Here is a 72,089-nt window from a genome sequence, read left to right as displayed (position 1 = left end):
TTAGAGTTCTGACATCAGGGCACCCATTCGAATTCCTTTTTGACTTCCTGGGGAGACACTTAATAAACTGAGGGGCATATTTACATTAAAGTGGCAAAGTATGTTGTTAAGCCAAGAAGGCTAACCACACACTTCGTCACTTTAGAAATGCAGTGCTGCACCATATTTACTAGAATATGGTGCAGCCCTGCGTTTCCCCCTGCGCTGGCGCTAACTTTAGCTACATAGCGCCAAAGAAGACACCCTTGCACCATAGTGCAAGGGTGCCTGTGTTGAGGGACAGATTGTTTATGTGCAGATTGGTCCCCCTTCCTGCAAATAATCAATCTTTAAATGCTGTTTTGTAACTTCTATGTGGACAGATTAGTGCAGTACACATAGAAGATGCAAAGAAGCATTTTTTAGAATGATTGTGTGCATCAAGGGGGACCTTCCTGCACATAAACAGTAATAGGCAATTTGCTGTTTCAATGTGTGCTGCACATGGGAGTACACATGCAAACAGCAAAAATAAGGAGAAATAAAGCCTTTCCCCCTTGTTTCGCCATGTTAAGACCAGGTTTTCCCTGGTGTTAATGTTGGCCCTGCCTACAATTTACGTTGCCCTTCTAAATAGGGGTCAGCGTCAAAATCAATGGGTGTTGCGGTCGAACACCCACCGCAACACCCATTGCCTACTCCTTTCACACTAAGTACAGCGGAAAAGGGTGCATTATTTACAAGGCAGCGTTAAGTGTCTTAACGCTACTTTGTAAATAAGGCAAGGCCCCTATCGCCATCGCAGCATCAGGTGGTGATAGGGGTTTGTAAATATACCCTTGAGATTGTATCTCCTCGTGTGTTAACAGTGATCATACGTTTACCTCCCCGTAATGGGAATTAACCTGTTGGATCTGGAATTACCGTTAAGTCAGGTTTCTCCGCTTCCAGGGAGCCTAATACTCATATTCATGACCTGCTCTGAAAAGTGGTAAATACTTGTGGGCAGGTGGTGGCATGAGTTGAGGGGGTTTGGGTGGGTGTGGGTTGGGTTGTTGGGGGTGTGAAGGGAGCAAGAGAGAGGTGGGAGTGTTTTCAAATCTCTGGGGGAGCACTCTCTGCATCCTCGGTGAACCTGGAATTAGTGGGCGGAGGATGGGCTGTGTCTTTGTCCTTTTCTTGCCCATCTCCACCTGTGGTTTTACCAGGTGCTAATTCCCACCTTGTAAAAATAGATCAAGCAAGACCAACATCAATAATTCCAGAACTGGGAACACCGGTCCATTCACATTTGCCCAGATAAATATATGTCTCCCAGGAATATCACTCTGGTTAATTTAACTAGGACTGGGCAAACTATTCTTTTTCACCATTCCGAGGTGCGGAAACTCATAATCTGTGTTTTCTTTTCACATAAATACCACCATGCTCACCTTGTCAAGCTGTGCAGAGAACCACTCTCTCCTCAGCGCGCTCACTGTGGCACTCACAACAAAACTCAGAATTCGGATTTGTTTGCCAATTATAATGAGGGCCGTAGAATATTCTAGTTACAGTTTCCAGGCCACATGAGAAAATCTGGTACATAATATTGATCCCAAAAAGTACATCTGAAAGTCTAGCCCTGCTTCTTTTTCACTGAACTTGATTGTTAAACGTCTCCAGCCACTAAAAAAAATATAACCACTAGAGCTTCTGGCCTTTTTCCACAACAAGTGGGTTATTATTATTTTTTCAACTTGTTAGTGCAAGGAGAATCTCCAAAAATAAGATAGCGTTCATTCAGCACTGCACCCTGTGCAGGTTATGCTGACCTTCAGACTGAAAGAACAAACATTAGTCTTCAGTATCACCGGGTGTAGGAGGGACTCAGTCGGACTGCCAGTCTTTTATAAGATGCATTTGTGGGCCTGCAGCACATTAGTCATGTTAAGGATGACTAACGTTTTGATTTTAAACTTTATTAATCTTTTCAATATACGGATGTCACATCAATTAAAAGTAGACAATATATATTTGTTTTAAAACATTTTGAAATTGCACATCATGTGACTATCTTGTAAATCAGATTTCTAACCCATGGCCAACATTTTAATTATTTCATCTTTTTTGTTGGATCTTTATCATAATATGATTACATTGGGAATCATAATGATATACGTACAAGAAGAAATGGAGAATTAAGACTTTTTGAAGTCATCTTTTAAATCTCACAAAAGTAAAGTAGCTGTGGTTACCCTTTAAATGTCACGGAATTTTTCAGTTAAAAGCTTATTTTGGGGTAATTTTTAGTCTTTAAGCTGTTGGAAATTATAGGTGAGTAAGTGATACCATGGATGGGAAATATTCTATTTTAAATTCACCAAAACCATTCCCCATTCCATTGCACTGTAGGTAGCTACACCTTTCTCCATTTGTCCTTCTAACGTGTAAAGTAATCTTCACATGGTGGAATATGGGGCCATATTATCAAGAAAGGGTGATACATTATTGCTGCTTTTATCAGCAGGAAACTGCCGCAAAAGCGGCGATAATGGGCTTGATAATATGCCCTTGTGAATTCCCAAAGAAACCCAGGTTCTGGTGTTAACCTGGGCTTCAATGGGAATTCACAAGGGCATATTATCAAGCCCATAATCGCTGCTTTAGTGGCAGTTTCCTGCCGATAAAAGTGGCGATAATGTATCACCCTTTCTTGATAATATGGCCCCTGATTCTTTGTTCTCGTTAAGTAATTGCAAACATTTGAGTTGGTTTCCCTGCATTCAGACATTAATGTTGGTTTCTTCAAAGTTGATCAATGATGATAGCAGTCTTAATTCCAAACCAAAGACCTGTGTGTGGAGATTGGGTGAAAGGTGCTAGTACACTACAGAATGTCGCTGATGGTAAGAAAGGGAAGCTGTTATCATAGGGTACAAATAGGGGTGCTCTCTCTCCAGGGTGCTGAAGGCGGCTGAGGAATCATGCTCACCTGCAATGGAATGAGTGGAAACATCAAATTGTGATAAAGGTGGGGGTATCAGAGTGTCAAAGCGAGATGCAAAGCATGAGGATGGGAGACATCAGACCATGAAGTTACTGCAGGTGACCCAAGGTGTACATTGGGAGATGGGACAAAGTGTAAGAGTCTGACAAGAGACATCAGTATGAAGAGAACCAGAGGAATGTATGGCTCACCGATTAGAGTGGCGGACCCTGAGGCAGCGGTCTCGCCCGGGACCAGGGTTCAATTCCCGACGCGGCAGGGTCTTGGGCTCAATGTCCACGGACTCGATAATTCTCGCCTAGGTGCCTACTCTAATCATGGGTCCCACTCTGCAACTCTGGGCAATAGCTTGCTTAATCTCCACAACGGCCCCGAAAGCACTAGGATGCCTGGCCTCACCTTGGAGGTGCCCAGTAAGGGGACATCTCACAGGGAAAGCCAGGAAGGGTTCCACAGCGGTATACAGCGCCAAGATACCTTTCAGGTGATAGTGCGCTTTCCAAGTATACACACATTTACATGTATGGGCCTGGCCAGGGTTCAACAGCGGTATAAGCATTGCAGTGTGATGCAAGAGGGGTGGGAAAAAAACGAATTAGAATGTTGCTGAGGATACAAACGATATGCATCAGAGGAGTGATGCAAAGTTTCAAACTATTGCTGTATTTCTACGTGCAGTTTATTGAGACAGCAAAAGGGAGTACATACTTGGCATAATTAATAGTGATTAATATAATGCAGCACAAAAAAGAGAAGCCAAAAGCCATGCTTGTGTGTTATATTGATGTCTTACATAATGTGTGCACCCAGTTTACATCACCACAGGTTAGATTGCAATTATTGATTTACTATTTTAATGGCTCTGCCCAAGGTTTTCAGAATTCTGCAGACTTGTCTTGGGGACGGTGACTGGGCTTCAGGCCGGGGTGGTAGAGAGATAAGTAGATCCGTCACTGCTGCTGTGAGCAGCACCCATTGTGTGTCAACAACTGCTTGCATTCAGTGCCAAGACCCTGCTTTGTGAAGTGCCCCTCACGAAACCTGAAACCAGGCTGAACACCGGCATCCTAAATCTCAAAGGTAACTTACACTTTTGAGTAGGTTTACTATTTTATGATTATTCACAAAATTCAAGTGTAGGTTACTACTACACTTTATCATAGACTCTACAGTAGGGAAGGAGATGTCTACATGGTAAAGAGAAAAGTAAAAAATTATTTAACTCAGAAATAAATATAAAAAATATTTTTCATGTTAAATAATAATGTTAATTTATTTTATACATTTATTAAATAGAGAATACATTTAAGAAAGATGCTATAAAATTCAGCACGTTCAGCTTAATTTTGAAATAAATCTTTGATGAAAATATATTACATTAAATGTAAATTATTTTTCTGAGATTACATTCAGAAATAAATTCCCACCTCAAGAAAAAATATACAGATATATTAAGAGTGATGAATAGAATCAATTAAAATTAATTTAGATATTAACTATTTGAAATAATTTAATGTAATTTAATAATATTTTCCATGGGGTTATATTTTAATTCCCCACATCCTTTTTAAAACAATTCTTTATTGAAGTTTTTTACAGTTTAATCCCGCCCACCCCCCCCCCAAAATAAAATACTCCCCCCCCATACAGGCACCATTAGATACTAGGCGCGTTCGTCCTCTTCATGTTAACCCAAACAAGATTATTTTCAATAAGGCAAATAAATCAAGAGACAGTAAACACAACGAGAAGAAAAGAGGGGAAAAAAAGAAAAGAAAACGAGCACAAGTAAAAAGAAAAACATTTCTATTACAATAATTAAACAGCATTACACTTCCGGTCTCCCTATCCACTGTGTGAGAGGATGTCATATTTCTAATCCTTTTTTTTCCCTCTTTAAACCTTTCTGGCTATATATGGCTATTTCCAGGCTATATGTGGCTAAAAGTTGTGCCCGCCATTGCTGCAATGTAGGTGGATACGGGTCTAACCAAGCAGATGTCAAACATATTCTAAGTACAGCCATTGAGATAAACAGCAGTCCCTGTAGGTTAGCAGGTCTAGCATTCCTATCTGCCCCTAGTATTATTTCAGCTGTAGTGATCTCAATGTTGTTCTCAAAGATTCCAGATAGAAACGTAGAAATTTCTCGTCTGATAGTACTTAGGGTTTGGCATGTGGCCAGCAGATGTATCAGATCTGCGTCGGACATTGCACATCGAGGACATAATGTGCCTTTGCCAGTGCTCCATTTAGATATCCTATCTGGGGTATAGTATAGTTGAAAGAATGTCTTGTAAAATTGGGCTTGTAGTTTGGTTGACATTAATGAGGAATTTGATATTTCTAGTGCTTTTGGTGTTAGAGTCTCTGATATGTTAAGTTTGTTTTGCCAGTTAAGAATGTGTTTGTCTAAATCATCTGGATGACTTGCAACTAGATCCTTATATATTTCACCAATTTTAACCCTGTCCATTTGCACCACTGTTTCAATAGCTAGAGTTTCCTCCATGGCCACGCTGCCACCCCCCTTTTTTAAGATAAAATCCCTAACTTGTAGATATTTATAAAAATCACAAAATTCTAACCCAAATTTAGTTTTTAAGGAATCGAATGAGCATAAGCCCGTAGAATCATACAGCGAGCGGAATTGTGAAATTCCCAATCTGACACATCGCATCATACAAGGATCAGTAAAAATCTCCGGAAGAATAGTATTTCTATATAGAGTAGTATAATAGGAGAACCAAGCCCCAAGAGTTTTCGCACGTGGTTCCAGACGATATATATACCTTTAAGTGTTTTAAAACACACTTTTTTAAAATGACAGTCATATGTTAACCTCCACAAATGATTACTTGTCTCATTGCCAAGAATGAGTTCCGGTGGGGTTGGGACTGACCAATCTGGATTAGACTCTTGCTTGGGGGTTAAAAACGCTCTACTATATTTAAGAATAGTAGCACACGAATACATTTTAAAGTTGGGCAACGCCAGACCACCTCTTTCCCTTGGTAGGGTAATGAATCTTTGGGCTCTACGTGTTCTTCCATATCCCCAGATAAAACGAATAAAGATGTTATCTATAGCTTTAAATATCGATGGGTCAAAGTTTAAACAAATTGTGCGAAAAAGGACAAAAATTAAGGGAAACATAACATTTTAATAAGGTTACATCTTCCTATAATCGTTAGATGTAGGTTATGCAAACTGTTTAAACTTTTTCCTGACTGTTTTAAGAGTGGATTCAAGTTAAGGCTCACTAAATTATTTAAATTTGAGGTAATATTGACGCCGAGATATAGGGCATTATCTACAACTCTTTCGTCCGAGTAGTTGATTTGACTTTTGATTATAATCTGGGTTTTGGTTTGGTATAATTTATACCCTGATATCTTACCAAACTTTTTCCCTTCTTCTTCTATTAACTTAATTGCCTCCCTTGGATCAGCTGTAACAATTGCAATATCGTCTGCAAAAGCCAAGGACTTAGTTTCACCATTGGTGGTCTTCATGGGTAGTATAAATTGGTTTGTTTCTAGCCTCAAAATAAATGGATCTATAAAAATAGCAAACAGTAGAGGGGAGCAAGGGCAGCCCTGCCTTGTACCTCTAGTCACTTTGATGGTATCTGATATGTCCCCATTGACCATGACCACTGCTTCAGCAGTGGCATACATCGCCCAAACAGCTTTGATAAAATGGTCCCCAATCCCACTTTTTGACATGGCTGTCCATAGATACTGCCAGGAGACCCTATCGAATGCTTTTTCTGCATCTAACAGTATCAGGACCATAGGGTCTCCTGCTACTTCTGCCATGTCAAAAAGCGTGATCACCCTCTGAATATGGTCGGTGGTTGATCTCGCTGGGACAAATCCATGTTGCCTAACAGATATAATTTTGTGAATTAATGGTGAGAGTATACTAGTTAATAGTTTAGAATATATTTTTGAATCATTGTTTATTAATGTAATTGGGCGATATGCACCTAGTTCTGTAGGGTCTTTTTTTGGGGGGGGGGAAACAATAATTTTTGCCTGGGCCCAAGATGTCGGAGGGCGTCCACCCTGAAAAACATGAATCATTAAATTAGTTAGGATGTCTTTCAGTGTAGTGCTAAATTTGGCATACAATTCCACGGGAAGTCCATCTAGGCCTGTTGCTTTGCCCAAAGGAAGGCTGTTTATCGAGAGTAGAATTGCTACCCAATCCGGAGTATCTGAGAGAATATCTTGATCTGATTGAGATAAGCGGGGCCATGTAACTAGATCTAAATATTCATCAATTTTAACCTGGCTATTACCTATCTCGGTATAAAGATCTGAGTAATACCGCTTGAAAGCTTCCCTGATTTCTTTGGGGTCGTGGGTTAATCCAAGGATTGGGTCTCTAATTGCTTTAATCGTGTTTTCTGAGTTCTGCTGTCTTGTGCGGATAGCCAGTTGATGACCCACCCGCTCACTCAATTCGTAAGTTTTCTCCTTATTCATTGTAGCCTTACCGATTTCTTTGGTTGTAAATATTTCAGATATTAGATTCCTTCCTGTAGCTACCTCCCTTACAGCCCTTTCTACATTGTTTCCACCTTGCACAGCTCTAACTAGGTCTTCTTCCTTTCTTGCTAAATTTCCTTGTAGATTTATTAACTTTTGTTTTTCCTCTTTATTATTGTTTATTGAAAATCTAAGAGTTTCACCCCTTATACCTGCTTTCAGTGCATCCCAGACCACCTCCAATGGGGCACTACTCATATTAAACTTAAAAAATTCTGGGATCCAATTCTCAATATGTATACGGTATTTTTCGCTAAGCAATAATGCTCTTTCGAAGGTCCAAATCCTATGATCAGATTGTATCGTTCCCATATCCATGTTTATAATTAGATGATTGTGGTCGGAAAGAACCCTAGGTAGCTGCTCTATAGAGCAGCTAGAAGCAATGGTATGTGATACAAATATATAGTCCAGTCTGACTAGTTTTTGATGGGGGTGGGAAAAAAAAGTGTAGCCAGGGTTGTATGGGTACTTCATCTCCCAACAATCTCCTAACCCGTGGGTATAACAAATTGCTTCCAGGGCTTTAAAAGTTTTTGGTTTCCTTCCTTGATAATTGAAGTTATGACCAGAAAGCCAGTTTGATGGAAGGTTAAGATTAAAATCGCTGCACACAATCATGGGTATCGACCAATGTGCTAGTTCATTAGATAAAAACAGCAATAATTCCGGATCGTCGGTAACACACCCTTACACTGAGCAAATCGTGAATTTTTTCCCCATAGCACATTTGCCCTCTGTAATTGCCCATCTGCCACATGGGTCTGCAGCAGATCTTGTGAAACGGAATCCACCCCCACGTGCCAAAATGGCCACCCCACGTGTTTTGTTCGCCTGTGTTGTAGCGACAACTAATCTATATCCCAGATTTTTCATTAGGTGTCTTTGGGACCCCTCGACATGGGTCTCCTGGATACAAACAATATCCACCCCAATTGATTGGAGACCAATCGCTATTTTTTGTCTTTTTTTGAGATCATTAAGCCCGCATATGTTGATAGTCAAAATTTTTAGTTTAGCCATTAGATGTAAAAAAAAGTTTTGTATATTTTGGAACATGCTCTTTTTAATCATGCGAAGTACCCGTTTTTCTTTCTTACTTATACGCAAAGTCATAAATTCTGACCTGCTTTTTTGCCTGTATTGTTGCCCCCTCCCCCTAAAACCCCTCTGCTACCACCCCACCCCCCCCTCCACCATCTAGTGAGGCTACCTGGTTCCCAAGAAACCAGGTTGTGGGCATCATGTGATCAGTAGGCAGCTGGCATCTCCACATCCTAACCCCTGTGGCTATTGGGAGTGGAGTTATAGTTATTCTTGGGCAATACATTTTCTTAATTCCCTACTTCCATTATTTCCTATGGGAGGGTGTTTCAGTACCAATGGTTGACTATGTGTGGTGCAGGACTTAATATAGTTTTTTTGTGCTAACTTACTAATGTGATTTGTAAATAATTAAAAAGAAGTACATTTTCCTTAAAAGTGTAAATTAGTCAAAAGCATAAGCTATCTTTGTGAATCAGACCACAGGCTTTTACTAAGCCTGGGCAGAATTTCAATTACGCCGAAGTAATTGGAGTAATTTCGGCAATTCCGTGTTAGTCTTTGGTGCAGAATTACTGATAATAACACAATTACACCTCCTCATGTGATTAAGAATAATTTGGGGGGAGGGGATGGGTGTAATTCTACTGCAAGAACCCATTTTTCTATTTGTGTTCTGTTTAGCGCAAAATGCATCTCTGCATCCATTTTGGATGCCTGGGTGCATTTTGCGTTAAAGAAATAGAGCTACCTTTTCAGGAGTGAGCTGGAGGGGCAATCTGTTGTGTCTTACTGTGTGTACTTTCTTCTCCATTAGCTGTTTGATTGATTCTTTGCAATGTCATCTGGATGTTCGGGCGGGGAGAATGTTTGGTGGCTAAGGCAGGTGACAGAGACTGAGGAGTGTGAAGATATATTTGGTGTTGCTCTTGAACTGAAACTTAATAAACTGCCTGCTTAACAAAAAAAGACTTGGATTTCTGTTTCATTTCTGTAGAAGACACAGCCAAATCCTACTCCAAGTGCATATTTTGCTGGCCTGTGTAGTTGCTCGCTATTCACACTCTTTTGAATTTTGAGATATTTCTTAGTGCAACATGTATCCAGCCAGTCACTGGGTGTGCAGGAGTATTTTTGCACTGAGAAAATAGTGCTAAATGCAGAATTACTCGTATTGTGTAATTCTGCAGAATCTTGTAGAATTTTTGGGCATTTCTGCATAATTACACTACTCAGAAGTACATGAGTTATGCCCACCCCTAGTTTTTACTTCTGCGCCCTGCACTGATTCTTCTGATGGACAAATATGAATGGATGCACTTGCATTACGACAATCGGTGGGCATGTGACTGCAGTGCAACATTTTAAGCCATGTTTCTGCACCCCAAGCAAAATATCAGCAACAGTTTCAGGGACTGTAACTTTTTTCTCTATAGAGCATTGCATAGTGCAGGAATTTTCAGAATTCATGAGAAGAATTAGCTAAACAGAGACTTAAAATGGTATGGGAACTGGATCTTCTCAACGTACCAATGGTTTTGTGGCTTTGTTGCAGGGATTCTGCACATACAAAGAACTATGCACAGGAAAATGGGACCTCAGTGCATAGGGGCTATGCCTTCCTATCACCTCAGCACCCACAATCCTAGGACCGACTAGCTATAGTGTCTCACTTGCTCTCCTCTACAATCATGAAGATGTAGATGATAAGACATCCCAAAACACAACACTGACGGATCTCTCAGGAATCGTGGAAACAAGACACACCCTGAAATGAATGAAATTAAATGAAATGAAAGGGAATCTTATACCGCGCAACTTAGCCCAAGGGCATCAAGGCGCCCAACAGAGTTCACTCACTCATACATGTCCACAATAAGAATTGACTGAGACACAAATATAGTTTAAAATGTTTATTTCAACTATCGTGCTCTATAACGCAGCATACAGACCGCAACTAACAGCAAAATTTACAAATCTAACACTGTTAGCATTGCAGCAAGGCCATATATCATGAAGGGAGATGTCATTTTATAAAGATTGTGGAAGGACTATAAGGCCTAACAACCCTCCCCTTGGCAAAAAGAAGTATTATTATAAAATAGAAGATGTCTGGGCTTTGTCAGCAGACCCCATACCTTAGTGCCTAGATGGAATATCTACATCATAGAAACTGCATGGCTCTTCTCCGTGGAAAGATCCCTCTCCAAATGTGTGTTAACCAAACATGCATTCCCATAATATCAAAGCACGAGTTTCCAGCAGCAACAGCTGTGTTAGCATGTTTTGTCTGGGTGCTAGGGACTGAACAGAACAGAAGAACGAAGGGCATTGTTTATCGACCTTGCTCACAGTGTTCAGGCTAAACTCCAGGATCAGGCAGTGAACGTACAAAGCCTACGGTTCTCATGTGAAATGCATGAGCGAGTCTTGAAAAAATAAAGTCATGTAGTAACATGTGCATGAGACAGCTTCTATCAACCTTTCTTAGGAGTTCAGTATCTCTTTTTGAAGATGCTGGTCTACTGAATGTAGCTGTGGAACATTCGAGCAATAGACATCAACACCAACAATTCCTTAGACTGTATGTTAGTGTTAGAACTGGGGGTCTCAAGCTGGCAGAGGTAGGTACCACTGTCCAAATGGGGACCCTTGCTTCTAGTCAGGGTAAGGAGGATACACTCTTTGGATAACCCCTGCTCACCCCCTTGGTAGCTTGGCACGAGCAGTCAAGGCTTATCAAAGGCAATGTGTAAAGTATTTGTACCAACAATCACAGTAACACAGTGAAAACACCACAAACTTACTCCACAACAGTTTAGAAAAATAAAGGTATTTAATCTAAACTACACAAGACCAGTACGACAAAAATCCAACATACTCAGTTCAAGAATATGGTTTCAAAAGTGTTCTTAAGGTTGCGATAAAATAACTCACAGTTGCGTGAAAAGTTCACAGTTGCGTCACGTTGAGCCAACAGTACCTTTAAATGTGACAAAGTTCCAAAACAGAAACTGGTGTGGTGGAAAACAAGCGATGCGTCACTCCTGAGACCTTGGGGAGGCGATGCGACAGCTCCGCTGGATGTAGCGGGCGTGATGCGGTGACTCCGGTCTGTATGGGGGGAGATGTGATGCCTTGTATGGTTTCCGGTGCAATGGTTCCGTAGTGAAAGAAGCTTGCAAAGGCACGATGCGATGATCTTTGGAGTTGCGACGATCTCTGGGGCGACGATGCGCGGACCAGCCGTGATCCGCCTCTCGTAGCTCCTCGATGCGATGCCTCTGCGACAACACTCGCAGCCACGTGATGCGGTCGGCAAGCAAGCGTGTGACGATCTCACCCAGCGACGACAGGCTCTGCGATGACACTCGCAGCAATGGTAATCTTCCCGCACCGGTCTAGTGCGTCCCGCAAACAACAGGCGCTGCGACGATCTCGGCCTTCGTAGCGGCGGGAACTTCCTCGCACTATCGGGGATGTATCCCGCAAGCAAGTGATGCGACAAAACTTGCAGAAAGTCTTTAAACGCTTGGTTTCCAGCTTCCCAACACAGGTACAACTTCCAGAGGCACCACAAGTGGCCCAAGCACTCTAGGAAGGACAGAACTCTCTCAGCAGAGTTCAGGGAAGCTGAGGGTGAAGTCCTTTTGTTCCTGAGACTTCTTAACAGGGAGCCAGCTCTTCTCAGGCCCTCAGAGATTCCTTCAGGCAAGGGGACACAGCATCAAAAGCAAAGTCCCTACCCTCTCCTTGGCAGCAAAGCAACAGCAGGTCAGTCCAGCAGAGCAACAGCACGACAGTCTTCCTTCTTCAGTTTCAGCTTTCTCCTTGGCAGAGGTTCCTTCTTGAATCCAGGATGATCTAATCTTCTGTAGTCAGGGGTCCTGTACTTATACCCCTAAAAGTCTTTGATCCCTTTGTGCAGGAGGGCTCTGAGCCCGGTCTGAACCAGTTCTGGGTGTTCCTTGAGCACTTTGTTTTCCTGGCCTCTCCTTTCCTTTCAGAGAGAGGGGCAGGGTCGTCAGCCTCCCAGCAGGAGGTGGAGCCAGCATTGTGGAAGGAAGGCACAGCCCTATTCAGGCCCAGGTGCTACCCCCTCCCACTACTCTAGATGCAGATGGAGCTATTCAGCCCAGGGATGGCCCACTCAGACTCTGGGAGCCACCCAGCCCCTGTCACTCACAAACTAGACAGTCAATTCACAAACAGGCCAAGGCACACAGAAAGGTCAGACAAGAGAACAGCAACTTTCTAAAAGTGCTGTTCTCAAACAGGATTTAAAAACAACCTTTCCTAAAAGATGTGTTATTAAATTCTGAGCACAGGGATACCAGATTTGTATGTACTATCTTGCTCCTACGGGAATATATGCTGGTAGCCACTGGAGCCAGCATTCCCCATGATAGCCTATGGGGCAAGATAGCCTTACAATAGTGAAAAACGGAAATGGCTGTAATTCACTACCAGAGCATGTCACCTGCACCAGTACATGCTCTACTTTTCACATATTCTGCACCCTGCCCAAGGGGGTACCTTGGGCCTTCCATAGGGGTGACCAATGTGTACTGAAAGGGAAGGGTTAGGCCTGGCCAGTGGGGACACTGACCTGGAGGACATGGCAGTACACAGACTGCACATAGGCACTGCGGTGGAAGGCCTGAGACATCATTTTAGGGCTACTCATGTGGGCGGCACAATCAGTGCTGCAGGCCCACAAGTAGCATTTGTTAGTTATCACCAGCCCTGGCACACTCAGTGCACTTTACTAGGGACTTCTTGGTGACACAAATATGGCAATCATGGATAACCAATCACAATAACAATTTACACAGAGAGCATATGCACTTTAGCACTGATCAGCAGTGGTAAAGTGCCCAGAACCCTATTGCCAACAACTACAGGTCAGGAAAAAGAAGGGAGGAAGAAGCAAAAGGTTTGGGGTAACCCTGCAAAAAGGGCCATTTCCAACACAACCCCCTTCCAGCCTAAGGCCAGGGTAGACCAAACGATACCTCAATGGGATTCCCTGCTTAAGGCGATAGAACATGGAAACTGGCCCAAACAGCAGGGCACTATTCCTGTTCTACGCCGTCCTGAACCCAGTTGGATCACTCTATCCATACTCTCAAGGTCCACCACGCCAATCCATGTGGAACCTTTCTCCTCACCTGTGGACACCATCTGTGCGGCACCTAAACTTGACTTGCTCACAGGTGTGTCCCAACAGACAGATAGCAAGCCACAGTGGCCACCAACAGTGGTCAGGGATGAGACCCAGGCCTTATGCCTCTCGTGGTTCTAAAACCTCTGTGGCATCAGAGGGTGGGGGCAGTAGCCCCAGGTGCTTGGCACCTTTTGTCCACTCTCCCTCCTGTCTGGTCAGGTCTGACATCCTGGCACTGGACCACCAGTCCCGAACCTGTATCCGGCCGCTGGACAGGAGGCTGAGGTGGGCGTCCCCACACCCGGTCCTCCTCTTCCTTGGGGCTCTGTACCCTCCCACCTGGAGCGGTACCCCCTTCTAGAATAGTCAGGGCACCTGTGGCAGGTGTCCGGCACCATTGATCCACCAGTTCAGGGGTTCTATCCTGCAACTGGTATTCCAGGTCAGGGAGGACAGGACACCCCGGGCCTGGCCCTCAAACCTAGGCTCCAAAGCCTCCAGGTCAGACAACACCTGAACCTGGCTTCCCAACTTAGGGACCAACCCCTGAGGTTGAACACTTGCCCGGCACACCAGGACCTCACTCACTGATGTGCCCACACTGGTACACAGTACCCACCTGGCCAACACAACGGTGTAGCCCAGTCCACCCCCCGGGTGAGACTTCAGCCCTCCTTGCAGGGGCAGCCCTGTCCACCAGGACAACCAGCCACAGTGGCCACCTACAGCTATCAGTGATGAGAGCCAGGCCACATGCCTGTAAGGCCTCTCTAACCTCTGTGGCGTCAGAGAGTGGGGGCAGTAGCCCCAGGTGCCTGGCATCTCTCCTCCACTCTCCCTCTAGCCAAGTCAGGTAGGGCATCCTGACACTGGCTCGCCAGCCCAGGGTCTGTACCCTCAGGATGACTAGGGGTCACGGGCGAGGCTCTCCTCTCCCTACCCCGCCGTCTGGGTTCCTGCACTCTCCTCCCAGGAGAGGCGCCCTCAGAACACAAGTTTCCTACCAGTTCAGGACCTCTCTCCAGCAACTGGTCTCCCAACCTAGGGTTTAAACCCTCAGAGTGCACCGTGGTCAGCGGCGAGGGCTCCCTCCCTCTGTACACTCTTAAAGAGCGCTGCACCCTCCCTACTGGAGGGGTACACCTGGAAGCCAAACTGGTCAGGACACTAGTTACAGATTTCTTTCCCTCCAAGTCAGGCAGATCCTGAACCTGGTCTATCAACCCAGGGACCAATACCTGTGGTTGGGCACTTGCCTGACATGCCAGGACTTCTGGGAACTCACACAGTACCCCCCTGAGGGTGACACATGACTCATGTGTCCCGTGACAGTATTCCTGGCGCAAATCTCCCGACCCCTGTCCACCTGACAGTGCGTGAAGATCCCCCAGGACAGAAGTGGTGTCACCATGGTCACTCCTGGGAGACTCAGCCCTTCTGGCTGGCCCCTGACCCACTGGTGCTCCCACTGGGGGCTCCTTCCCCCTCTCATCCTTCAGTCTGGACTTCTGCACCCTCCCAACTGGAGTGGCACTGCCAGACACCAGAACTGATGGAGGCCTGGTTACAGGTACTCCCCGTTCAACAGACACTAGTAGATCCTCTTCAAATGGCCTACTAGCACCTTCTAGGCCCCCAACCTGGTGTTCCCTTAAAGAACTCTCCAGGCCCTGAGACCGGGTTTCGGGCACCGTGAGACACACGGTCCCACACTCTCTCCTTTTCCACGAGACCGGACATGAGCCCCTACACCCCTCCCACTACACTGGGACCTAACTGGACTACACTGAACTTCTTCCACCTCACAGGTCTGGAAGATATCTGTGCCACTTCTTTTTGGATCACTCCCCAATGCCTCTGCAGACTCTCTGGAATCCACCAGGAGGTCTACCTCCAACGCAAGCTCTCTGGGATCAGAGAACTCACACTCCACTGGGTGTTGGCATAGCTCTGGAAAACAGGGACTTAAAATTTACTCTCCAACAAATGAATCACACATCCCCCTATAGTTGTTAACCAAGCTACCCTTTGCCTCACCCTCCAGTGCCTCACACAAGTACCCCACACCACTCTCCTGAGACTGGCAAGACAGTGTACTACTGTCTCTGTCACACAACCCACACTCTTCTGGCTGGTCTTCACGCTCACACACCAAGGTTTCTACCATGGGGGAACCCCTCTCTCTGCACCTCTCATCTAGAGTCAGTAAAGTGTCCCTCCCACCACTAGGATGGTCCCCTATGCCAGTCTCCTAATCTACTTCAGGAACACTGCACTCCACTGGAACTACATCATAAACCTGAACCCACCGGGTGTAGGTCAACCCCCTCCCTCAAGTCAGGCGCCACATCTCTGGGTGTTTGTACCTTTCTCTCAGCACTGGAAACTATAATCTTGCTGTCACCATCTGTGCTGGACTTCACCTCCAACTCAGCAAAGCTCACCTCTTGAGCTGCCCATGTTTCTTCTTCAGCTGAGACATTCATGGCCTCAAGCCTCTCGAGCTCCAAACCAAGCTCCCTCATTCTCAATTCATGGGCCAAGGTCAATTTCAATTCCTCCAGGGCAAGGGCGTTCTTGCTCTCCTCCGCCGCCCTTTCCCTCTCCATTTGCTTCAGCTCCAATTCAAGCCTCAACATTTCTAAATTATGATCTCAAGCCCTTTGGTTTTCCTCCAACTCCTCTGGGGAAAAACCTTCAGTTGAATGGTTGCTGCCAGCCCTGGAGGCTGATCTGGACACAGGCAGATCCTGTGACTTGAAACCATCGCTTTCTGTATCTTCCTCCATTTCTGCATCATCTGTCTCCCCAGCCTCTTTGGTCTCCCACAAGGCCCTTAAGGCCCTCCGTAGCTCCACCTTCCTGGAGCTGTTCTCAATAGGACATCCAAAGCTCTTGCAGAACTGCCTGAGTTGACCTACATTGTAATCACTTAACATTTCAATATCAAACTCCAGTTCTGCAACCTCACTTGCTAGTTTACCATTCAGAGACATAATGCTTGGATTCTTTCAGGCTTACGATCAAAAATAGAACCAAAACAAAAAACTCAACCGTAGTATGCGGTGGCATAGTGGTCTGCACTCACTAGTGATGTACACCAATCACTGTGGGTCTAGTACAAATACAAGTTCAAATCCCACCTCTGACCAACAATGTTAGAACTGGGGGTGTCTAGTTGGCAGAGGTAGGTACCACTGTCCAAATAGGGACCCTTCCTTCTAGTCAGGGTAAGGAGGATATACTCTTTAGATAACCCCTGCTCACCCCCTTGGTAGCTTGGCACGAGCAGTCAAGTCTTATCAAAGGCAATGTGTAAAGTATTTGTACCAACACTCACAGTAACACAGTGAAAACACCACAAACTGACTCCACAACAGTTTAGAAAAATAAAGGTATTTAATCTAAACTACACAAGACCAAAACAACAAAAATCCAACATACACAGTGCAAGAATATGGTTTCAAAAGTGTTCTTAAGGTTGCGATAAAATAATCCACAGTTGCGTGAAAAGTTCACAGTTGTGTCACGTTGAGCCAACAGTACCTTTAAATGCGACAAAGTTCCAAAACAGAAACTGGTGTGGTGGAAAACAAGAGATGCGTCATTCCTGAGACCTTGGGGAGGCGATGCGACAGCTCCGCTGGATGTAGCGGGCGTGATGCGGTGACTCCGGTCTGTAGTGAAAGAAGCTTGCAAAGGCACGATGCGATGATCTTTGAAGTTTCAACGATCTCCGGGGCGACAATGCGCGGACCAGCGGTGATCTTTCTCTCGCAGCTCCTCGATGCGATGGCTCTGCGACGACACTCTCAGCGACATGATGCGGTCCGCAAGCAAGCGATGCGATGATCTCACCCGGCGACGACAGGCCCTGCGACGACACTCGAAGCGATGGTAATCTTCCCGCACCGGTCTGGTGCGTCCCGCAAACAAAGAATGGGACGACTCTGGCAGCGGCAACAGGCGCTGCGACGATCTCTGCCTTCGTAGCGGCGGGAATTTGCTCCCACTGTCGGGGATGTGTTCCGCAAGCAAGTGATGCGACAAAACTTGCAGAAAGTCTTTAAAAGCTTGGTTTCCAGCTTCCCAACACAAGTACAACTTCCAGAGGCACCACAAGTGGCCCAAGCACTCTAGGAAGGACAGAACTCTCTCAGCAGAGTTCAGGGAAGCTGGGGGCGAAGTCCTTTTGTTCCTGAGACTTCTTAACAGGGAGCCAGCTCTTCTCAGGCCCTCAGAGATTCCTTCAAGCAAGGGGACACATCATCAAAAGCAAAGTCCTTACCCTCTCCTTGGCAGCAAAGCAACAGCAGGTCAGTCCAGCAGAGCAACAGCAGAACAGTCTTCCTTCTTTAGTTTCAGCTTTATCCTTGGCAGAGGTTCCTTCTTGATTCCAGGATGATCTAATCTTCTGTAGTCAGGGGTCCTGTACTTATACCCCTAAAAGTATTTGATCCCTTTGTGCAGGAGGACTCTGAGCCCGGTCTGAACCAGTTCTGGGCGTTCCTTGAGCACTTTTTTTTCCTGGCCTCTCCTTTCCTTTCAGAGAGAGGGGCAGGGTCGTCAGCCTCCCAGCAAGAGGTGGAGCCAGCATTGTGGAAGGCAGGCACAGCCCTATTGAGGCCCAGGTGCTACCCCCTCCCACTACTCTAGATGCAGATGGAGCTATTCAGCCCAGGGATGGCCCACTCAGACTCTGGGAGCTACCCAGCCCCTGTCACTCACAAACTAGACAGTCAATTCACAAACAGGCCAAGGCACACAGAAAGGTCAGACAAGAGAACAGCAACTTTCTAAAAGTGCTGTTCTCAAACACAGGATTTAAAAACAACATTTCCTAAAAGATGTGTTATTAAATTCAGAGTACAGGGATACCAGATTTGTATGTACTATCTTGCTCCTACGGGAAGATATGCTGGTAGCCACTGGAGCCAGCATTCCCCATGATAGCCTATGGGGCAAGATAACCTTACAATAGTGAAAAACGAAAATTGCTGTAATTCACTACCAGAGCATGTCACCTGCACCAGTACATGCTCTACTTTTCACATACACTGTACCTTTGGCTTTCTATAGGGGTGAAAAATGTGTGCAGAAAGGGAAGGGTTAGGCCTGGCCAGTGGGGGCAGTGACCAGGAGGACATGGCAGTTCACAGACTGCACACAAGCACTGCGGTGGCAGGCCTGAGACACCCTTTTAGGGCTACTCATGTGGGTGGCACAATAAGTGCTGCAGGCCCACTAGTAGCATTTGTTATCACCAGCCCTGGCACACTCAGTGCACTTTACTAGGGACTTTTTGGTGACACAAATATGCCAATCATGGATAACCAATCACAATAGCAATTTACACAGAGAGCATATGCACTTTAGCACTGATTGGCAGTGGTAAAGTGCCCAGGGTCCTATTGCCAACAACCACAGGTCAGGAAAAATAAGGGAGGAAGAAGCAAAATGTTTGGGGGTAACCCTGCAAAAAGGGCCATTTCCAACAGTTAGTATTATGCCTAAGGATTTATGATCTACCCCTCTCTCCACTGACCGATACAGCCAAGCTCCATAAATGTGTCAGTGCTGTAACACTTCAAATAACATTTTCAGAATTATTTCTTTCTAGTATGCATGACAGCATCATTTTGTAGTTGCCAGCCTTGTGAATTGCTTCATGTTTATGTTTTACAACATTGGGGCATATATTCTCAAGGAACTATCACCGAGTTATCTGCTGTTTATGGCAGCCAAAGTCGCGATAAATGTATCACCCAGTTCACAAGCAGGTGTTAACAGCCGGCATCACCAGTTTACCCGTCATAGCAGCCGCAAAAAACATCACCACAGACGACCCTGGCAACTATCGCTAATGAGATGCATAGTAGGCATTCCCGTGCAAAAAGCCGCAACAACACCACCCCACAACATTCTCAACGACCTGCCAGATCGGCGATAAGAACCCAAAACAGGCGATAAGGAGTGTTAGCAGCAGGAAACTGCTCTAACCTGGTGCAAAGTTGGACGACAGCCTGCTCCACAAAAGGGAGCCCAGTCCAGAGCCACACCTGAAGGGAAACAGGTGCGATGGAGGCACTGAACGTGCTGTCTGGACACCCAAGAGGGCTACAACATCCACCACCACCACCCCTAGGACCCCCCCACCCTCCTCGGGCTCTACCGACCTCCCCCGGACCAAGACGCTGCACATCAATGGCACGGAAAAATTAACAAAAGCACCCACCTGATGTTGCACAAATGCAATATTCAACATACATGTGAGTACTGAAATCCTGATTCATTCATACACCCTTGAAAGACCAAACAACATATCACATCCTAATTTGTCTCCAAACAACTGTTTTGAAGAGCCATGGCGGGGCATCCCTGGACAACCTGTGAGACACAGCCTGCAAGACAATATCCAAGATGAGAAGGTGTGTCAGGCACTCATCAAAGGACAGGGTGAAAGAGAGAAAGAAAGAGAGAGAAAGAGAGAGACAGAACAAGGAGCGCAAGGCCAATGGGGCTCTTGGCACATGCAAACATGCCAACAGCTGTGTGTGTCTTGAAATAGGTGCACCCCAAATCACAGGCCTGGCATCAAAGTCAGCACAAAGGCCACATCGCATTTACGAAATGCAAGCAGTAGTCCGCCTAAGATTAAGTATGAAAGCTCCTTTGTCTCAATACACAAGGCAGAAGGCCAACCAAACCCCGACCTTGGTCCTGAATGCGGCTGGCACACCCTGCGTGAGATACCACATCACAAACTGCGGTAATGAAAGGCCAATGTGCCCACACCCCACATACACTTGTCCCTGCACTACCTACACCTGCTAGGGATGGCCTTGACACATTGGTTAAAAACTACTCATGCATCCAAACGTTGCACACACATACGACTCATTGCCCAGAGCTGTGGCATATCTCCACCGAACTGCCGCCGGTCTGAGGGGTGCTGGAGCTACGAGACCAACAAACACGATGGCAGGCATTCCCGGACACATGCACAACCCCTGTAACGTGGAACTGTACCGTGCACGAATGCTGCATCTGTTGGGATCTGTGCCAATGGCAGTGTTGGGAATCGGTTTCCGTCTGAGTTTCCGTCTTGCCTACGTCACCTGCATCCAGCCCTGGTTTCACTGCCGATCATGTACATGTGAGTGCCGCATGAAGGTCTGCCTATCCAACGCAACGGTAGCTGAATTGGATTATGACCTCACAGTGCGCCCCCTGTTGGCCCACGAATAGGAGTGTCAGCGGGATACCCATGCATGGGATGCCTTGATCCTTGGCATATGCGCTGGCAGTTGGGCATGGGAGATTGCACAACTCCTCGTGTGCAGTGACCACATCGAGGCCCTCCCCTATTGGGCTGTGTTGTGGATTGGTGAAACGGCATGGACTGAGCACATCTGCCCGACCAGTTAATGGATTGGCTCACCCTGGTGTTCCTTGAACCCGAAAACGACGTACTATTGGAACACATTGGCCATGAAGCTGCCCTCGCATTCATGGACGAGTAGCTACTTTCCTGCAGCCAGATCGGATTGTCACCCACAGCACAGGTCCCAACACCTTGTTGCATTGTGCAGAATGCTCACATATCCCACCACAACAGTTGACATGTCTGCCTTCGTCTAACTCAGAACGTATGTGCTTGGAACCACGCATGCGTGCACACACCTGTGCAAGGTGATGCAGTTCCATGGTCGGAGCAGCAAAGCGTTGTTTGGAAATGTTCCCAATTCGGACATACTGCTGGGGAGAGTATACACATGGCAATGTAGCATGACATGTGAGCTTGTCGGACACTTTCACCTGATCACTGTCAGCAGAGCAGACAGTCGGCGCAGTCCAGTGGCACAGCACTATGCAGATCCCATGGGCTGTGAGTCGTGTCCCTTCACACGGGGAATTGGGCAGATGCAAAACATCACGTGATTCATCCAGCAAGGCAGTGTGGGCTGAGACCGTTGTCATCTGTAAGGATTCTGTATACCTTTTTGCCTCCCCATTTCTTGCACCTCGACATGTTCGCATGCTGAGTGTAAGTGTCTTAAGAATTTCCCTGCATGTTGTGGCCATTGCCTTGTCCGTACTGACACGGACATGCTAATAAAGTGTACGCAACTTCACAGGTGTCTAACTGTGATGACTGTTGATTAGATTGACAAATCGTGTGCCACAATGAGCATGGTCCCTACACAGGGAGGGCCTGACTGATGCATGTACAACGGGGGTGGGTCCCTTTTGACAACTCCGCCTCTGTGAGGCAGACATTGTTTTGGGATAGTTACTGGCATGCCTGTGCACTTATGTGTCCTTAGCAATATGAGTATGGTGTCCAACCTATGACCATGTGGAGCAATGTTATGGATCAAAATAGAATGTGTCCACATAGATGTATGTGAGTAGGTATGCGAAGTGAAGTTCTGCTGTTATATGTGATGTAAGACACCACTTCTGGCATGCTACTGATTTGGTCATTCCTAAACACATCCCTATTCAATACATGGTTGTGTGCCTACGTTGGGGGGTTGCGAGATTGTTGTTCATGTGCAATGAGGCCACAGCTGGTACTCACCATCCCAGTCATCTAATTGGCCCTTTGTCTCAGGGTCCAATGTGCGCATTGATATCATTTACCAGGGTGTACCTTCTTGTGCAATCATTATCCCTACATCCATCCATACTTCATGCTTGAGTGAACATAGTCATGACACATCTGTGTGATTTCGAAAGTTGTATTCACATTCTGGTGAATGCCAGAGCTGGGGCTGTACATGTGGAGCAGTGCGGCTCACTGGTTAGAAGCGGCAGACCTTGAAGCAGAGATCGGCCCGGGACCAGGGTTCAATTCCCGAGGCGGCAGGGTCTTGGGTCAATGTCCGCGGACTCGATAATTCTCGCCGAGGTGCCTACGCTAACCGTGGGTCCCACTCTGCAACTCTGGGCAATAGCTTGCTTAATCTCCACAATGGCCCCATCAGCGCCGGGGATGCCTGGCTTCACCTTGGAGGTGCCCAGGAGGGACCATCTCACAGGGAAAGCCAGGACGGGTTCCCCAGCGGTATACAGCGCCAGGACACTCCGAGATGGAGTAACAGTGCGCTTTACAAGTATACTTACCTACCTACATGGCCATGCCAAGCCCAAATTACATGGTAGCCTAGTGGTGGGCCAACCAGAGTCTTTTGGGGAATTGAAAAGTGAATTGGAAGAGGGAGAGTGCAGTCCGAAGCAGGATTGCTGTGTAATTGTCAACCAGTGAAGATATGGCAGTCCATGTCGGGATCCAGGTGAATGTCGCAGAGTGTTCCGGGGTCAGTGGGAGGTATTGTCCCAGGACATGATGCATCGGGCTAAACCAGGCAGGGACAGGCCATATGGCGGTGATGGATGCTACTACCTCCTTCCTCACACAGTAATTACCATCCACATCTTAGTCCTCTGATACTTTTTCTGTGTCCGGTGTGTCCGGTGTGTGTGGCGGTGTAATGGCTGCATCACTGTGTGCCACTGAAACATCAGGGTGTGAAGGTGATAGGGCTGCATCACTGTGTGCTACTGACACATCAGGGGTTGAAGATGTGTGTGTTGAAGTTCCCGCATCAGTTATCAGCGACAGGCTCAGTGGCAGCAATGGCAAGATGAGTAACTGCAAGGCATGGAAGATCCCGACTACATCTCGCTGGTGTTCAGCTGTGGCAGCCATAGTTCCAGCCTGCATCTGCTCCATGGTCTCCAGTGCCCTGCATATCTGTGCCAACTCTGTCCTGTCATTGCTGGTGCCTGTCTGACTAGACATTTCTTGTATCTGAGTAATCGCCCCAGCGATGTTAGCCAAGGATCGTCGGGGAGCATGGTGCAGACAGCGGGTGTACATTAGGGACTATAAGTAGTCCCTGATGAGACTCAAGACACCCACATATAGCATCGAGTTTGACTGCCTTAAGCTTGAAACCCACCTGCAGATGATCAGCCATCTCCACCTGGCAACCCAACAAACAGCGTTGAAATTCCATGTGTTGTTCTGGGAGGTCCTGGGAGACAGCTCTGGTGGTGTGTGTTTCCTGCTGTGTGGTCTGTGCAGGTGTTGGGGTCACCTCAAGGCAGCTGGGCTGCCCTGCTCCTGGGGGTGGGGTGCGGAGGCTGTCCATTATCCGTTGGTAGGTGGCTGTACATATGTGCAGGTTGTCCTCTTCATCATCACTGATGAGATTTGTGGTCTGCTCTGCAGTAGGTGTTGATTGTCCCTCTGCAAAGTTAAGGGGAGATGCAGGTTAACAGAGTGTCCCATGTATGTTGACGCTTTGCAGATGTTTACATACAGACTGCATGACAATGTACATTATGACTGTTTTGGTGGAGCTGGCTATTTGATGGCAGACAGTGGGATTTTCGACTACATGACGGATGTGTGGTTGTACCCGTACATTATCATCACAGAGTGTCAGGCAATGCCAGATGTGAGTGGCCAGTTACTACGCACAATCAGAACCTCTTGTGTCGTATGTCCTGTGGTGTAGCTGTTGTACTTTGTACCACATTTCTGACATTGTTGATGTTCTGGGATTGCTATGTTTGTGTGCTGCATTGTGGGAGAGTCGCCCCTGCAGCTCTGATTTCTTGGACCCTTATCCCTTTGAGGCGATGGGCTTTTGAATTGTGTGCTTTTCGGGGGTGAAAAGTTTGCGACTTGGGTCATTTGTGCTCTTGGACAGATTTTGTGGTCTTGTACATTGTTTGTCTGCTGCGTGTTTTGGACGGCATGGGTAGTGGGTGCACATGGATGTGTCAGAGTCTGACCTGCTCCTTTACGGATGTGATCCACACTGGGCCACCTCCATGTCAAATCGTGCACCATGTCATGCATTTTGGTCGCAGCCATGCTATCGGTCATTCAGCGTCACTTGCTTAGTCAGTGCGTCTCACACAGCCGCAGCTTTTCTGGATTCAGCACATGTGCATGGATAGGTTGCGTCATTGGTTATTTGGAGCGGGTCTATATGTGCACAGGGAGGACGGGGCCTACTTGGTGTTTGTATGTGGGCTGCAGTGTGCCAAGGGTATCAGGGAGATGTTCCACAATCATTGTGCGTGTGCAGTGTGCTACACATGATTGTACATGTGTGCCATTGTGCCCATTTCCCCCCCGTCCACCCGATCCCTGGTCGTTACTTACCCTGATGCTGTTGGGTCAGGTCATATTGAGCTGTGTCCAGAACCCCAACTCCTGCCACCGTCTCCACACTGGTGACTGTGGCCACCATTTCCTCCAGCTCATCCATCTCCTCCTGTGGCGCAGGACTCCCACCTCCAGTCTCCTTTGCTGCCTTCCTGATGGCTGCGAGTTTCTGTTTGGTCTGGCTTTGCATGTCATGCCAGCGCCTCTTGACCTCCTCCATTGACGTCCTCGACACTCCGACTGCATTGACGTTGTTGACGATGGTCTGCCATATTTCCGTTTGTGTTGCCAGTGCCACAGTGGAGGTGACGAACAGTTGTTGGTAGTGTTCTATCACCTCCATGACGATGATCCGATCTTCCGGCGGACGGAACCCCGTCTTCTTCTTCTCCTTGCCCTTCCCCGAACATGGCGTTCCTGGCTGGTCCTCCATGGGGCTTGTGGGGTGCGGGTTGTCCTCTGCACTCGGTCCGGGTGCATCCATGGTGCTACGCAGTTTGAATTGGTTTTGATGTGGTTTTTTTTTGCTTTTATAGTGCATTTTCCCACATCAAGCATGGGAATTGCAGGCCTATCGCTGTTTTTTGGTGATTTTGGTATCGCGCATTGGGGCATCGCAACTTTTATGGCGTTAATGTTTCGCATTTTTTGTTTGTCGCATTGATTTTTACCTGGTCATTTGGCGCGTTATCTTGCTACTATCGCATGGGGCCACCGGGTTGGGAATTCGACGTTAAGACGGTGTTATTTTCTCGCGATAGACTGCGATATGCAAAGTTGCGTTAAGCTAAATTTGCGATGGTTATCACACTTTCTTGAGAATATGCCCCAATGAGTAACTTTGCCTTATTGCTGAGCCCCTGGACACCACTAGTCACAATGCACTAAGGTGATTGCCCCCCCAAACGCCTTGAAGACAGTTGGGGAAGAAAAGTACACAATATGGCATAAAGGGAACTGGTCCTTGTATGCTGATTTATTTTCCTCTTCACAGTAGGGAGATTCTGCAAGTGCTTCTGCTACACGTCGTCCTGGGTGAAATCTTTTAATCAGGTTTAGTTGCACCAGGACTGCCCACCATGCAAGAGCTATGCCTATCATGAATGTATCATGCACTGACACATCCAAACATCATACAAATATATCATAAGACAAAATCATAAACACTGCATATATTATTGCATCCTGTATGGAGTGGTGAGCATGACTCATCCAAGCAGGATGCTTGGAGCGCTGGCACTCAACACTATTTCTTTCCTGCATTCGAGGTTCAGTGGCAAGTTTATAAAGCTGAGCTAGTAAGTGGTGGCTTTGTGAGCCTTTGTTTGGTGAGATTGGGTAACAAGTGATAATAGTGATATTGTCATTCATCATCTAATGTTATTCGCCTTCTCCCCATTATGCTCCCTTGTCTGCAGCTTGGACCGTCATTGTTAGCAGCCAAATATGTTTGTTCACAGAGGAGCTGTACAAAGCACCATCATTGTCATCTTTCAGTTACTTCAAAGCGCTTAATCGATAAAAAATGCCCTAACAGTGATCAATGCCCTACGCAGAGGGTTCTTATCACTAACAACTCCCAAAGCAGAGTCAATGATGCTTAATTAGCAAATCTGGTTTTAGTAGTACTGATCATCAAAAGGATGACCGTGCCCCTTGTTTATTTCTATTCCCATGTTTGTGTCCGTTTCTCTATTTATGCTTCATTTGACCAGTCACACTTTTCCACAAAGCACAAGGTATGAAGGGACTCCTCAAGCTGTGATTTTTTTCTCTCTATTACAGCACAGTAATTATAGTCGGTATGTCCAGGAATGAACACCCACCGGGATAGACTGGGGAACAGCTGATATTGCTTCTTATTTCATGCAGGGCGACATGGCCTGGCATTTTGAGCCACATTGCTATTTTAGAGGCAGTTCTGTATTGCTTGAATAAGCTTGCTCACATTATGAAAAGTCATACAGGAGCAAAATACAAGAATAGCCTGAGGCCTTTTTCATGGTCCAGAGGTATTTATTCAAGCATTTTCATCAACAGGCTTTACTCTCAAAATTGTCCTGGAATTGATACTATTTGACCATCATATCGGACAAGCCGGGAAACATTACACCAGCTTTCTTTTTCATAACACCCTCTCTCTATTGTTTGGTCGCTGTGTTCTTTTTTTCTTCTTTTCGATACATAAAGAGGTATCGAAGCTTTTAGTGTTGCCCCTGTGCATCTTTCTTATTCTGTATAAAATGGAATGTGATGAGTTTGCCATCAATTTGCCAAAAACAGGAACAGTCGGAAAATAGCCTAGATTTGTAACTAGTCACATTTTATATTATCTATACACAGACTTGGAATGGTTGGAGTAAGCTCATGCTCGTTTGCAGAGCAGCTAAGAGGCCAGTCAGTAGTAGGTTTTGCTTCTCCAGGTGCCCCAAATGAACAGTTACTGACATCAGAACATCATCAGTAAAATTGTTTTAGCTCTGAAACCATTTTTATTAATGTTCTGCTATGTTGTAACGATACCATCTGCCTTGAGTGTTCCCGTTGTTTGTACTTGGCCCATGGCATGTTTGACCTTTGTAGTGACCCAAACCTGCTGTCTATTCCTGTGCAGCATGTGCCCTGGTGAAGTGTTCTGTCTATCTTTCTCAGTGCAGTCTCTACTTCTATGTAACTGACCTGACTTTATGTCCTATTATTTGATTGACACTGGTACACGCCAAATATGACTCAACTGTAGCAGACTGTGTCGAGCAAGATATGTGCATGTTATATGGCTGTGCCGTGGGATACTTCTAAATGTGCATCTTGTCGGGAATGGTAAGATAGAGTCCAGTATCTTTTCAATATTTAAATTGTACTTTAATTGGTAAAACTGACTTGGTGGTACCAATTATTTTGATGTTTACGTCTCTTATATAACTGGTCATGAACACATGGAATCTGAAAATTTGAAAACGTTGCTTTTTAGATTTTAAAGAGAGCTACAATATGTCCTTTAACTTCAGGGTAAATTAGTAAAGTAGCAACATTTCCAGCCTGGAACTAAAATGTGTTACCTTAAGCAGATGGCCCTTGGGGACAGTTTGTCTCTGAAGCAAGTTTCAAAATCTTCTGATATCATAAACAGACATTTGGGGATTTCCAGGTTCACAGGATGGTGTAAAAAACAATTACTAACCTGAAACCTCTTTCAAGAACAGACGTGTAAAACTTACCTCGTTGACCCTCCCAAAAATAGAAGAGGCTTATGTCATGATTCTTGTGAAGTAGGCATGGGTGGGATCAAGAGGGTACTTTTGGGAGACGCGCGAGCGCGTCAACCAAGATGGCCGCCGCCGAGTGAAGCTCGTTTCATTATCGGCCCGTTTCGGCCGAAAAACGACGATTTTCTGTCATAGATTTTATAAAAATAAAGGCGCTGGCTCGCTGAAGGGATTTCCTACCTGTATTGTGATTTTCCAGCAGATTCTTACGTCGGAAGTTTGGTTTCCTGCCTCCTGGTTCCTGCTCCTGGCCTCTCTTCAAGGTAGTGCCTGCTTTGTATGCTCAGGAGGAAGAGTGCTTCTCAGGAAAGGGCCTGGCTTAGGCCTAGCCACGCCCATAGTCTGATTTAGCTGCTGCACCAGTGACTTTCAGGAGTTTTTCATTGCTTTCTTCACATTATTACTCTTTTAATTCACTTTTGGGTTTTATTTTCGATTATTATGCATTTTTTTACCTCACAATGGAAAATAAAACTCCAGTCAACAATAAACGGAGACAGCAAGTTTCTCCTCCTCCAGTTAAGTCTAAAGCGGTGGAGTCATCTGAACCTTCTCTTTCCCTAATTTTGGAAGAAATTCAGGCTCTACGTATTAATACTGACGCTATTGCCTCTGACATTAAAAGTGTGCACAAAGATATGGCTTCTTTATCGATGAAAATTTCTGATAATTCCATCAAAATACAGGATAATAAAAGCAAGGTTGACGCTTTCTCTCCTCTCGTGGCTAAAATTCTTCCTATACACGCTCAACTTTTGGATTTGGAAAATCGAAATAGGCAGTACAACCTTCGCATTTTTAATTTGCCTGAAGAATTTGAGGGTTCTAATTGCCGCTTATATTTGGAATCTTTGCTTCCTGGTCTTTTGAACCTCAAGTTTCCAGAAAAATTTGAAGTGGATAAGGCCCATAGAATCCCTTCTCATCACAACCCTCGCCATACTAAACCTAGGCAAATGATATTCAAGGTACTGCGCCATCATCATCTTGTTTTGATAAGGAAAGCTGCAAGAGACATTCCTTCACTCATGGTGAATGGTAACAAACTTTTTATTCATTAAGACTTTGCTAAAGAGACGGTTGCTATACGCAAAGAATTCTCTACCTGTCGTCCACAGCTCCGGAGCCTTGGTTTCAAATATGGACCTTTTGATCCTTCTACCATGCGCATATGGAAAGATAACTTTTCCAAATCCTTTCAACGTCCTGAAGAACTGAGGCAATTCCTTGACCAACAAGCTCCACCTTCAATGGATACTCAGGACCCTGACACTTGACTCCTTCTCGTCAGAAATTAAATGACACATTTTTGACTAATCGTTATCTTTTTGGGCTTCAACGGTTCTGGCCATGCTTGTGGAACGTGTGTGCGTTTCTATGTTTCTATTATGACTCTTGTTCTTTTCTCCCTGTTTTCTTTTCCTCCTCTTCTGTTCCTAATTATAGAGTTGCTATTTTAATTTGTCTCTCAATTCTGCTTTTCTCCATCTCTTCTTGTCCCACAGCCTTTTTTCCTTGTTTTTCTTTTATAATGGCTGCTGTTCATAATATTAAAGTTGTTTCTCTTAATGTGAAAGGTTTGAGACATCTAGTTAAACGTACACAAATTTTAGATTATTTACTTAGTTGCACAGCTGATATTTGTTTTGTTCAAGAGACCCATATTGAAGATAAGATACTACATTATATGAATAAAAAATGGGTAGACACTATTGTTTCCTCACCGGCTAATGGAAAGAAAAATGGAGTTGCTATTTTTCTTGTGAAACGGCTCCATTGTCAGGTTTTGAATAAAATTTCAGATTCCGAGGGTAGATATATAATAGTTAAAATTAAAATTCATGTTTCTATTTTATTTTTACTTAATATTTATGGCCCTACAGCGGATGATCCCACTTTTTGGTCTAATATCACTACTGAAGTTTAAAAGTTGGGTAACGTTCCAATGATTGTTGGTGGCGATTTTAATGTTATTGCTGACCCATTGTTAGACAGGTTGTCTACCACTAGATTTCGCCCCCCTAAGGTGTTTCATGCCTTTAAATTGTTTACTCAAACTACCAAATTAGCTGACATTTGGCGACTCCACTTCCCTACTGAAAAATGTTTTACCTTTTTCTCCAACCCTCATAATTCCCATTCGCGAATTGATTATTTTTTAATTTCTCCATCTCTTATCCAAACTGCAACTTCCCCGGTTATTGGTAATATTGACATATCAGATCATGCTTTAATTTCTTTTATTTTAAATATTTCATCCAATTTTACTAAGCAAACCAGATGGCGTATGAATACTGGTATTGCTCTTAACGAGCACAATAAACCTAAACTATTACAAGCTATTCAAGACTATTTTTTGTTTAATCCAGAAAACTCTACTTCTGTAATCAATAGATGGGACGCATTTAAAGCTTACATTAGAGGTGCTAAAAACTCTATTATGGCTCATGAGAATAAATTGTTTAATGCTAATATTAAACATTTGGAGAAACAAATAGCAAAAGTTGAATGGTTATTTATTACTTCTAATAATCCCCAATACAAAACTGAATTACAAAAACTTTGTTATGAATTCAATTCTATCCTTAGTAAAAGAGCTGGGGTTCAACTTGCTAAATCAAATGCTAGATTTCGTTTCAATTCCAATAAGTCTGGCAAACTCCTTGCAAATCACTTACGCATTAAAAGAGATAAAACACAGATTACCTCAATTCATGGTCCTCAGGGTAAGATTGCGTTGTCCCATAATGATATTGTTAATGAGTTTCTTGATTTTTAATCAAACTTATATAACAAACTAGATTTGTGGGACAGTTCATTAATTGATGCCTTTTTGAATACTTGTGATTTACCACAAATTTCTCCCGCAGATAGGACTGGCTTGGATCTGCTCATTACTAATGATGACATTTTGAAAGCCATTGATTCACTTAAAAAGAATAAATCTCCAGGCCCTGATGGTATCCCTGCTGAATTTTACAAAGAATTTCAACCTCATCTTTTACCTTACTTATTTCAGCTTTTTTCCCACTTTAGCTCTTCTGGACCCATTTCAGGCTCTTTTGCTGATGCTTTAATTATTGTACTTCCCAAGCCTGATAAAGATCCTACCCTAGTTTCCAATTATCGTCCTATATCCTTAATAAATCAGGATTGTAAATTATATGCTAGAAATCCTTGCCTCTAGATTAGCTCCTATACTCCATTCTATTATTCACCCCAATCAATCTCGATTTATGAAAAATAGATACTCAGCTAATAACACTAGAACATTATTACATGTTATTGAACAAAGTCCTACCCTGCTTGTCCCCGCTGGGGTTATGGCTTTGGACGCAGAAAAAGCCTTTGATAAAATTCATTGGCAATTCTTATTTCAAACTTTGCTGTCATTTAATTTTGGTCCCTCTTTTATTTGTATGATTTCTGCGTTATATTATGCTCCCACTGCTCGTTTATTTATCAATGGCCAAATTTCTACTCAGTTTTCCCTTTTTAGAGGAACACGACAGGGTTGTCCCCTTTCACCGCTTTTATTTTTGCTGGGAATTGAACCTTTTCTTAATTATATACGTAATTGCACTGATATTCAAGGTATTACAATTAAAGATGTCACTATTAAAACTTTAGCCTATGCAGATGATGTGTTGTTGTTTATTAGTAATCCCATCTCATCTGTTCCCTCATTATTCGATATTATTGCCAAATATTCTGCAATCTCAGGTTACAAACTTAACGTTAGTAAAACTGAATTTTTCCCTTTAAATATTCTCGGAACATCTGCTATGTTGCCCTTATCTGATATTATCTGGCAAAGAGACAATCTGAAATATCTAGGTATTTTACTTTCATCCTCCTTATCTTCCACGTTAAAATTAAATAGTAAATTTATACTTGACTATGTTAAACATAAAACTTCTAAATGGTCTTCTCTTCATCTCACGTGGTGGGGGAGAATGGAATCTATAAAAATGAATATTGCGCCTAAAATATTTTATTCCCTTGCTATGATACCCACCCAATTTCCATTAAAAGTTTACAAAGATATTGATAAATTGTTATCTACATTTTTATGGATTAATAAGCCTCCTTGGATTGCTTATAGAAAATTAAAAATACCTAAGTGTCATGCAGGATTTGGCCTCCCTGACTTTTTTCTTTATCATAATGCATTTATTTTTAAACAAAGTTCCTTGTGGTTCACTATTTCCCCTATAGTTAAACCTCCTATTTGGTTTGATATAGAAAAATCACTTGTTGCTCCTTTTTCATTACCCTCCTTACTCACAATGTCTCATAAATCTACTGCTGTGCACCATTCATCCATACTCAAATCATCAAGATTAATTTTTAATGATTTAGATATAATTTTTGCTTCTCCTTTAAGTTCTACTCTGCATGTATCGTTGTGGCATAGTGCTATTATTAAGCTGAATATAAATATACATTTTTGGACTTCATGGATTAAGGCAGGCATATTTTACCTTAAAGATATATTCTGTGATAATGCCTTTATTCCTTTTGACAAATTGCAATCAAAATTTAAGTTGCCTATGGATGTAGTTAAATATCAATTTCTATGTAATTCAATGTTAGACTCTTTTCCAAATGGTGTTCCTTTTACGGTTACGTCTGATTTGATCATTTATCTTCACGTTGTTTCTTCCTCCTCAAAAGCTGTATCTATTTTGTATAAACAATTTGCTACTTCATTAGGTACCAATATTAATATAATTTCAACATTTTGGAACTCTGAACTTTCCATTCATTTATCCGATGACTCTTGGAAAGCTATTTGGCTTAATAGCATTTCTGGGTGGTTACCGGTGTCGCTCTACCAGACTAATGCATATGTTTTGTTTAATTCCTTATGGACACCATTACGCCTGCATCGTGCTAAATTACTTCCAACTGATGTTTGTTGGCACTGTCATTTACAGCCTGGGTCCTTGCGTCACATGTTCTTTGATTGCCACATAATTTGAAAATTTTGGTCTGAAGTTTGGGATGTATTGTTGAAAATTTTACCTATTCAGGATGTTCTTTCTTATAAATTGTTAGTTTGTAAATCAGTTGTGCTTATTCATCCTCTTCAAGATTCTGAAGCAAAATTGTTCAATTTCCTAATTTCAGCTGAGTTGAAATCCATTACTTTTTGTCGGAAAGACGCTTCTTCTCTTTCTGTTCAGGCTTGGTGGTCATGGATCATTTTCACAAGAAGAGGTGCTCAATTATCATTACATGGTGTTAATCATAACCAGATTTCTTATCAATCCTTCTGGTCACCTATTGACTCGTATTTGTTATTACAACAATAGTTTTTGATATGTTTATGTCTTATTTTCACAATATGACGTTTATTCAATATTTAGATGCTAATAGTAACTCTAATGGTCCTTATGCGCTGATTTAATATGTACTCTCTTCCTCCCCCCTTTTCCCTTCTCCTTCCCATGATTTTATTTCTTCCTTGATTGATTATTTTGCTGATTGTAATTTCTTGACCTATTTTGCTTCGTTTATTATTTGTATTGATTGACTGATTGGTTTTATTGATATGTAATGTATTTTTTGTGCTGTCTTTTTATGTCACTTATTGAAAATTCAATAAAATGATTCTGAACTTAAAGAGGGTACTTTTGAACGAGGGCCGAATCACTGACAGACTATCAATAGCAAAAATATTGAACGGAAAGAATATCAGGTCATAAATATCGAGGATCAAAATATCAAGAAGGTAAGTGCAAATAGGTAAGTATAGATTCTTAAATGCACATTTACAAATGTATATATCATCAAGGTATTATGTGGAGTTATACATAGTAAAACTTTGCTTACCTATAGAAAGTTACCTTGATGACATTTTTGACCTCAATATTTTTGGCACAATATTTTGTCCCACTATATTTTTGTTTCCGATATTCTGTCTAAATACCAGATCACTGACAGAATATTGAAAGCAAAAATATTGAATAGGCAGAATGTCAAGTCAAAACTATTGAGGACCAAAATATCGAGAAGGTAAGTGCAAATTGGCAAACCATGTCAGAGGCTAAAGTAGGATGAAATTTTGAAACAAACAGGTGGATTCTACTTAATGAAGATTCCATGAATTAATATTCTTTTATGTAGTCATTTATTGAGGACTGTTCTAAAAAATCTTGCTGCTTTTGAATAAGCTTAACGTGAGCCCTTAATAAAGAACCTGGAAAAAGCCTGAGCCCCTTATTATGAGTTTGATGGAGCAAGAGGGATGTTATGTATGATGAAAATAAAAATAGGCACCTAGGATGTAGCACAGGGGTCCATTTTTAAAGGCTCCCCAAGTAGAATTTGATTTGTTTCAGTAAATCTAGTGTGATATTTTCTAAAGGACTTGCACCCAAAAAACACTCTAAATGAACCTTTTTTTAAAAAAGCAATTTTTTTGCCTAAGTATAATTTTACCTTATAGGGAGTAGAAGGGTAAACTTGATGGTGGTCTCCACATCGGGTTTAGGGGTTGCGGTAAGTCATAAAAAACTTAAGGGCGGGGCAAGATAAGCATGCTCAAGCTGATTGTAAAGCATTCATGTACGCTTACCTAAAGCGATTGTGTTCATTTGTCACTGAATAACATTCCTGGCACAAAGAGTTCGTCTCACCACTAGAACTTGGATGGTCCTGCTCAAAAGGATCGACTCACACCGTCATTCTTTCCATGAGAGTTCTGGGTATACCAGAACTATATTGCGCTCTCTCTCTCTCTCTCTCTCTCTCTCTCTCTCTCTCTCTCTCTCTCTCTCTCTCTCTATCTCTCTCTCACTCACACCAACTCTACATCTCCTCAGGGTGAGTCATTACTGTAAATTGTTTCTTCAAATTCTAAGAATTAACCTTAGGAGGAAGTGGTGGAAGATCTTCACATCTGCAGGAGTCCTGGGAATTCAGATGAGTGGCCCTTAGTGTGACAAATGTAGCCATCCTTGGGAAATTCAACGGTGGGTAGGTAACTCCACATTAACATGGTATGTTATTACTGTCAGGCAATAGACCTGGAAAGTCCTAACACTTTTAATGTTATAATGTAGGTTAGCCAGCTCTGTACTTAGAGATTAGTCACTCACAATAGGACAATATCTCCATAAGCAGAGGTTGCAATTTAAGTTGAAAGACTTTCTATGTAAATTAGGGCCTTAATTAGAAATATGGTACAAAACCTACCTAGCCACAATTACCTTTGGTTTGGTGGCATCCAAGTTTTTGTGTAGATTCTAAAAGTTGTTGCTTAACTGGAGAGAAAGCAAAGTTTAAAGTAAAATAAAAATCGATGGGCAGCAGCAGGTTGTTGAGAGTGGAAACCACTATTAGTTTGATAAATTTGAGGTAAAAAAATAATTTACTTTTTTTTATTATTAAGATAATAATGAAAAATGATTTAATTTTCCTGAATAAGACATCCTTTACAAATACGTACCTTTATTAGATGAGAAAAAGGGAGCCCAATCGAAAGCGGAAGATAAAGTAAGAGTAAATAATCCCCCTCTTCTCGAAGGGGATTTTGTAGTCAAATGGACCATCCCAATGCCTCAAACGCCATGAAGATGCAGTGCATCAGTAGCCAAATATTGAACCGCAGTAGAATTGGATAAGCTGTTGCAGTACGGCACTAGTGCACATTACGTTGGCACCTAGTTTTCTACTTCCACTCAGGTCAAAATGACCTGTATGTGTTTCTATGAACTGTGAATAGACAGTTCCAAAATGGCCACGAGAAGTATCTAAATCCAACAGGATACAATGTGGCAGCCATGATGGAACAGTATACCTCCATTTCAGTGTACCAAAGACAGAAGTCTAAGTTGTTGCCATTGCCAATGTTCTATTTAAAAAAAGTCAATTGTCTGTATTAAGTCATTACGAACAGCAGCAGCCAGAGGGTGGAGGAGGAAGTCTCTAGTGGCAGGCACCAATGAGTTCACTACTATGCCCGATCCATAACAAGTCTTTTATTTGCTAGAATCGCTGACACCACCAGCACAGAATCCTGCTCCAAAGACAATCATTACTAGAGCAGAACTGTTGCCTCCTTGAGAAATATTCATGGTGACTGCAGCATAGGTATGCACAAAAATATCTTTTCGAGGCCATTATATGATACAGTAATGGAAAATCTCCACATGAGAGATCTTGAGAATTGTAAGGAAGTTAAATACTCCGAGACAGGCAATCCCTTAACCTGTCCAGAAAAATGAGAGAGGTATGGCATATCCGACCCAGTCAAACCTCCTGCCCGATGGATTGGGCCCCATCTGAAAATCGCGTACACCTCATCCATGCTCAATCTTCCCTTTGAGGCTTATCTCCTCTCCATACAGGAGCCATCATCTACATCCTTCAGGTCTGTGGCCCAGCCCATGTTTCATTATGTATGCCAATACACATGTGGTACAATGACAGAACTGTACAGACCACTGACTCTATCTCAGGGACTGTTCACAAGTTTCAAACGCAAGTACTAACCCAATATCTAAAGGTTACCACCATGAGAATCTGAGCCTATGTAAGCAATTGGGTTACTGATTGACGGGGGTGAAATCCTACTCAAGCAGCAACCACAGTCCTTATCAGGGTGAGGCACATGCAAACTCCAAATTAAGCTGTGCTCAACCTTCTGGTAGCTTGGTACAGAGCACTCAGGCTTAACTTATAGGAAATGTGCAAATTATTTATGCAGAACTTCAAACAGTTATAAAGTGAAAACACAACACAAGAAAATTCCACACCAATTAAGAAAAACAGAGGAGCTTTTTTATAAATAAAATAAGACCAAAATGACAAAAATTCAATCAGTAGAACCGAATATATGCAAATTTTAAGATTTCAGTGAAAATAGCATGAAAAAAAGCACAATGTGTCAGTTGTGGATTTCTGGTTATGCAAGACTGGGATAAAGTCACAAGTTTAGGCTGACTGAGAAGGAGTGCGGGCTAGCTACAGGGTCCCAATAAGGACGACTGAATAAGAGTACCTTAAATCCTGGTTGTGGAACATTGCAAGGTGTCACACCAAGAATGCGTCTTGCAGCCAAGGCGATGCATCGAATCCCAGGAGCTGCAAACCTGCAGTGCAAGGTCCTGTGTTGGCATTGAGGAGCCCATCAACAAGAGATTTGCAATGCAAGGGCCTGCATCGGGGAAACTTTTCACAGTGGTGGTTCGTGGGCTGCAAGGTCAATGCAAAGTCATTGAGAGAATCCTCAAAGCAAAGGCAATATGTTGGTTCGCCTCCGGATTGAGCTGCACAGCGGCAGAAGTGCGTCTGTTCTGATGGATCCACAGATGGGCTGGCAGAGCACATTCAGGCCCATTTCCAAGGGTCCAAGACTGGGTTGGCATCACTGGGCAGGGTAGGACTCACTGATGACAGAGTCCAGGTGCTGGGCTCAAGGGTATTAGAGCCTTCTGTCCCATGGGCTCTAGTCAGAAGGCCAACCAAATAGCCCTTGGAGTCACTCAGGGTCCTGGGTACAACAGATAAAGATCCTTCTCACCCAGGCAAGAAGCCAGCAGGTCAGCACAGCAGGGCAGGAAACCTTCTGAGTAGCTATCCAGCATAGTGGCAGTCCTTTTAGCAGCATAGCAGTCCTTCTTCCTGGTCCAGTAATGTACTGAATGTTTGCTGTCTGAGGTCCAATATTCATACCTGGGCTTTCCTTTGATGTAGAAGAAGCTTCTGTATTTTTCCCTTAGGAGTCCACAGCTTCCTGTATTTCCTGCCCTTGTATGTAAACTAACTACAGGGGGCATTTAGGCCTTTTTGTGGAGGCAGGACACAACCTCTTTAAAAGTAGTTTGGGCTGTGTCCATTTCAACCCTCCCATGCTGCCAGTGATGGACCACCCGCGCACACCTACACTCTCTATGGCATGTGGCTATCTAGGAGGAATAAACATAGCCCAACTATCAGCAACACCCAATCATGAGGCCCAGAGAGAGGCTACAGGCACTAAACTTTCTAAAAGTGGCAATTTTAAAATATTTATTTAAAATTCGACTTTACTATGAGAAAGGATTTGTCCTTCCAACTCCGAAGACACTAAACATGAACTGGTAACCTGCTCCCATTTGGAAATTATAACTTATTAAATGTAATACAGTAACTCGAATGTTATTCTAGGGGAGTGGTAAGCCTTGAAGTAGTGAGAAACTAATGTAAGCATTTTTCACTACCAGGACATGTAAAACTACAAAGTACACGTCCATCTTTTTAAATAAACTGTGCCCTGCCCTCTTGGCTGTTCAGGCACTATCCTAGGGCCAAGGTAAATGCATAAACTGGGGGTCACTGTTCTTAAATATGAAAGGGGAAGAAGAACTTTATAAAAGCTAGACAGATCATGAGGAACAGTCAACAAGTCTGTTTCATATTGCCCTCACACATCCTTAGGGATGTCATGCTTCATCATAGGGCGGTTGCTCCTTATCGGGCTGACGAAGGGTCACTTTAGTGGAGATCTTTTTTTTTACGTTGGATGAGTGCAAGTAATATCTAAGTATGGTGGTGTTGAGAGTGCTGAGATGTGAGTTCAAACTGATTGGGGATAGCATCGAAACTTGTTAAACCTTGATTCCCCTGTCAGATTAAGAAACCTCATATGCTAGTGCTACTAATGGGGTAACAATATATCCTACTAGTCTAATATTTGCACTAACTCTGGGTGGTAGACCACGATCCGTCAGTGGAGTTTGCAGAGTTTTTCCCACTCCCTGCTCCGCTTGGTATGCGAAGTTTGGCAAAAACTCTGGTAACCGCCACATAGAGGCGTTAACTTGTGCCACCCTAGATATTAAGCTGCAGTGTAAGCTAGTATGCCTTTCTCTTCAATTCGTTGTGTCATACACACTGTCTGTTAGTGAGAAGTCAGGTTTTGATACTGTACACCATGTGGATGTGATGATGAGGCTACAGTGCAGCGAGAAGTCAAGTACTAAATAGTCTCTTCCAAAGCAGTATCAGCCTTACTCGTACAGCTAATGCCACTGTGCATGTAATAAATAGGTTGTACGACGGTACATCGCATGCAATTACTTTGCATGCCTTTTACACTCATTTTTTAGAGCGCATGTTTTTACAGCGAAAATGTATTTAAAACGCATTTCAATACCATGCATTTTTTTATATTTAAAAACAATGTATTTGTGGGGAGAGATCTTCCACACCCCCAACTTACCTTAAATGCATTGTATTGGTGTGCATTTTAAATGCATATATGCTGAAAAATATCTGCACTAAAATGTGTTGTAAAGGCTTAACGAGGTAAACACGTCGTTGTAAACGCTGTTTCCCTATAAATATTGCCTAGTGAACCATGAACTATTAATGATTGTCACAGGCTACCATAATAGGTGAAGATACACCTAAAAAAGTGATTGCTGCATTGTAAATTGGAAGAATGATCAAGTTTCACAAGTTGCGTGATGCTGATGCAGGAAAAACTGCGAAATTGAGGTGCCCCATAGGATGAGGCAGAGGTCCGATATGGGATCGGTAATTTAACTTAAAAACACATTGTGGCTGCAGAGCGTTAGTCGATAGTTCGGTAGTGCAGCTTGGTGTTTGTCATTGTACTCATCTCATGGTTTCTGAGTGTGAGCCGCTCGTCGCTCCTAGCCCAGTACTCCACCTCCTAGGGCCGACTTATACTAATTAATAAAAAGGAATAGGCGGGCCTGGCAAAAAGATTTCTAGGTCGAAATGGCAGTTTAAAAGTGCACACACAGGCTGCAATGGCAGACCTGAGGCATGTTCAAAGTGCTACTTAAGTGGGTGGCACAACCAGTGCTGTGGGCCCACTACTAGCTTTTGATTTACAGGCCCTGGGCACAGGTAGTGGCACTTTACTGGGGGCTTTCAAGTAAATTAAATATGCCAATTTGGTATAAGCCAATTCTACCATGTTTTATGGTGAGAACACAAGCACTTTCGCACTGGTTAGCAGTGGTAATGTGCACAGAGTCCTAAAGCCAGCCAAACCAAAGTCAGCAAACCAGGAGGGTTGAAGGTAAAATATTAGGAGGGAACCCATACCATAGATGCCAGGTCTAACAACCTACTTGAGTTCAACTGCTTAATTCCAACAGCCTAAGTTGTGTTCAACTGCCAGAGGTGTGGTAATTCATTCTGCAGATTTGGATCATATGCTCTTCTTACAAAGACCTATGATTTCTTCCCCACAAAAGCCTCAGGGTATCCATTCTAAACATTTTGAAGTCTCTCAGGGCAATCAAGGGTATTTTCCTTCCTCTCAGCATCTCAGTGTTTCTGATTTCCATGATCTATTGAGAAAATAGCCTTCAGTCGTGTTTGCAAATGTGCTTCCTTTCAGTAAGCTGCTCGATACCCACCTCTGTAAGCTGTAGATTTCGATTCTTATTCTGTTTCCCATTAGTGTCACGAAGCTTTGGCATATGCAAAATTAGTAAATAACATTAGTAAACAGCAATGGGCACTATGTCCTGTTAATTTATGATTAAACAGCAAAAAGCCATACCCTGTCCCCTACAAGTAGTGCCACCATATAAATTGCATGTTAGTGGTGGGGTGTGCCCATGTGAGATGCAACTTATCTAAACATGTATGAATTAACCATTTGTCCACTCAACTGTAAGAAAGTGCCTCTTTTTACACTCCCGCCCCCCATTTTATGTATACTGAATCTCGTGTGTTTTGTTAACTATGTGTACTGGGGTACTGCTGTCCCATCCCCAGTGCATGCTCTCTAACCCCTATAACATGGTAACATTGGATAACCCCCAAACGGTATATTTTACTTCCCAGTAAGGACTCTGAATATAAAAATGAAAATGCTAAATTGGTATAAAAAGTTAAATGTCACCTGTGGACAGCAGCCCTTACTGTGGCATTTACTAGGCTGAAAAGGGAAATATGGCTTGAGGCCTACATGTCTAGCCCGACTCCTGCAGGCCTGTCAAAATGCACCTTTTGATTGGAAGGAAAACCTACTTTTGAATATTATGTGCATCACTTAGAAGACCTTGTAGCCAATAAGGTAGGATGAAAAGTGAAACATATAAGAATTTAATGTTTGCATTTTTCTACAGTGACTAGAGACATTTTCACTGTTAAGACTGTAGCTGCTTCTATGAAGAAAAAGCTAAAGTACAGTTATAGTGCCAATTCTGTATATTGAGTTTGAAATAATCTTCAGAAACTGTTCAACTACTATTCTTAAAATGTATTAAAACTCCAATGAAAGGGTGAAGTTGGATTTTTACAAATATACAAGATAAGTGTTGTATTTTCCCTGCTTGGAGCCCCTGTGGTCTAATTCGAATTAGACTGCCTGCAGCTAGTCTGTCAGCACTGCTATGATGAGTTGTGAAATACTTTTCTCTGACAGAGACAATGGCTTGGGTCTAGCAAGATGGCTCAGGGAAGGAATGTGACCTAGCTTAACCCTAGGAGGGCAGTTAGTAGTTTCCAGGAACTTCACTAAATTAAAAAGAACCAGTGTAGGCATGTACATTTATAGTTTAGTAATAAGGGAAGTCATCAGGAGGGGGTCTTTTGACATGAAAGCTCACTTTATCCTCCTATCTTTAGTTTAAATGGAGGGTGCTGGCCCCAGAACCATTGTAGAGTAATTGAGTGGGAGTGGACTGCTCATTATGTTAAACACACACCTAGGTTGCCACAAGCTACCTGCAGGAGCAGAAAGATTTTGCCATGTTGGATTTTTTTTTTAAAACAATTTTTATTGCGTCATGTGTCAAATACACTGCAGAGCTCTGTAACCCAGAGGTTAACTCCAACATTTACAGCACAGAAATTGCTTTGACATTTAAGATATACATTTTGTAAAAAAAAAAGTGATGAATCACCAACAAAACTCACCCCCCAAATGCACTGTCATTGCACCACATAATAGACATTACCTGCCCTCCCACCGCATCCATGACGAGCCCCGCTGAACAATTTGGCCCCTGTACTTAAGTCCTACCCAATTAACCCAGCATTACAGCCTCTCCTGCAGAGACTGGCTCCAGGTGAAGGCCTCTATAATCCGCCCATCTCTTCCAGATCTTAAAGTGCTTTTGCAGACATCCCCGGGCTTTAAAAATAGGAGCCTCCAGACCCATATTAAAATCAAGACCATTTTTCAATGCTGACAACTAGGGCGGGGCCTCTGCCTTCCACTTTCATGCAATGTCCCGCTAACGTAAATCCCAAAATCATCAGGTGGTGCTGATAGATATTTCCCCCACCTCCTCCATTATATGCGGCAGCACTAATTTAGGCGAGAAGGGAAGCTCCCACCCTGCCATGTTGGATTTTACTGAAAATGGTGCATTGTGGCATAGTTTGCAGAGGGGCAAACAGGAAGTGTTACAAAAGTAAGAAGGTTTGCCCTTGGAAATTGTATTCCCACTGGTCTTGGAGTGTTCAGAAGTCACCCCTACACAGTGGCTAGTGAAGTGAACAAAAGTAATATCTCACAATCAGCTCCTCGAAACTCCTTCTGGACATATGGCAGAACAGAAGAGGACTGGACCTGTTCTCTCTAAACTGTATTAAGACCTACTCTTGGGACTAAGGAGTGGACTCCAAGTGTCAGTTGGCTGGTCTCCTGAGGTGCTGCAGGAACATAACAAACAGCACATGGGCTTCTCCCTGCAGTGACCAGTGGACCAATTAGCAATGGAACTGGACTAGACTTTGCTAGTAGCCTCTGCTGCAGTGTATACCAGCCCCCAAGTGCTGTTCTTAAAGTCCTAGAATCTTTAGAAGTGGCAAAGAAAGCCTGCTCCAGAAATTCTGAAAAGGTGGAAAATATTAAGCTTTTGGACTTCCAAAGCCTCTGGAGCTTTAGTGGGACCATGCGGCAAAGGTGGCGGAATTTAATTTGACTGCATTGGATACACCTTCTGGCTTGCTACACTGAAGGATTTTGAGCTCCATAACAAATACTGAGTCTGAAGATAGAAATCTTGACCATATGAAGAAGCAAAAAGTATATTCTCCACACAAGGAGTTGGTCGGCTAATAAAATTAAAACTTTTCCCACTCTGAGCTTTTCTCACCATAATCAACAGTTTTAGTGAGACCCCATCCAACAGCTATCTGGCTTCAAGAAGACTTGGATGAATACAGACTTCAACCAAGCCCCGCTGGAGGATTTTGACTTCCCGACAAATATCTAAGTCATAGGGTAAGGAAATTGACAGGGATGACCTGCTTGGTATATTTTACATGTGCTCCATTTCCACCAACCTGAATTTGCACTTAGGTTGCAGTTAACCATGGACAGTGATTTCTTGGTGGCAATTTTTCTTGCTGTTTTTTGCCATAAAAATAAAAAAATGACATCTCTAGCCCTCCTTATTGGATTTTTGTTGCATTTGTATCTTTTTTCTCATTACTTGTTACGTAAATTTTAGAAACTGGTTGTGTGATTTTCACTGATTTTTTTTTTTTTTTTTTTACAGTTTTCTGTGTTTGTGTTGCTAAATATTTTGCACAGTTTCGTAAACCAAGCCTGTCTGCTCTGTGCCATAGCTACCTGGGGCTTGAGCCTTGATACAAATTATTGAAATTATGTGTTTGACCTAACTGGACTTTGGGACCTATTACTTGGATAAGATTCCAATCCTTCCAACTAGTAATCCATTTTCTTACAATGACCAGCTCCCTGTGCTGCTTAATGAGACAATAGAATGAATGAATGTATTCATGATCAATTACTCAAAGTCATTACATAAAACAACAAACACAATATTTTCTGTGTACAAAATATGAATGTTAAAACCCTGTTGGGAATCTATCAAGATAAAAATTCTTAAAAGGAATAGCATCACAAACGAGCAGCATGCATGTTAACTCTTCTTGGCGTGCAAATAAGTACAGATTGTCTTTCATGAAGGATAAAACTGTTCAAAGAGTTAAACAAGAAGACAAGAAAGTGCAGAGTGCTATTGGCATGTCTTGACGAACAGCGAGGGCCAAATTGGCTATACATGCATTTTTTAGGGCGTGAAGGAAGCAACCATTTTTTAAAACTTGCCAGAGCAGGAGACCAGGGTGACTGAGGGACAAGCTAGGACTTTGGGCCCCAGGGGAGGGTGACAGTGCGTGGCTCACATTGAGTCTAGTCCAATGGCACCGGCGAGTGACAATTGGAGTTCTGATCGAATGGCATCTGTGAATTTTCCCAGCCTTGCTAAAGTCATTGGGGTGTTGTGAGTGAAACACAAGTCTAAGGCTTTTCTGTAGATTCTTATTCTGTTTGCGAGGAAAGGAACTAAAAGGTGTTGGCATTTACTGGCGAGTTTGGAACAACCGCACAGAAATTTGAACGAGGATTCTTTGTGACAGTTACACAGTCTGCAGGATCTTGCCTCACCCTGCCTTGCCCAGGAGGAGTTGAAGTCCAAAACTGGTAGGGTGAAGAGGTGCATGAATAAGATTTTACTGCATGTGCGGGCTGTGAGGGTTTGATGAAAGTAGGGCAGTGTTTTCCCCGGCTTGTAATAGGTGTCTAGTGCCTCAGAAATGGATCAGTGATGGAAAATTTCAGTGTCCAGTTCTAGGGAGGTTTTCTTGATCTGCAAGCTCACTGTTCTTTTCCAGACTGAAATAAGTATGTCAGGGCAGTGTAGATTGGTGGCTTCGATTTAAAGTTGTTTATTGCCTCAGCTAGAAACATTTGCCATTAGGACTCCCCTGCCTCGACGATTAATCTGAATTGTGCTTTGAGTGTGTACTCGGGGGGCGGCAGGGTCCTGATGCAGTATTTTATTAGATCCCCTTACCATTTGAGGTTCTGTCTACCGAGGCCTAGCTTCAGACTCAGTCTCACTCTTGTGGCTTGCTGAGGTGCATAGATGAATTTTTGTATGTAGCTGTTCTTTAGTTGTGTTAACAATGCACCATGAAAGGCTAAATTGCAATAGCTTAGAGCTGGAATCAATTTTGCTTTCAGGACTTTTGGCACTGGTTTGGCAGTTGGGCTTTGCAGGCAACTATTGAGTCGTTTTAGGCTGTGAATAACTCCTGCGCCCTTAATTTTGAGGTTATTTAGGTGGGCCATTGGTTTGGCCCTTTCGGTGAACAGAACGCACAAATAGTTGTACCTTGCTACTGTTGGTATTTGTACCCCATGTGCTTGTTTCTTGTGAGGGTATTTTCCAAAGATGATGATGTTGGTCTTGCCATGGTTCACCTGAAGTTTTTGGCCTTGTTAAACTTATTAAATGTGTCACAGGCTCTCTGTAGACCTATTTTAGTGTGGTCCATAATCACTATAGCATCTGCAGCATTGTGAGGCGTAGGCCTTCCCAGCACAGATTTAACTAGGCGGGTGCCTTCTGTTGCTTTGACAAGTTCAGTGGTGTACAGGTTAAAGTGGAGAGAGCCAGCGCTCAGCCCTGTTTGAGTCCATTGTTGGTGAAGATTGTTGTGGTTTCTATGTTGGGGCCTGTGACAGAAGAAGTAAGGCAGCAACAATCCTTAACCCCTCCACTCTCAGCCATTTACGTTCCTTCTGTTGAATGAGACTTGCTATTACTATATCCTGACTGGTTGAACACACAATGATTTATGTCTTCTGTGCACTGCCCGCACTGATCTTCCCCTTTGCTACTATGTGACTAATGCCTTTTGTGGTCTCTCTGCGGAGTGCTTTAGCTGGTGGTAACCAACATGTCACACAGACTTAGAGTGGGCTTCGTGCCTGCCAGTTTCCTGTGATCAGACACCTTTAGCTGTCGGTCACAGACAGCATTGTAATTAATGCACGAGATACATGAAGCGTGGAGATTGGTTGTGCCTCTTCCACATAACTGGCTGGCTTTTTTGTTGATCTCACTTCCCTGCTTGTTCATTGGACGGATTGCCTCCCTGTTATTTTGTTTGTTCCATCCAAAGGAGCAGTTTGGTTTCACCGTGTTTTTATTGGCTTCTTACTTATAACCCTCCACTGCTAACAAAAAGGAGCACTTTTATTTCCTCCATGTACATACTCATCTTTGGAGCCTTAATACAATAAACACACAACAAACATACATAGTGTGACCCCCATTCCTTTCAGTGCCATGAATTGAAATATGGACACATTGAGAAAGCAAATACTGACATGAACTTCTACCATTTGCAGGCCTTGAACTCAATACTCACTGTTGCTCTCAATGAGGGACAAAGCCAATTGATACACCATTATGTTATCTAATGCTATGTTATGTTATATTATGCTATGTTATTGCTAGAAACCGGGGCTCCAGTTGACAGAAATGTGCACCCTATCCATGTAGGAACTACAATCCCAGTTAGGATAAGTCCCCACACAAGGCTAAATTATAAACAGTAGAGTGGAATAGTGCACCCAATCAATAAGAAGTTCACAGTCCCAAATATTTTTTACACTTCTTGTATTACATTTCAGTGTGTTCCATAAAAACAGTGAAAGAGCAGCCAACGAGTTTTGTTTGATAGAGTTGAACTTCCTCAGGGCTCATAAATGTGCTCTACAGTTTTCACCTGTCTGTGAATAGTTCTTTCTCCATGTTCATCTTAATCCTAGCGAGCAGTGGACAGTCACAAAAATATCATGGTTCAATTGCCACATACATCATGATACAACATGAAAGTCATCATGGTCAAAAGGGGGTAATTACGCCCTCTGGTATTGACACATGAATCAGTGCCTGTTGCAGTCAAGACAGTAACTTGTCCCACAAATGGCTATTAGAAAACCAATGCTGAATTATCCGGTGTTCACCCCCAGGTAGTGCGGCACAGAGAAGGCAGGCTGAACTTAGAAGGCAATGCGTAAAGAATTTGTGCAATTATCTCATACAACAACAGGTAAATACACCACAAAACAAGACTCCACACCAGGTTAGAAAAATAAAGAATTTCTATCTGTGCAGGAATTAACAAAGACAATAGATATTCATCTAGGATTTCACGAGTTACTCCTCTATAAAGGCAAGGGTCAACAGTCAGTACTTGGCATCAATGAGCCTCACTTAGAGCCGTTCACAGGTAATCCTTCAAACGTGCAGAAAAATAGAACAAATGTGCTTTGGTACTCAGTGCGTCCCTTTGTATCAGTACCTTTGCGGCGGCCTGAAAGGGGGCAGGCATGCTTAGGTAGGGTGACCAGAATTTTAAAGCCAAAAACGGGACATTTCACAAAAATAGAAGAAGGACTACCATTATTCTTCAAGTGATGAGAGCACTCCTCAGCAGAGAATTACAGGCCAGGCAGTAAGAACATACATAAAATGCAATTGTTAAGCCCAGTAGCTTGCCTGATAATTAAATTGCTTTCTTGAAGCAACTACTAACTATCCCTGCTTTGTAAAACATAAAAAACACCTCCCACCTTTTTCAGTCGACCCTCTCCAAAAACTGGGACAGGAGCTACATTTCTTGAAATTTGCTGGGACAGCTGGTTAAAAACAGGGACCGTCCTGGCAAAATGGGGACGCCTGGTCACCCTAGGCTTAGAGCAGTGCAGGGAAAAGACGAGCACTGCACTCACTTCTTCGACTTGTCAGCAGCAACAGGCACACTAAGAATGGTGTGGGGATGAGGGGGATCACTTCGCTCACTTCACTAACTTGCCAGCGGCAACAGGCATCCTCTGGAAGGTGCAGGGATAAAGTGAAGCACCCTGCTCACTTCTCCAACTTGCCAGCGGCAACATGAATGCTCAGAACAATGCGGGCCGGGGAGAAGATGAAGCACCGCGCTCACATCTCTGTTTAGCCAGCGGCAGACATGATCCGAGCGGTGCATCAGTTGAGACGAAGCATGAGGTCGTTGATGTCCCTGAGACCTTGGAGAGTATCGAGGGGCAAGCTGATAGGCCCTTGGAGATATTTGTTTGGGAGAAGGCAGAGTTCAGCTCCCCTTCCGGAGTCAGGGAGCAGCAGGCAGCAGGGCATCAACCAGAAAAGCAGTCAAAATGAGTCCTTTGGGCAGTACCACAGTCCTTCTGACAGAGTTGCAGTCCAAGATCCAGAAGTATCTGACTTGGGTGTGGGGGGTCAGGGACCAAGTACTTATACCCAAATGTGCCTTTGATGTGGGGGAACTTAAAAAAATGATTTTAAAGTATATCTGCACCCCTTTCAAACCCGTCCTGTCTGCCAGGCTATATGTGGGGGTCATCAGTCCTTTGTGTGGAGTCAGTCCATTACCCTTTGATGTTCCAGTGTGAGCCCCTGTCTCCCATCTGCCCAGCCAGGGCAATCAGAATGCAGATTATATGCAGATGGGTAATCATCCACACCTGGACTTCCTGTGTTTGTGGCTGTTTGGGAAATGCAGAATGGCAAATGTTCCCCAGTCCAGATGTGTATTGGAGACAGGTTGCAGGAACACAGAGCAAAGTTAAGAGCAGAGAAGTGTTTATTTTCTAAAAGGGACATTTATACCATAGTAGGGTGTAATCCAATTTGACCAGCAAGGAGGAATTGTCATTGCTTTTCCAACCATACCAAACATGATAAAGCTACTACTTTGGGATCAGGAATTACAACCTAAACGATTAAAAGGGAATTCCCAATGCTAGTCTATGAGAGGAGTAGGCCTCACAGCAGTGAAAAACAAAATAGGCTGGTTATCACTACCAGCCATGTAAAATAAGCAAGTTCATGTCCTACCTTTTACTTACATAGCACCCTGCACTTTTGGTTACCAAGCGCCTTCCATAGGGGTCACTTATGTGTAATCAAAGAGGAGTTTAAGGCTTGGCACGTAATTTGCAATGTCAAGTCACAGTGGTGGAAAGCTGCACACACAGGCCCTGCAAGGGTAAGTCTAAGACATGGTTATAGGGTTAGTTATCTGGGTGGCACGATCGGTGCTGCAGGCCCACTAGTAGCCTTTAATTTACAGGCCCTGGTACACTACATGTGCCAATTAGTGGACTTTACTGGGGACTTGTGCGTACATTAAATATGGCAATTGGGTATGAGCCAATGTTACCATATTTTTGGGGAGAGAGCACTAGCATATTTGCACTGATTAACCGTGGTAATGGGTGCAGAGTCCTAAAGCCAGCAAAAATGGAGGGAGGCAGGCAGGCAAAAGGTTGGGGAAAGACCGCCCTGAGATTATCAGGTCTAACAGTTATGTTATGTTCTTTATATTTGCAAAGCGCACTATCACTTGCGAGGGTATCCTAGTGCTGAGCAGGTGTGCATGCCTGGGTCTGCCTATGATAGGTTGGTTTATTGAAATGCCTCGTTCTCCACTTCTTGCGGAATTCAAGAAGAATAGTAGAGGCACTGATGTGAGTTTGGAGGCCATTCAATGCTTTAGGAGCAATTTAAGTGAATGCCTTTCCTACTTATCTGTTCAAGTGAAGGATGTGTGAAAGTAAGAGTCAAGCGGATGTGTCTGGGTGGTTGATGGAAGGAAATGGGACTTTTCAGGTAGGTGGGGACTAAGTCGAGTAATGCCTTGAATATGTGTGAGGAGTTTGAGATGAGCATGTTTTTGCATTACAAACCAGTGGAGCTCCCTTTTATTTATTTTATTTTTATTTTAAAGGTGTTATATAGCGCTGGCTAGACCTGGAGGTATCAGAGCGCTATTACATGAGCATCAGATCATAGTTACAGGTTACATCATTACAAAGGTTACACAGTTATTAGAGCATGGCAACATAGTTACTTGTAAGGTAGAAATAAACAATAAGCACAAATACGTAGGGGGAAAAGCAGGCAGGGGAAAGATTATGGGGAGGTGGAAGGAGCTGGGGAAGTAGACAGGTAATGAAGGCGAGAAAGAGGATGGGAGGGTGAAGGACATCGCATGGAAAGAGGAGGGGAAGGGCGACAGGGACACAAACCGGTAGACCAGTCAAAGCAACGTCCAAAGTCCAGTGAGCTGTGATCCCAGGGGAAGTGGTATCACTTTCCTATCTTAGTTGCGGGAGTCTCCCTTTACGCAGTGGACTCTCTCAGAGGGGTCTCTGAGACTCCAAGGCATACATACTGGATCCTTCCCCAAAAAGGGGAGATGGAGTGCTTTGGCAAGGGGTGCCATACCATACCTCAGCTGTGAGTGGCTCCCTTGGCGCAGTGGACTCTCTCAGCGGGTTCGCTGAGACTCCAGAGTATAAATATTGGATCTTTCCCCAACAAGGGGAGAAGGAGTGCTAAGTCAAAGGGCACAAAGGACAGGGGGCTAGGCAGACTAGCAAGCAAGATGAGAGATTATAGGGAGTAGGGGATAGGAGCTAGGAGCTAGGGAGGTAGACAAAGAGAGAAAGAGTACTAAATGGGAACAAATTTAATTAATGAGTTATTAAAAAGCGCTGACTAGACCCGAAGGAATCAGAGCGCCTTACATGAGGAACAATAATGTTGCAATTCACATCTGTTGAAAGTTACATAAGTATCAAGAAAAGCATCTAAAGAACATAGGGGACAAGGTGAATGGAGCAAGGAAGGGTAAGGGGATTGGGTAACGGGGTAGGAGGAAGATAGGACGTAGAGACGAGGGGAAAATCTGCCCAAGGTCCAGCTGGGTAGGTGACGGCAGGGGGGGAGTCCACAACCCATCTCCTCTTTAGCTTTATGGTAGCTTCACCGAGCATCAGCCAAATCGCTAGGTCTCCACAGTCTGGGGTAAGTTCAGCAGGTTCCAAGTCCTGATGTGTAGGCAGGTTAGGGGATAGGTTCAAGGTCTGGTCAATGTCCAATTGTTTTCCCAGGGAAGTAAAACAAAGTGTAGGGGGCCACTTTGGAAGCCATCTTGGGGTCAGGCAGGGGACTGTACTATACACTGGTACACTGGTGGCCATCCTATGGTCAGGCATCTGGTAGTTAAAGCCAATATCCAGGACAGCGGCCACCAGAGAATAACAAATCCAGCGTGCACACACCATCACATGCACAAACATGCACAAGCACACACAAATGAGAGCAAACACTCTCATATGCGCACTGACGCACACACACAAGCACATAGACAGAAAACATCCAAGAACACAAGCACACATAAAATCCCATGCATTAATACAAAAACACCCAAATACATGCACACGCAAACATCATCACATGCACAGACCTGCACAAGCACACCCAAATGCGCTCACACTCTCAGACACGCAGACACGCACACACACACACACACACACACACAAGCACACATACAGAAACTATCAAAAACACAGGCGCACATACAATCACATGCTCCAGAACAAAAATACCCACGGATGTACACACAAATACATGCACACACACACACCATATAACACGCACAGACATGCACAAGCACACACAAATGTGCGCACACACTCTCATACTCGAACAGAGGGCGCATACAAGCACGCATACATAAACATCTGCATGCACAAGCACACATACAATCACTTGCTCAAATACAAAGACACTCAAATACATGCACACACCATCACACGCACAAACATAAACCCATATACAGAAACATCTGCTCACACAAACACAAGCACACATAGAATTACATGCTCTAATACGAAAACACTCAAATACATGTCCACACCATCACACGCACAGACATGCACAAGCACACACAAATGAGAACATAGTCTTTCATACACGCACAGGCACACACACACACACACACACGTGCGTCCGCACACACCCCCTCATGCACGCACAGACGCACACACAAAAGCACCCCCATGACACATTTCTCCAGTACTGCCGCAGCATTGATGGCAAACAATGGCAGGATTGGACAGACTGATGAAAGAAGGCTAGTTGTACAAGCAGGAATCGGTTGAGGCCAACAAGATGGTGGGCCCAGAGTAAGAGTCACAGCAACTTCGGCATAAAATGGCGGCCCCCAGATCAACAGAAAATGCAAGCCAAAGAACCGCTCCAAACTCCCCCACAACCAGAAAGATCATCAGTTTAACAGGTAAGAGCGGGTGTTATAAGGTGAGCGCTATCACTGGAGTGCTCCCCAGTTAAGTGGACATGGTGACGGTTGCAGGAGAATCCTCTGCGGTGGGCGCTCCTCTCCTATTGTTGCCGCACCAGCCTCTCTCTCGGTATAGGCCGCTTAGCCACGATATCACTGATAACAGAGGGCCGCACCTCTTCGGCAGGCAGTTACTGGCAGCAAGGTGAGCAGTGTGTCGCTTTCCGCCCCATTAGGAGCGATGAGGGTGTTATGCAGCTCACGCCCGCCGGGGGCCTCTATAATGCTTCCCCTCTTCCCAGGTAAATGGCTGTTGCAGCAGGAGGGCCTCTAAGCCCTGATGTGTGGTGTGAGGTGAGTTATGTCTGGGAGGTTGAGGATGAGTTTGGCTGCTGAGTTCTGTATGGTTTGTGTTCTTGTGAGTTGCTTGTTATTCCCAGCATAGAGGGTGTTCCCATAGCTCAATTTGCTGTGAAGTAGGGCATGAGGGAGTTTTTTAGAGTTGCCTGAGAGCCATTTGAATATTTTTCTCGGCATCTTCAAGATCTGGAAGCAGGATGCAGTGATGGCCACTTGGGTGGTCATGTCCAATTTGCTGTCAATGATTATTCTGAGGTTCTTGGCATGGGTGCTAGGTGTGTGTGTGTGTGTAGGACTTGGCCCTTTCCCCAGAATTTTTCGTTTTGTATTCCTTTAATTTAGGGTGCCCCCTGTAACAAAAGGGTATAGGCCTTGTGTAGTGAAGAAAGCCCTGTGTATGTCAAACTAATGTTAAGGTGCAGGTGCTTTCTTCCCCTAACATGGCTGCCACTGACCCCTGCTACTGCAGCGCAGTCTTTGTGGGCGCATTCTAGTGGCCAGGAGCTGGCTGGAACCCTCAAAAAATTTATAAATACTAGCCTGCCAGCCTGCCCATAGCCAGAATGGTGGAACCTCCTAGAACCTCCTGGAACCTTCTGGAACAGGTGAGGTGACACCAACTGCCACTGCCAACTGTCAACTGGCACTAAATAAGGAAAGGGAGGGAAACATTCCTGTCAGACCTGGGGAAGAACCTACGCAGGAGTTTTAGGCAGTGGGGCCTAGACAGGGACCTATGACACTGGGAGTGACAGGGCCTAGGTGCTGCCTACCAAGTGTTGAGGAATCCTGAACTTACCCCCTGATCTGTCCCGGCGGGAGGGGAACCCAGAGTCCACCTGAGGAGACCGGCTGAGGAGATTTGATACCAGCCATCAACTCCAACCCCCCCTTCAAGGAACCCAGAGACTGCTATTTACAAGGGCGCAAGAAACATAAAGCGCCGAGAAGAAACCAAATCACCACAGGACTATTGAGAAGACAACCAGGTATTGGTGCTGTGTCGCTCCCCGCGCTCCCTGACGCCACCTGGGACCCCCTTTTGCTGGTTTGCCACTGTCGTGTGGCCTGTCCTGTTTGATCTGCTGGTTTGCTTCCAACTAAAATAAACTGCCTGCTGGCTGAGCGCTCCTATTCCCTAGCGCTAGCACCCTGGACTACCTGTCCTGCTGGCGCTACCTGAACTGCCTTATTTATGGGAATGGCCCAAGAGAAGCGCTGTGCCTGCGAAGCGCTGGGGCTGTAACTAACCCTGAGTGCCCAGCGCTGTCATTTGAGGATCTGTGGCTGCCAGGAGCGCTATTGTGGAAACTGCCCAAGCGCTACTGCTGTCTGAGCGCTAGCTCCCAGAACTGCTGTGTCCCCTGCGAAGCGCTGTAACAGAGAAGCGCTATCTCCAGGACTGCCATATTCCCTTCCCCTACAACTGACACCAGAAAGCCATTACCAGCGCTGTTACTGCGAAGCGTTGTGAACCTGAGAGCTCGGCTGCTGCCTGAGGACCCTTGAGGTACCCTGAAGCGCTGTACATCCAGCATCTGTCATTAACTTCAAGCGCTGCATCAGCGAGGCGCTGTGTGCCCAGGACCTGAATTTGCTGCCTGGCGCTGTGTCAGAAGGCTCCCTGAACTGGGGAATAGCCCCATTGGCCCTTCAAGTACTGGAACTGGGCCAGTGCCCCCCCAAAAGACACTGTGGGGGCCTCAGCTAATAAAAGTTAACCCCTGCCTGGGATACAGTTGCATGCCAGTTAGTGTAGCCCTATGCATGTTTAAGGTTGAGTAATGCAGCGTTTATTCTCTCATGAAATGTTGAGCCTTTTTATGGGGTACTTACCTAATGGAATGTTTTATACTCCTGCCCCAGTGTTCTAACTTCTACCTACCAACAGGGATACTCTTGAATACTGAAATGTTTTATCCCTGTGTCAAGAACTGCAGAGCAAGGAATTGGTTAATTGTGCCTGTCTAATGAAAGGTTTTGTTCGAACCTGAGAATTCCTGCTCATGTGCCATTGTCTTACTGGTTCTTAGGCACAGGGTTTAGATATAATTAATGGAAGGTTGATCCCTGCTTGAGGAGAATGTTATTCTGGGTAAATGAAATGTTTAGTCCTACATAAGGGGCTGTTATTTTTAAGCTGCAGGAGCTAGGAAAACCTTATTACAGGCCCTGCCGATTCGAGGAGCTTGCTGCGCAAAATTGCTAATGGGGCCTGGGTTCTATGGACTGTCTATTCCTGATTAAGGAAATGGTTACTTCTGCTAATTGAATGTTTTAACCTTTATTGAAATAAGTTATTGCTATTGAGAATATGAATGGCTCTACATGAAATGTTGTTCTCACCTGCGAACAGGATAATTCCTAATGAAAGGTCCCTACTAGATTAAGGGGGTGCTTACCTTGGTATTGGACTGTTTTAGAGGACCCAAGGCCCACAGTTTATAGGCCTCAATTCATAAAAGGATAACCCCTGATTAGAGGATGTAATAGAATGCCTACAGTACCAGGATGAAGAGTATCAGCGAGGGCTAGGCCCAAACCCAGGGGTTATCCATATTTCGCCTAGTGTCCTGCTCAGCCTAGGCCTTATGCATGGTTCACCTGTTATTAAATGTTTACTTCTGCTCAGAGAAGTGGTTACTTCCTGGATGAAATGTTGATGCATAACTAATGAAAAGTTCTATTTCTACTATGGAACTGCTTAATGCTCATTTCTGCTGGGAGTGATTCTTAAAATGATTAATCCTGCACAAGGGGATGTTTATTCTTAATGAAATGTTTTTCCCCCCTTTAGTGTCGCATTTACTGGAAGCCTACAGTTATTTATTTACATGTTTATTGCTGTGGAACGCTCACCCTTGCTTGGTGAGAAGTGGGTAAAATGCCTACAGATCTAATAAGATGCAATGTCATTTAGTTGCCTTTGTAATGTAATCCTTACAGATGCTGATAAGAAGCAAGGCCAAGGTCAGGCCTGTGGTTATCTATTACTTAATATTTTCTAATATTTATCTTATATTTAATATTTATACATCTAGTATTTATTGCCAAGTGTTGTAACACATGTATTTTAAAGGAAAGCTAATAAGCTAACAATATTGCAATTCTTGATTATCCTGATCCTGCTCTATATAAAAGTTACTTGCTTTTTATACAAGCTCAATGGAGTGGCGTCAGTCATTGCGTGCCCAATTTTACTGTCTCAGTGGATGCGTGTGCTGTATGGTCGCTTTACACATAAGCTTTCGGATGCCTACCCGCTCGTGCCATGCTACCCTCGGGAAACTGGTGACCCCAGTTCCAACAGTGTATGTGTGTGTTGTTCCGCGTTTTCCAGGCCACCAGCTGGAATCCCAAGGTGAAGTGTTCTTGCAGAAGATCACTACTTCTGTCTCATCAGTGTTGAGTTTGAGACAGTTGGCTTTCATACAGTTAGCGACTTAGATTATGCAGGCAGTAAAATTGTTTCAAAAGGTGGGGGTCTTTTAAAAGACAGAATATGAGTTGCATGTCTACAGTGTTGGAGAGGATGTTGATGTTGTGAGTGTGGATGATGCTGGACAGAGGTATCATGAATTAATGGAGGAGGATAGGGCTGAATGATGAATATTGAGGCTCTCCGCAGATTAGTTTGCCGGCTTCCTAGGATTAAGGTGCAAGGCTGATAGCTTGGTTCTACTTGTTAAGAAGCAGTAGATCCAGCAAAAAGTGGGTCCTTGGGTGCCAATGCAGGCTCCTGATGAGAATGGGATGTGATACTGTGCCACATGTTGCAGACACGTCCAGGAGAATGAGGGCTGCTGGATATCCTCTGTCTGGGATCATGTGGATGTTGTCCATGGCAGTGATGAGTGCTGTTTCTGTACTGTGGTTGGGCCTGAATCCAGACTACATGGCATTGAGGAGCTGCTCATTGCCGATGTGGTTGGTGAGGCATCAGTTAATTTGTTTTTCTTAGACTTTTGCCATGTATGATAGAAGTGAAATGGGTCTGTAATTGGAAAGAGTACATGGGTCAGAAAAGGGTGCTTGAGCAGGGGTGTTATGGTGGCATGTTTCCAGGTGTTTGGGGCTTTGGCTGAGTCAATGGAGGCATTGCTGATGGGTGTTAGTGCACATTGATCGGTAGGAATCCTTCGGTGAATGTGTGATAAGAGCAAAAGTCAGATGGGGTACCCGAGTGGATGACCACGAGGTCAGAGTTTGTTCTTTGGTTGTGATGGTAAGTTGAGTTATGACAGTGACAGGGTCTGGTGAGGGTGAAAGGTACTGTACCTAAAAGTGATATTGTTACAGAGGAATTCTGAGAGCTTGTTGCAAAGGTCTTTTGAGGGGTGATGTTGCTAGATGCGGCAGGAGGTGTGGTGCTCCGTATCTATTGGTGGTAGTGTCTTAGATCTGATTTGAAGATGTCTTTATGTGTTGTGACTTGTTCTGTTTGCACTCCAGTTGCTTGCAGTGCCATTTCATCAGCCTGAGTTCCTCTGTGTACCTGCTGGCTTGTGGTCGGGCTGTTGTGCTGGGTTGTGCTTGAGGGGAACTATGGTGTCTGTGCATGTGGTGATCCAGCTCTTGCGTGTTCTTGATGGCTTTTAGCAAGTTGATTGTGTGCTTGGCTGGTGCATGGAGAGGGCAGAAGCCCACTTCTCTTCTGTGATGCTATTCCAGGTGCAGAGCATTGCTCCTGTGGTGTTAAGTCTGTGGTGGTGTGGGATGAGTATGCTGAAACTGACAAAGACGATGTCTGCCTAGGTCATATTTGCTGGCTTGCCAAGTGTGATTTAGATGATTGCTAACAAAATTGTGTCAAGTAGGTGTCTGCGTTGAGGATGAGTTCAGTAAAATTCTGGGTGAGGGTAAGGTTTGTGAGATTTTTTAGAAGGGCACTAGATTTTGGGTCTGTGTGGTTTTCTAGGTGAAAGTTAAAGTCTCCGAGGAGGATGGAGATGCTGGCATTGATGATGAGGGATGCAATAAAGTCCGTGATGTCACTGGTAAAATTGATATGGGGTCCTCCTGGGTTCTGCTCAAGGAGAAGTGGGCTGTGATTCATATCTTGAACATGAGGTGTTCCATGTAGCTGGTGGTGGTGTCCGTGTAGGTGGTGCAGGTGATGGTATCTTTGAATATGATGGTGACTCGACCTCATGGCTTGTGCTAATGGTCATGCCTGGCAATATTGCATCTAGCAGGGATGGTGATGTCTGGTGAACAGGTTGGGTTTTGACATGTTTCTGTGAGAAGTTGTGTTCATTTCGAGCATGGTTGTGCAGTAGGTTCCATATCTTTGTGTTGTCTTTGTTGAGTGAGCGGGTGTTGAGAAGCATGCATGCAAGTGTAGCGTGCTGCGTGGGTTCCAGCATGGTTGTAGTGGGAGGGGGGAAGACCAGGTTTCTGGCACTGGGTGCCATCCAGGAGCAGATGAGGGCAGAAGAGTTTGCCTTTGGCATGTCCTTTGCACGTCCACTGCACGCGTCTGCTGCACATCCAGAATGTGGCAACCATTAGGTAGGTCCTGGTAGTGAAGGGTAGTAATGTCACTTCCTATGATCTTTACTAGTTCATTGCCTAAATCTTATGGTGTAAAGATTGGGGGCGCTAGAGGGCGCACAGCGGAATGGCTGCCTCCTGAGTCAGCTCCGCCGACCAGGTCTCAGGAACCGCGAGAAATAGCGTTAATTGAGTACCTCCTCGACAACAGACAGTGAATACTGCTGCCGGAAGCCGGCGTGAACACAAAGTGGGGTAATGATTCCTTGTAACAGACATCCTGGCTTTTCAAAAACGTATCCGTAGTGATATGGAACTGTGACAGAGGGCGAATCAAGATGGCGGCTCCCCGAGGGACGGAGGGCCAAGCACCCAAAGCTGTAGCAATCTATAAACGCCATGCAGGTACACAATATTAAGCGCCTTATGGGCTTCAATGACACCGTGTAACAGATCGCGCAGATAACAACTTTAGCCAGAGCCCTATAATTTGAACTAGACGTCCGAGAAGGAATGCCGCGAACCCAAGGGCTAAAATGGCGGCACCCAGGACTGGCTAAAATGCGCTGAATGGTGAACGGACTGCGATTGGGACTGGGAGTGAACACTAATGCCACTAGAAGCAGCAATTGTGACATGAATGTGCGCCGTTCTGATGTACAAGGTTGGGGCCCCTCCTCTAGACACGAAACTTGAACGTGTGCAATTACAAGCCCAAAAGTAAATGCAGAAGCGCTTCTTGCACGGGGCGAGAGAGACTCTGGACAGTACCCGGTGGGTCTCATAAACGCCTGCTAATACGCACCTCGCAAGAGAAGCCTCAACCAGTGCAGACGGTTTCCCCGCTGGCAGCGATTGCAAAAGGGCAAAGCACAAATCTGTACATCTATGTGTGTCAGCGCAGAACACGAGGACTCGGCCACAAGCTTATAGTACTACGATACGGAGTACGCAGCAAGCTGGGTCACAACGTCACAACCACAGGTAACAACTGTTAAATACTGGCTGGTATCGTTACAGGAAGATCAACGTACCAGTGGACATCAGGGAACAACTGTAGCTGTATAAGGCTATACACTGCAGGACTGCGCCCTTTCTGTACCATCACGCACAGAGATATTGACCTGCAGCTGCAATGGGCAAACCTGAGAAATTGCAAAGCAAGGTATCGTTTGATGCCAAAAAGACCGCAAAAGGAGGCACAGCACAATCGGACGCTGACATGGACAACGAGACGTTGCCAACCAATGGATTGGAGCAAGCCCTTAAAGACATCCATAACATAAAAGTCTGCTTTGATGTGCATGGTAAATCGGGCACTATAACATTACGGGTGGACAACATGGCTGCGAAGTTAGATACGGTACAAAAGGGGGTGGTGGTGATGGACGGAGCATCTGAGCCAATCAAACACTCACACCCAGTCAAAAGATCTGGGTTTGACCCATCACCGTTCTTTAGCCCACTCTGCCACCCCAGTTCACACATGGCTATATGCAAATCAGTCTGACCCTGTGCCTCATGGGAACAGTCCAGCCCGAACTGCCAAGCCATGTCTTCCCTGGACCAGAAACAAGTTTCCGAAGACCGGTTTCTGGCATTCCAGCCGTCTTCAGCCCGGCTTGCTTGAATCCAGTGGCAAAGTGAGCAAGGGACTCACGTCTGAGCATACCCTGCCACACTTATGGCGGCCAAAGCGGTACAAAAGGGGGTGGTGATGGACGGAGCATCTGAGCCAATCAAACACTCACACCCAGTCAAAAGATCTGGGTTTGATCCATCACCGTTCTTTAGCCCACTCTGCCACCCCAGTTCAGGCATGGCTATATGCAAATCAGTCTGACCCTGTGCCTCATGGGAACAGTCCAGCCCGAACTGCTAAGCCATGTCTTCCCTGGACCGGAAACAAGCTTCCGAAGACCGGTTTCTGGCATTCCAGCCGTCTTCAGCCCAGCTTGCTTGAATCCAGTGGCAAAGTGAGCAAGGGACTCACGTCTGAGCATACCCTGCCACACTTATGGCAGCCAAAGCAATACAAAAGGGGGTGGTGATGGACGGAGCATCTGAGCCAATCAAACACTCACACCCAGTCAAAAGATCTGGGTTTGATCCATCACCGTTCTTTAGCCCACTCTGCCACCCCAGTTCAGACATGGCTATATGCAAATCAGTCTGACCCTGTGCCTCATGGGAACAGTCCAGCCCGAACTGCCAAGCCATGTCTTCCCTGGACCGGAAACAAGCTTCCGAGGACCGGTTTCTGGCATTCCAGCCGTCTTCAGCCCGGCTTGCTTGAATCCAGTGGCAAAGTGAGCAAGGGACTCACGTCTGAGCATACCCTGCCACACTTATGGCGGCCAAAGCAGTACAAAAGGGGGTGGTGATGGACGGAGCATCTGAGCCAATCAAACACTCACACCCAGTCAAAAGATCTGGGTTTGATCCATCACCGTTATTTAGCCCACTCTGCCACCCCAGTTCAGACGTGGCTATATGCAAATCAGTCTGACCCTGTGCCTCATGGGAACAGTCCAGCCCGAACTGCCAAGCCATGTCTTCCCTGGACCGGAAACAAGCTTCCGAGGACCGGTTTCTGGCATTCCAGCCGTCTTCAGCCCAGCTTGCTTGAATCCAGTGGCAAAGTGAGCAAGGGACTCACGTCTGAGCATACCCTGCCACACTTATGGCGGCCAAAGCGGTACAAAAGGGGGTGGTGATGGACAGAGCATCTGAGCCAATCAAACACTCACACCCAGTCAAAAGATCCGGGTTTGATCCATCACCGTTCTTTAGCCCACTCTGCCACCCCAGTTCAGACATGGCTATATGCAAATCATTCTGACCTTGTGCCTCATGGGAACAGTCCAGCCCGAACTGCCAAGCCATGTCTTCCCTGGACCGGAAACAAGCTTCCAAGGACCGGTTTCTGGCATTCCAGCCGTCTTCAGCCCGGCTTGCTTGAATCCAGTGGCAAAGTGAGCAAGGGACTCACGTCTGAGCATACCCTGCCACACTTATGGCGGCCAAAGCGGTACAAAAGGGGGTGGTGATGGACGGAGCATCTGAGCCAATCAAACACTCAGACCCAGTCAAAATATCTGGGTTTGATCCATCACCGTTCTTTAGCCCACTCTGCCACCCCAGTTCAGACATGGCTCTATGCAAATCAGTCTGACCCTGTGCCTCATGGGAACAGTCCAGCCCGAACTGCCAAGCCATGTCTTCCCTAGACCGGAAACAAGCTTCCAAGGACCGGTTTCTGGCATTCCAGCCGTCTTCAGCCCGGCTTGCTTGAATCCAGTGGCAAAGTGAGCAAGGGACTCACGTCTGAGCATACCCTGCCACACTTATGGCGGCCAAAGCGATACCAAAGGGGGTGGTGATGGACGGAGCATCTGAGCCAATCAAAAACTCACACCCAGTCAAAAGATCTGGGTTTGATCCATCACCGTTCTTTAGCCCACTCTGCCACCCCAGTTCAGACATGGCTATATGCAAATCAGTCTGACCCTGTGCCGCATGGGAACAGTCCAGCCCGAACTGCCAAGCCATGTCTTCCCTGGACCGGAAACACGCTTCCGAGGACCGGTTTCTGGCATTCCAGCCGTCTTCAGCCCGGCTTGCTTGAATCCAGTGGCAAAGTGAGCAAGGGACTCACGTCTGAGCATACCCTGCCACACTTATGGCGGCCAAAGCGGTACAAAAGGGGGTGGTGATGAACGGAGCATCTGAGCCAATCAAACACTCACACCCAGTCAAAAGATCTGGGTTTGATCCATCACCGTTCTTTAGCCCACTCTGCCACCCCAGTTCAGACATGGCTATATGCAAATCAGTCTGACCCTGTGCCTCATGGGAACAGTCCAGCCTGAACTGCCAAGCCATGTCTTCCCTGGACCAGAAACAGGCTTCCGAGGACCAGTTTCTGGCATTCCAGCCGTCTTCAGCCCGGCTTGCTTGAATCCAGTGGCAAAGTGAGCAAGGGACTCACGTCTGAGCATACCCTGCCACACTTATGGCAGCCAAAGCAATACAAAAGGGGGTGGTGATGGACGGAGCATCTGAGCCAATCAAACACTCACACCCAGTCAAAAGATCTGGGTTTGATCCATCACCGTTCTTTAGCCCACTCTGCCACCCCAGTTCAGACATGGCTATATGCAAATCAGTCTGACCCTGTGCCTCATGGGAACAGTCCAGCCCGAACTGCCAAGCCATGTCTTCCCTGGACCGGAAACAAGCTTCCGAGGACCGGTTTCTGGCATTCCAGCCGTCTTCAGCCCGGCTTGCTTGAATCCAGTGGCAAAGTGAGCAAGGGACTCACGTCTGAGCATACCCTGCCACACTTATGGCGGCCAAAGCGGTACAAAAGGGGGTGGTGATGGACGGAGCATCTGAGCCAATCAAACACTCACACCCAGTCAAAAGATCTGGGTTTGATCCATCACCGTTCTTTAGCCCACTCTGCCACCCCAGTTCCGACATGGCTATATGCAAATCAGTCTGACCCTGTTCCTCATGGGAACAGTCCAGCCCGAACTGCCAAGCCATGTCTTCCCTGGACCGGAAACAAGCTTCCGAGGACCGTTTTCTGGCATTTCAGCCGTCTTCAGCCCGGCTTGCTTGAATCCAGTGGCAAAGTGAGCAAGGGACTCACGTCTGAGCATACCCTGCCACACTTATGGCGGCCAAAGCAATGCAAAAGGGGGTGGTGATGGCGGAGCATCTGAGCCAATCAAACACTCACACCCTGTCAAAAGATCTGGGTTTGATCCATCACCGTTCTTTAGCCCACTCTGCAACCCCAGTTCAGACATGGCTATATGCAAATCAGTCTGACCCTGTGCCTCATGGGAACAGTCCACCCCGAACTGCCAAGTCATGTCTTCTCTGGACCGGAAACAAGCTTCCGAGGACCGGTTTCTGGCATTCCAGCCGTCTTCAGCCCGGCTTTCTTGAATCCAGTGGCAAAGTGAGCAAGGGACTCACGTATGAGCATACCCTGCCACACTTATGGCGGCCAAAGCTGTACAAAAGGGGGTGGTGATGGGCAAAGTTAGATAAGCACGGCGAGTGCCTTGTGGAAGCGGAAAGCCGTTTGTCAGCAGTGGAGGATGAGTCCCATAATACCTCTCAAAAATGCTCTGAAATGGATAAAATACTGGCGGTCATTAAAAACAAATCAGAAGATTTAGAAGCGAGATCTCGGAGAAACAACGTCCGAATCGCGGGTCTTGCGGAGACAACCAACACTGGCAAGATGGAGAGCTACGTGGAAGACCTGATCCGAAATATATTCGGTACGGAGCAATTGTCTGCCGTGTTTATCGTCGAGCGTGCTCACAGGTCCCTCGCACCAAGACCAACACCAGGGTCCTATAGTCGCCCGTCTACTAAATTACGGGGACAGAGACGTCACACTGAGGATGGCAAGAGAAAAGAAAACGATTGAATACCAAGGCAACAAACTGGAGTTCTACCCGGATTTCACGATGACTGTCCAAATGGCTCGTAGGGAATTCGCGCCAGTGAAACAAAAACTTCCAGAACTGGGACTGGAGTACGCAATGCTGTACCCTGCCCGACTAAAGACCACGAATGACGGCAAAACCACTATATGTCAGACACCCTAGGATGTGCAGGAATACGTTAAAAGGCTGGGGCAACTAAGACGGGAACAGCGAAGGGCTGAACAACAACACGACTCTGACTGAGCACACGTGAGAGAGGTGAAGTACCTCATCCCATAGCCCTGTGGTAACAACAGGTTCATGTGGAGGATCACGGATACCTCCCGGTGAAAACCGGGCCTTTACCTAAGATGTACTGCACTTACTTAATGGCACAGAATGATATAACCGGTGACAGGTTAAATGTTCTCCCCGCCTGCATCGAAGTTGGGGTGCACTGTGCGCCCTGCCTTCCCTCCAGGAATACTGCGCATTACGTGAGTACAGGGGGGTTTTCAGAAACGGCTGATAACACGTGGATTAGTGGATTTTAACTCATGCAGTCTGCAACCAGAACTAATCCCACATTAAGCGTGGAAGACCGCTGTACTGCTCCTGGGTCAGCTAGAGGATTGTCTGGTTGCTGGCTCCCTAAACATGTGTTGGATTTTGATTGCTTTCTGATACTCTGCTAAACACTAATAACGGGGGGAGCAGGGCGTCGCTTTGATACATGTACCGTGCGCAAAGCTAGATGAACCGGCGCACTGTCCACATATTGGCGCCAATATGGAACACACTGTAGGTACTTCTGATGTTATCGCTCACCTGGCCACATCCAACATGTTGGATGCAGTTGTGTGACCTGGGTGGACCCCCCAACAGGGTTTTCCCCTACCGAAGTTATAAGTTATATGTTCTTACTGGGGAATGTCTTTGGCATAATTGGGATGCTAAAGTGGGAGGGGGGTGGATGGGGAGTTATGAGGGAAATAGTTCTACCTTGCTGCATCTGAAAAACACTGCCGAAATCCAAAATGTGTACCTAAACGTAACTACTGCTTTACTTTCGCAATGTAATAGGTCACGAGGTTCCAAACGGTGCATCATGGGGCACAGTTATCAGAGACAGATAGACCATGGCTGAGAAATTGATGTCAGATAAATTAAATTTTTTAACATGGAATGTGAGGGGTCTCAAAAACTCGAAGAAAATACGGCAAATCTTGGCCTACTTCACGAGGCTTCATATTGACATAGCATTTATACAAGAGACATATATAGACCCAAACATTTCGAATCGCATAGGTCACAGGTGGGCGGAATCGGTCCATGGTGCGGCCTACTCATCGTACTCAAGGGGGGTTCTTATAATGATCCGAAAGGGCTTACACTTTAAAGTAGACCAAGTCCAAACTGACAAGGAGGGGCGTTATGTGGCTGTAACAGGTACACTGAGGGGACAGAGACTCAACCTTCTTAACATCTACGCACCAAACACGGATGATCCGTTTTTTTTTCATAACATCTGACAGACTATAAATGATCTCCCCGATGTCCCATTGGTGTGGGGAGGTGATTTCAATATTGGACTTAATGACACAATAGAGAGATCCCCGGCATCGTCAGAATCGCACAAACGCGCTTTGGGGAAACTGCAAGACATTATTCGGGAAAAGCACCTAAATGATCTTTGGAGAATGAGGCATCCAACGCACTCAGAGGCTACACATACCACAGCAGCACATGGTAGTTGGTCCAAAATAGATTTCTGGTTGGGCTCCTCCGAAGTGTCGCTGTGGGTGGACTCTATATCCCATCAACCCCGTACCCTATCTGATCATAACCCGGTGATGCTCACACGTAAACTACCGAATTACGCCCCCCCCTTTAGTTGGAGGTTCAATGGGAAGGCTTTATTGGACCCATTGTATTCGGAAACAATTAGGAAAGCCATTGTAGAATACTTCAAAATTAACGCACCCACCGCAGATGACCCCGGGCTACTATGGGAGGCATTCAAAGCTACCGTCAGAGGTGTATGTATAAGCACAAATGCGGGCATATTAAGGGACATACGACAACAACTAGTGCGTAGAGAGGCTGCAATACGTGACTTAGAAACAGAGTATAGCCAAACACAAAATCCCGCCCTCTTAGGACAAATCAGAACTGCGATATCAGAATATCAAGAATGTGCGGAGGACGAACTGCGGTACGTCTCCAAGCGCCAAATAGCGAGAAGCTATGGAGAAGGGGGTAGACCGGGCGCAGTATTGGCAGCCAAAATATGTGCAAAGAGACCACCTCCAGTGGTACAGGTGATTCATGATGCTGAGGGAACCCTGCAGCATAACCCGGAGGGAATACTGAAGGAATTCATGCACACTTATGGGTCACTATACACAGCAGAAGACACAGCGTCGGCTGAGGAAATTGCCCAGTATTGTGATGATATAGCTCTTGCTTGGCTATCTGACGCACAGAGAGCATATCTATCCTTGCCCGTTACGACTGAGGAGGTCACCGAGATTATCCAGGCGCTGCCCAAAGGTAAAGGACCCGGACCCGATGGGTACACTGGGGAATTTTACGAGGTCTATGCCGATCTAATAGCCCCTCATGCTAGGAGACGCCCATGAGAAAATGTTGTTGCCGCAAACATTGCGGGAAGCGATGATTTTGGCCCTTCTTAAACCGGACAAGGACCCGGAATGTTGCGATTCGTATAGACCCCTGTCACTAATGAATGTAGATACTAAAATACTATCTAAACTTTTGGCTAACAGACTCAAACACCTGATGACTAAGCTCTTACTGCCAGATCAATCCGGTTTCATACCTACACGCTCTACATCTCACAACACTAGAACCCTATTTGCTTTATCACATAACCTGACACCCAACACCAAAGCGGCCGCGATATTATTGGATGCTGCTAAGGCATTTGACACCATAGCGTGGACCTACCGACACACGATATTACGTAGAATGGGTTTTCCCCCAATATTTCTTCAATGGATCAAACTCCTATACACTGTCCCCACTGCCCGGATACAGATTAATAATTACATCTCGGAGGCTTTTCCCATTGCCCGAGGCACCAGGCAGGGCTGCCCGTTGTCTCCCCTGCTATTTGCCATAGCTCTGGAGTCGCTAGCCTGTAAACTGAGACAGGGCCACCACTACTCAGCATTACAATTCCCGCAGAGACCGCTCCACATATCATTATATGCTGATGATATGTTGTTATATGTGAGGGATCCGGCAGAAAACTTGAACCCACTGCTGCGGGAATATGTTAAATTTGGGAGACACTCGGGTCTCAGAATTAACTGGGCTAAATCAGTGATTCTACCATTAACTGATAGCACGCTACGATTTGCAATGGACCAACCCCTGGTATGGCAAACAGAACCTGAATGATACCTAGGAGTGTGGTTTCACAGAGACCCTGAAGTGGTTATCCGCACAAACTACGGTAGAGTGGTGTCGGCTCTGGGAGACAGGATAGACAGGTGGATCCAGCTCCCTCTATCGCTAGCTGATAGGCTAGCCATTGTCAAGATGGTAGTCCTGCCGAAAATACTATATTTATTCAACAACATCCCCATTAAACCACCAGCGGCAGTGTTCCGTAGATTAAATACTATGACACTGAAATTGATCTGGGCGGGTAAATCGGCTCGTATCGACCTGCACTCATTAACGCTACCATACTCAAGGGGTGGTTTCAAGGTCCCTGACCTCTTCTTGTATTATTTGTGCGCCCAAGCCCAGTATGGGTACCACAAAGTCCCGTACTTTACCCACGTGGCAATAGAGGAAGGCGACGCGTTGCCAATACCTTTAGATGCAATAATAACCCACAAAAGGCCCGCGCTATAGAAACATGACATAAACAGTATAGATGCAACGACTGAAGCTTGGCGACTGATGGGTCAAAAGGCTAACAAAGTACCGCTATATGCTCCTGGTTTACCACTGCATTTCCACCCTGACATATCAGTAACACAAGAGTAAGTGGGGATGGAGCTTCTTAAACAAGTGGGAATAGACACAATGGGTGATCTATACCAAGATGGGGTATTTCAGACGTTAGAGGATTTGTCTTATGTGCATAATCAAACAACGCTTTTCTAATTTACATACTTTAGATTGCAGAGAGCGATTAAATCACTATTCCCATCATACCCAGCTGAACCGCAACCACTGATGACTCTACAGCTACTCCTTACCACCCCTGCACCTAAACACTTAGTCTCCAGAATGTATACAGAACTGCAAACAGAAATAGGGGCAACAACGCAAAAGGCATTACGTAAATGGAACAGTTGCTTGGACGTTCCGCTAACGGAGGACGAATGGTCCAAGACAGGCATTATAACGGGTTTACTGATGCCTAATGGCAATCTACGGTTGATGCATATCAAATACTTGCACCAAACTTATCACACGCCGGTGAGGTTACACAGGTTTGGGCTTCGCCCTGATTCACGGTGCCAAAGATATGGGACGGAGGTAGCGGACTTTATCCATCTTGCTTGGTATTGTACAGGTGTAGCAGAATTTTGGTTAAAGGTGACGCACATGTTGGGGGAAATGGTGGGTACCCAAATAGAATGCACGATTCGAACATGTTTATTGGGGTTATTGCCAGGAATCCATGCATTGAAAAGTACATTTTGTACAATAGCCTTGCTCATGGCGAAACGCAGGGTGTCGATTGGATGGGGACGTAAAGAGAGCCCAAAGGTAAAACGGTGGATACTGGATCTGGTCTATTGCAAAGACACTCTGATGACATACGAAGACGAACTACCTATAAGATCACGCCCCAGGAACTACTGGGTCTTCCTAATAGACTACCTCAATGGGTCAAGTAACCAACTGTAAACTTATCCCACCTATAGCATGAAATCTCTTTTTGACATGTAAATATGCATGCACTGACAGAAAAGGAGTGTTGTAATGCAGTGAAAATGTAAGGTACTGTGTCATACATATGTGACACAGTTTGTTGTTGTTAATTTTTATGAAATGCCAATAAAAAAAAAAATAATTAAAAAAAATCTTATGGTGTAAAGACATTAATCATATCCAAGAGTGGACTCTTCAAACATTAATCTTTGGCCATATTTCTTTTTAAGTTGTTTTGACTTAATCTGCAAGTGTAATGTGTGTGTGTGTGTGCAATGATATGATTTGTATCTATGAACTGTTCACAATGAATACATGGATTTATTTCCAATTTAAAGCAGTGTGTGTGCCTGTTCATTAGGATTTGTTTCTTTATTATTATTATTATTATTAACAGTTCTGTTTTGATTTAGTTTCTTCTGTCACTATGTGTGCTGATAATTCAAGTAAATTATTTTCAAATTATTATAGATGAATGATTCCCATTTCGGCCTTTAACCCTTTCTCAATTTTAGAAAGTTGGCATTTTCTTGTCCCAGTCATTTTTGCCTTCTGCTAGCATTCTGTGTCATGTACTGTGTAGGGTCCTGCTGTTGTGTTGTACATTTCTCCCAGAGAGTGACACAGAGGCAAACTAGGTGCTGGCAGGATGGGCCACCCTGCCAAGATAGTTGGAGCAGAGCTATTCTTTGCCCCACTTACATTTCAAAGGATTGTCTCAAGCACAAACACACACACACATTAATCTGAACACCAGTCTTTTGTGATGCCAGACCTCTTGAAGCCTAGATAGGGTAAGCAAAAAACTTTCCAGAACCAGAATCCACTAACTTCAAAGGATAGCACCAGACATAAATATTGGACCTCCTGAGCCACTCCTCGGGTCACTTCTGGAGGGCTGAGAAGAAGGACTGCCCTGCTTCCCTTGCTACTGGAAGGACTGCCCTGCTGCCTTGCTACCTGTGGAAGGAAGACTGGACCTGCTCCTTGAAAACAGGAGTACCAGAGTGACTCCAAGGGCTAGCTGGCGGGCCTCTTGTGGGGGTTAGAGGGGCATAACAGGCACCAGAGACCTGTCCTTCCTCTGCTTAGCTGACCAGACACGAACTGGACCTGTCCTGCTGCTGGTCTCTGCTGGGGTGATTTGTGATCCCCAAGAGGTGCCAAGTAGGTCCTGGACCTTTGATTGGCATCAGAGTTTACTTCCCCTAGTCCAACTGAGTGTTTGTTCCCTCTGAACCAACACATCTCAACACACCTTGATGCAGAACTTATCATTGCAGACTCACTCACCTCCTGACCGATGTTCTTATCCAATCCGATACAATGAGATGCATCTCGCACAGGACCTCAAACTGCTGCACCTCACAGCACCTGATTGGCGGCCTCATCAGAACTGATGCTGCGCAACACAACTCGATACAGCGTGAGGCAGGACCTCGCATCTCAGCACAAGTACAACTAGGTATACTTTCCAGTGGATTGCAGGCAGACCCTTACTCTGCCCGCTCTCCATCATGGTTAGCCTGAGGTTGTGATTCTAGCTGGTCTGGCACAATCAGATAACCACAGTTGGCACTTTATGCTTTTGGCGCTACTTTTACTTAAGACTTTAAAATTGTATATCTCCATTCTACTAATTGGATTCTATTCATTTTGGTGTCATTTTATTTATTAAAGTCTACTCTATTTTTCTAAATTGGATTGATATTTTTCTTGTGTTGTGTTTTCACTTTATTACTGTCCATGTGCAGCATAAGTACTTTAAATATTGTCCCTAAGTTAAGCCATTTGGCACAGGTTAATTTACTGACATTTGTGGTTCACCCGAACAAGGACTGTGGTTGTTACTTGAGAAAGGTTTCCACCCCCTAAACCAATCACCCACGTTTTTCAACTTGTCTTGCATCCTCAGAGATCTCTGGGATTCCCAAATGCTTGGAGAGGGGAAAAGGTGTCTGAGCCATTGTAACTCCTTACCCCTTACTCTACAATGGACATTATGCCAAAACAGAGTTGTGAAATCCATTGACTGATCCTGACATGGAGGCATGCTGGTAACCAGTTAACTGTGGTGGTGATGGAGAATCATCTGCCAACAGCAGCCAGCCAACTCTACTTCCATTTGTCAGCCTATATTTACAGAACAATGTTAAATAGGAACCCAACTAGCTAGTCAATCCTCCATGTGCCATGTGAATCAGTAGTTCCCCACTTAAATGCATACAAAATATACCTATGCCAAATATGCCAAATATACTGCTGGTCTGGTACCACCGATACATAAACACGATACATTATTCTCCTTTACAGTTGAAAAATGACTTGTAAAAAATGGTCCATGGATTGGGTCCGTGTTTATGTGAAAGTGCAATACGTCATAGTTGGCACAGTGTAGGACCCTTTAAATAAATTAGCTCAAAGACAAATATTTTAAAATCACTGCCGCCGTCCAGTATGAAAATGCTCAGGGGAGCACAGTTGCATCGAACGAGACAGTACCTGCACACATTTTCGAATGGAGCAGCTAAGTAGTTAAATGTTTTGGTTTTCTTTTCTGAAAAATGCTTGCATAATCATGCAGATCAGCAGTGCAGTTTGCTAAAGTGTGTTTCTAGTAACCTCTGTAAATGAGGATGTTATGGACAAAGGGGGAGATTCACTAAGAGTTTGTGCTGTGTTTGCTTCACAAAAGTGACGCAAATCGGCGCACAATATTTTCAATTTACTTAATGGAAAAGTAACGCGAAGCATAACGCTGCTTTGCATTACTTGCACCATGGGGATGTACCAATGGTGGAGCATGGGCATTCCCATGCAACCACCCCAGGTTTTTCACGCTAAATGCAATTTACCAAGTAAAGTAGGATGGGTTTAGCATGAGAAAATGCGTCCTTTTCAAGTAGTGAAAGGAAGGAGAAATGCTTTCATTTCTCCTTCTGTTTCCGACTTTCATATGTGGTACACTGTACAGCACGCATACAAAGAGGAAAAAGGTTTGAAGTGAGTCTCAGCATAGTATTTGGTACTGGAAGGCTACTTTTCCAGTACAAAACCTATGCTAAGTTCATGGAGATACCCTTGCATCATGGTGCAAAGGTGTCTCTGTTGCACACCGCAGCTGATTTCAGCTCTGGCGCTAGTGAGAGGGGAGGAGAGAGCCTTATTTTAGTAAATAGGGCTGTTAGAAATGGGATTTCTGGTTGGCTACGGCTTTAGGGCTTGTGCCTAAGCCAGGCAGAAACCACCACTCTAGTCAGAGCAAGGGAGTTACACGCTGAAGATAACCCCTGCTCACCCCCTTGGTAGCTTGGCACGAGCAGTCAGGCTTATCCCAGAGGCAATGTGTAAAGCATTTGCACAACACACACACACAGCAGCAACACACTAGGCACACCACAAAAGAAACTCCACACAAGGTTATATAAAAAATAGCCTTTGTATTATCATAAACACATTAGAATCATAATCACACAATATACACTGTGCCAACTGGCACCAAGTAAAAATTTAAAGGGGTATATACATGACAGAGCCAATCGGGCCACTATCAGAACCATCACAAAGCACAAGTAGTAACAAGCATTGGCCTAGCCAATAGGTCTCGCCTTTGGGACCTTATAAGTGTTTAGCTATACAACACTTGATGTTGTTGCACCAAGGATATTGTGCTGGATAACTAAACACTTATAAAGCCCCAAAGGCGAGACCTATTGGCTATGTCAATGCTTGTTTAGGACCTGTGCCCTGTTCCT

This window comes from Lissotriton helveticus, chromosome 8 (assembly GCF_964261635.1).
Source record: "Lissotriton helveticus chromosome 8, aLisHel1.1, whole genome shotgun sequence".
Taxonomy (NCBI): domain Eukaryota; kingdom Metazoa; phylum Chordata; class Amphibia; order Caudata; family Salamandridae; genus Lissotriton; species Lissotriton helveticus.
Note: the sequence above shows the minus strand (reverse complement) of the source record.